The 69,861-nt window shown below is 51.4% G+C and overlaps 3 protein-coding genes across 4 annotated transcripts; all 3 read left to right on the plus strand.

Moving 5' to 3' along the window:
- The first annotated feature begins 241 nt into the window (after positions 1 to 241).
- Positions 242 to 7,627, plus strand: SERPINA4 (serpin family A member 4). The gene is made up of 4 exons (XM_045902027.3): positions 242 to 899; positions 5,070 to 5,343; positions 6,157 to 6,316; positions 7,098 to 7,627. Exons 1-4 carry the CDS (start codon positions 251 to 253, stop codon positions 7,296 to 7,298), a joined length of 1,284 nt encoding a protein of 427 aa, XP_045757983.1. The 5' UTR covers positions 242 to 250; the 3' UTR covers positions 7,299 to 7,627.
- A 6,417-nt stretch (positions 7,628 to 14,044) lies between these two features.
- On the plus strand, positions 14,045 to 24,226 carry SERPINA5 (serpin family A member 5). The gene is made up of 5 exons (XM_045902028.1): positions 14,045 to 14,129; positions 19,831 to 20,463; positions 21,835 to 22,105; positions 22,440 to 22,587; positions 23,157 to 24,226. The coding sequence occupies exons 1-5, from the start codon at positions 14,120 to 14,122 to the stop codon at positions 23,343 to 23,345; spliced, it is 1,251 nt and encodes a 416-aa protein (XP_045757984.1). The 5' UTR covers positions 14,045 to 14,119; the 3' UTR covers positions 23,346 to 24,226.
- A 10,674-nt stretch (positions 24,227 to 34,900) lies between these two features.
- Positions 34,901 to 45,001, plus strand: SERPINA3 (serpin family A member 3). 2 transcript variants are annotated; one of them, XM_045901457.2, is made up of 5 exons: positions 34,901 to 35,002; positions 36,461 to 37,114; positions 40,761 to 41,034; positions 43,350 to 43,500; positions 44,581 to 45,001. In XM_045901457.2, the coding sequence occupies exons 2-5, from the start codon at positions 36,469 to 36,471 to the stop codon at positions 44,782 to 44,784; spliced, it is 1,275 nt and encodes a 424-aa protein (XP_045757413.1). In that variant the 5' UTR covers positions 34,901 to 35,002; positions 36,461 to 36,468; the 3' UTR covers positions 44,785 to 45,001. The 2 variants fall into 2 exon arrangements, with proteins under 2 accessions (XP_045757413.1, XP_045757414.1); XM_045901458.3 differs by having other exon boundaries at positions 34,929 to 34,998.
- The last annotated feature ends 24,860 nt before the right edge of the window (positions 45,002 to 69,861 follow it).

Below are 69,861 nucleotides of genomic sequence, written 5' to 3' on the forward strand. Positions count from 1 at the left end.
AAATGCAGGTAGGTGGGGGCACGAGTGTGCTTTGTTCATTTAAAGCGCTGCCACAGAATATCATCTTCACCACACGTTGGGAAGGTGCTGGGTGTTTTGCTAGACTGCCACAGGCCCATCTGCAAGAGTTCATGGTGTCACTTATCACCCTGGGGCCCTGGCCTTGCCCGACTTCTCAGTAGGGTTGGGTGATCTGCTGGGGAATTGCCTAGGCACTCTCTTTCCTCCTATAGCTGTGAGAGTGCAGAAGATGCATCTTGCCAACCACCTGCTCCTCCTTCTGGTCGGACTGCTGGTCCTTTCTCATGGGCAGCTGTACCCTGAGCACTATAGCCAGGGTCACACTGGCAGCCCCCATCAGGAGGCTCTAAGCACAGGTGAGGGCTCCCCCAGCCTCAAGATTGCCCCAGGGAATACAGCCTTTGCTCTCCACTTCTACCACCTGATGGCTTCCCAAAGTCCTGGCAGCAACATCTTCTTTTCCCCACTGAGCATCTCTGCCTCCTATGCCATGCTGTCCCTGGGGGCCCGCTCACACAGCCAGACCCAGATCCTTGAGGGTCTGGGCTTCAACCTCACGGAGCTGTCCGAGCGCGACATCCACCAGGGCTTCCAGCACCTCCTGCACACTCTCCAGCTCCCGGGTGACGGGCTGGAGATGCACATAGGCAGTGCCCTGTTCCTGAGCCAGGACCTGCTGATCCTTCCGGAATTTCTTAACGACAGTGTGGCCTTCTATGAATCCAAACTCTTCCTCACCAACTTCCACAACTCTGTGGGCACCACCCAGCTCATCAATGACCACGTCAAGGAGGAAACTCAAGGGAAAATTGTGGATTTGGTCAGCCACCTGAGCACAGACATCACAATGGTGCTGGTGAATTACATTTACTTCAAAGGTAAGAGTTGGTTTGTTGGTGCATCCTCTATCTTCCCTCTCTTTCTGATTTATGGATGGATTAAATATTTAAAAAAGAGAAAGTGGATGGATGGGGTCAGAGAGGGTCAAGCAACCCTTAGAAAATTCATGTGAGAGCATCAAATATTTAAGATTGTGTAGTATTGAGGTTTCCTCATACCTTTAGACATATTTTCTTATTTATTTTCTTTGTAACAGTAAGGTATGAAACGCACAAATTGAAATGCTGGATTCATATCAAAGCTCTGTCACTTACCAACAATGTAAACAGGGTAGGTTGTTTGCTTGAAGTAAGGATAATAAGAGTCCCTCCTTCAGAGTTTTTATTTTTTTTATTTTTTATTTTTTTTAAAGATTTTATTTATTTATTTGACAGAGAGACACAGCGAGAAAGGGAACACAAGCAGGGGGAGTGGGAGAGGGAGAAGCAGGCTTCCCGCTGAGCAGGGTACCCGATGTGGGGCTCAATCCCAGGACCCTAGGATCACGACCTGAGCCAAAGGCAGATGCTTAACGACTGAGCCACCCAGGTGCCCCCAGAGTTTTATTTTGAGGATCAAATTATGTCACATTTTTGTGTGTACTCCTTAGAAGAGGGCCTAAAGGGATAGGCAAACTACCATCTCTAGCCACATCTGATGCGTTACCTGCTTTTGTCAATAAAGTTTTATTGGCACACAGCCATGCCCATTCATTTATGTATTGTCTCTGGCTGCTTTCACACAGCCAGAGATAAATAGTTGCTATAGAGCCTAAAATATTTGCTTTCTGGTCCTTTGCAAAAGAAGTTTGTTGACCTTTGACCATTATATATACTCAATAAATAATTAGAGTAATCGTAATTAATCTAATGATAACAATGCTCATTTCAAAGACCCTTGAAAACACATAAAGGAGGTGCCTGGGTGGCACAGTCGGTTAAGCGTCTGCCTTCAGTTCTGGTCATGACCCAGGGTCCTGGGATCGAGTCCTGCATTGGGCTTCCTGCTCAGTGGGGAGCCTGCTTCTCCCTCTCCTCCCTGCTCGTGCTCTCTCTCGCTATCTCTGTCGCTATCTCTGTCTCTCTCAAATAAATAACTAAAATCTTTAAAAATAAAAAAAATTTAAAAACCACATAAAGGTATAAAAGAGAAATAGAAATTACCCATAATCCGCGCCTGGGTGGCTCAGTCGTTAAGCGTCTGCCTTCGGCTCAGGTCATGATCCCAGGGTCCTGGGATCGAGTCCCACATCGGGCTCCCTGCTCTGTGGGAAGCCTGCTTCTCCCTCTCCCACTCTCCCTGCTTGTTTTCCTGCTCTTGCTATGTCTCTCTCTGTCAAAAAAATAAATAAAATCTTTAAAAAAAAATAAAAAATAAAAAAAAAAGAAATTACCCATAATCCTACCACCCTGAGGCAACCAGTGTTAACATTTTCACCTAATTCATTCCAGTCTTCTATTCACACACATATATTAACAGTTGAAATCACAGTGTGGGGACAGATTCGTACAGTGTGTATCATCAGTGTTCCATCAGAGGAGAAAGGGGATTGCTATAGGAATTGGACCTTGCACAATTGTGTGCAAGTGAAGGCCTGGAGGAAATAGGGTTGGAGGGACAGAGTGAAGTCCTTGGTGCAGGTGAAAGTTTGGAACTTATTAGGGATCTATATGCCAGGCACATCCAGCCACGACAGTGGGTCCATGTAGGGGGAGCTTGTGGAGAGGCCCATGCTGGGCACCCAGTGGCAGCTTAGGGACACATTGGTCTGGAGGGCTAATGTTGGACAATGAACTTGGAGGTCAGCATGGATGACCTGGAGCACCACTAGGTCTCCATCTAGGGCTCCACTAAGTCTGTCCATCATTTCATCTTCCTTCCTGAGAAGACCTTCAGCGTGTGGTAGTTGTTTCACATCTACCTCCCAGTCTCACACTTGTAACCACCTTGAACCCAGAATCTATAGGGAACAGATTCTGGGAAACAGTCCCAGACTAACAATCCAGCCAAATTGGTCATCACTTGCATTTTACACATGGAATTATTCATGCACCACTGAAAACTTTTTCAAAAACATTTTTAATTCTGCAATGACCATAAACTTATAGGAAGTTGCAGAAATAGTACAGAGAGATCCTGTGTACCTTTCATCCAGTTTAAATAACATCTTACATAACTGTCATACAAAAGCAAAACCAGGAAATTGACATTGGTGCAATCTACAGACTTTATTCAGATTTACCAGGTTTTACATGCATGTGTGTGTGTGTGTGTGTGTGTAGCTTTATGCTATTGAAAACTTTATTTAGATCTCACTTTAATGGCTACACAATATTCTACAAGCCATTCCTTTTGAAATATAATTTAAATGTATAGTATATACCATTATCTTACCCAAAGCCCTGACCATAAAGAAGGGTTTGGGTGCTCTCTTCCTGAAAGAGACCTAGCTCCAGCTGGGTTAGTGTTGTTAGCCTGAGAATGAGAGGTTCTCCAGAAATAGGAAGGGGATAGAGACATCCTGCCCTCTGACACATCTGCCCAACCCTTTGGGATGTAAATTTAGCCCCAGGCCTCACTGTGGGTTACATGGTGAGAGAGTGGAACTATTGTGGCTTACCTTCAAAACTGAAAAGTACCTAGAAGAAAACAAACAAAAGATTCACAGGATCTCTGTAGATAAGATTATCTTGAGAGATATTAAAGTAGACTTAAAATTTTAAAAATACAGATATACTATGTTCATGAAAAGGAATACTTAATATGTAAAGATATAAATTCTCTCATGAATTAATCTAAATATTTAATGCAATCCCAATCAAAATCCTAACAGGTTTTTTCATCCTTTTTGGTGGCAGTTAACAAGCTGATTCTAAAATGTATATGGGGTGCAAAAGGCCAAGAATAGTTAAGATGGGAAAACTTGCTTGCCAGAGCGTGAGACTTATCATAAATCTATATTAATTTAGGCTGTGTAGTACAAATAGACAAATGGGACAGAATAGTGAGGCCAGAATAGAGCCCAGAAATGACCCCATGGAGAGATACATGGACATTTGATATTTGTCAAAGCTGGCATTCCCCCCTCACCACCATGATGGAGCATTGGGGAAAGAGTGGATTTTAAAAAATGGTGCTGGGACAACTAGGTACCCACAAGGGGAACAAAATGGGTTTGGACCCCTCCTTTCAACCAATAATAAGCATTTATTCTAGGTGGAGTATAGTCCTTTTTGCAAAAGGGAAGACTAAAGCTTCTAGAATATCATATAGGAGAGTATCTTCATGACCTTGAAGGGAAAGTTGTCCTAAACAAGACACAGAACACCTAACCACAAAGGAAAAGACTAATATATTCACTGCATTACGGTTAAGAATTTCAATCACCAGAACACACCACTAATAGAGTGAAAAGGCAAGTCAGAGAGAGAGACAAGGGATTTGCAACTCACACAACTGATAGACAACTAGTGTTCAGAAAGAACTCCTGCAAATCACTAAGAAACAACCCTACACAAATACAGGGGAGAAACATGAACTGGCGCTGACATTTTTTTTAAAAAAAAGGACGTTTAGCTGGTCAATAAACATACAAAAGACTGCTCAACCTCATTTTTAACAAAGAAAGTACACTACAAAGTTGTAACAAGCTACCACTACATAAATATCAGGTTGGCAAAAAAAATGTAAGTGCAGCAATGTAGATTAAATGGTGAAGACATGGGGCACCTGGGTGGCTCAGTTGGTTAAATGTCTGACTCTTGGTTTCAGCTCAGGTCATGATCTCAGAGTCATGGGATGGAGCCCCGTGTCCGGTTCCACGTTCAGTGCGGAGTCTGCTTGATTCTTTCTCTGTCTCCCTCCCCTTCTGTCCCTCCCTGCTCACTCTCTCTCTCTCTCTCTAAAGCAAATAAATAAAATCTGTTTAAAAAATGGTGGAGACATGAAACAATGTTGCTGATACCCTCTTGTATCTCACATTTTAGAATCTAAATGAGCCCTGAGAGATCCATTTCTTAGGCAGGTCAAAGTTTGAAGGATCTAAATGGTACACCGTGATGGAATAGTAAGTTGTGCGTCTCCACGACTGTAGGAGAGGCATTCCCTGGCTGGACGGTTGGCTTGTTGGTCTACAGGTGCCCTGTGCCTTCTTTCCTTCTTCCCTTCAGCTCTGTGGGAGAAACCATTCATTCCCTCGATGACCACTTCCCAAGACTTCTATGTTGATGAGACTACAGTAGTCAAGGTGCCTATGATGCTGCAGGACACGCAGCACCACTGGTATCTTCACGACAGATTCTTGCCCTGCTCGGTGCTGCGGATGGATTACCAAGGAAACATGACGGCCTTTTTCATCCTTCCTGATCAAGGGAAAATGAAGCAGGTGGAGGAGGTCTTGACTCCAGAGATGTTAACAAGGTGGAAGAACTTGCTTCAGAAGAGGTAATCAATGTGACCCGTTGTGCTGAATCTGCAAGATTGCCCTTCAAATGGACCCTTCTAAAAGGCCAGTGCCCCACATGGGGATGATTGCCAAATTATGAAAGCATTCTTATTTGCTTTAAGACTTTCCATGGGTTTCCTTAGATGATGGACTCTCCTGTTACATCTGAAATCTGATTTTGCCCCTATCAGTGAAAAGAGAACCAGACTAGGAGTTAAGAGTCCTGGTTCTAGATGTAGCCCTTACACTGCCCAAGACTTGGGTGAAGTGACATTGGCTCTCTGAGGGTCTGCCCAACTGTGCAGTGAGTGGGTAGACCTCTGATCAATGTGCCTAGTATAGAAGGACTTGAAAAAAACTCCATACACCCATCCAAGGAAGTAGCAAGGAAGTTTCCTATCACCCTGGGGCTATGAGTGGGAAAAATTTCCAACCATAGATAAGGGTCTCAGCCTAAGGCCACAGGTGGATAGAAAATTCGCACAGCTCATGAGATAGAGGAATTCTAGCCAAAGAAATCATCTGGTCCCAAATAAGTGAAAACCATAGGACCCCAACAGAGGCGAAGGCAAAGCTACCACACAGGGAGACTCGTATCTCCCTGGGCACCTGGCATGTCCCCAGAAAGCCAGCTCTGTTGAAGATGAGCTCCCAAGGGAGGAGGTCCTGCAGACAGCAGTCTTGAGGGCAAAGGCGCCTGGCATTAAATTCCTGGGAGCACTGAAGCAAAGTCAGATGGAGTGAGTGGGGCCAGTTGAGAGGAGCACAGAGTGCTGGGGTCCCTCACTTGTCTAACCCCATGCTTCCTTCAGGTATTTTTATAAGAAGCTCAAGCTGCATTTCCCCAAGTTCTCCATTTCTGGCACCTATCAATTAGATCAGATTTTGCCCAAGATGGGCTTCATGGACCTGTTCTCGAAGCAGGTTGACCTGTCTGGCATCACCAAAGAGCGAAAACTGCAGGTGTCCAAGGTAAGTCATCCGTGGTCATCAGTGCCTGGAGACTTGGTGGGGAACTTCTGCCCCTTGGGAGCTGCTGGGTGGTGTTGTTCTCTCTGCCAACACATGAAATCTCAGAGCCTGGGTTTCATTCAACCACCCACAGAGATGGGCATCTGGGAACCAACCCACCATGTATTGGCATGGTACTTGGCGCTGGGGATATGGTGTCCACCCAGTCTGTGTCCTCAGGGAGCTCTCACAGCCAAGTGAGCTTCATAGATCACAACGGAGGGTGATAAATGCATTGATAGAAATAGAGGGAGGATACAGACCAGGCTGGGCTGGGTGTGTGTGTATCAGAGGTCTTTTTGACGAAAGAAAGAGAATTTTGACTTCAGTTAAGAAGACAAAAGTGCACTCCAGGGTAGAGCTTTGAGTTGCAGAGTTGAATTCCAGAGTTGAGGTCCTCCCCTTATGGCATTCAAGGGTGAGTGAGTGTCTGGATTTATTTTCCTCATCTGTAAAACAGCCATAATACATCAACCTTATAGGGTGGCTGTGGAATTTAAAAAGAGCCCTAGGCACACAGTAAGTCTTCAGTTGCTGATAGAAATAATTGTTCCTATAAATAAGAGGTCTTCCAGCTCACAGATCCATCCAGTGTAGACATGCTTTCTGTGAGATCCCCCAACAAGTGGTTTGGCAAGCAGTGACCTGCAGTGTTGATCTCCAGCGATCTCTGGTTCTTCCAGTCTTCCCCAAGTCCTGATTCATGTTCTCTCGGAGGTAACACTTGTGATTTCCTTCCCAGAGTTTCCACAAAGCCATTCTGGAGGTGGATGAGGTTGGCACCCAGGCGGCAGCGGCCACTGGCAGCTTTATCACCTTTATGTCTGCCCAGCACAATCGCAGAGTCCTTCGGTTCAACCGGCCCTTCTTCGTGGCGATCTTTTCCACCAACACCCAGAGCATCCTTTTCCTGGGCAAGGTTGTCAACCCCACGAAGCCATAGCCCTCCCAGAGCTGGCTCTCTGTTACAAGCAGGAAGGTGTGGCCTGGGGGTCTCAGTGTGAGCAGCTCCATGTTCAGAATGGGGGACACAGAAGATCCTGAGAGTCCAGGGCAGAAGCTGTTGGCGAGGGAGAGGGATGTGGGTGGTGTGAGATACGTGTGAACTGGACACCCAGCTCCTCAGGGCAGATCATCTCACCGCTTTGAGCACCACCCTGGAAGGTGGGAGAAACCCTGCCAGGTGGTTGAAGGGATTAAACACAATGATGGCTATGAGGAGCTTGGTTTGGTGCCTTGCACATAGTAGGTACTCAATAAATGTATCCCTATTCCCCATCCCTTTGGGGTTTGCCCTCCCTTGCCCTGGCGTAGCTGGTCCCAGACATGGGGGTGAGATGCTCCAAGTTCCAGGGGGTTGGCAAGGTATATATGGAAGGGGAAGAAATGTGGGCAGCCGGCTGTCCCCGGCAGGGTGGATGCTTTGTTTCTAGAGCAGGGGCTCTGAAGACCTTGGCTGGGAGAGCACCAGTCAAGGTGGCCGCCATAGCGACCTAGTGAGGAAGACCCAGCAAGACGGGCAGCACCCCCCAGGGGGGCACAGGCTCTGCCTCCTCCTTTGACCGTGGAGATGTGGCCGGTCCAGCAGGTTCAATGGCCATGGTCACAGATGCACCGCAGAAGAAGGAAGAACATGAGATTGGAGCCTGGGGGTCTATACTTACATCCTGCCCTTTTGCTCCAGGGCCTCTGGCCAATCTCTTCCCTTCTTGAGGCTGCTTCCTCACCTGGCTAATAGGGGCTTACCCAGATGGTCCCACTCAGATGTCCGTAGTATGTGGGGTGAATTCTCTGCACGGGGTCCACCCAGAGTCTTAGAGAAGAAACCTCTATCCCTCCCACAGGAAGAGGCAGGCCGACAGATCCTGGCTGTGTTTGTCCTAAACCTCAGTAATATATGGCAAACGCATTTCCCCAGGCAGGGCTCTGGGGGTGTTCTTGTTGGTCAGTTGCTGTCACAAACCCAGATTTCCACTGGTGACTGGAGAGACAGGCTGTGGGCCACCTCCAGCATTGAGATGACTGATTCAGAGTTACAATGATCCAGGCTTTGTGTGACATGGTCCCTGGCCCACGTCATGCTACAGGTACAAGAATAGGTCATTGCGGGAACCCAGGAAAACAATATCCAGGGCAAGAGACAGACTACTTGCTTATGGTAGGAAAAGCTGTTGCAGAAGGAAGCTAGAGAGGGTGGGAAGGGGAGATTTTGAGGTTCTCTCCCCTGGCCTCTAAAATACAGCCCTGAGCTGGACAGGACAACCTGGGACAACAATGGTAAAGGAAAGTCCCAGAGGAGGAAAGTGCTGAGCTCATCATACCGGCCCTGAGCTACACCGACAAGGCACTGGAAATGCCACAGGACCCCGTGCCCTCCCATGCTCAGAGGAATGCAAACCCTCCTTTCCATCCCCTGGTTTGATTGGCTGAAAAGCAGCTCTGTTACTGAAAATATTGGTCCACTTCCCCCTGCACCTGTTGAGAAGAAGTTGAATTCTGTTTTTTAAAGTCCGGCCCAGGCTGACACTGTCATCTCTGCCCCTACAGAGGCAGGCAGGTGGGTGGATTCAAGTGGGTCAGGTGAAAGGGCCTGGGGTTATTGTGGCCCCAGCACTGCCCAGGGGCGTGGGAACGTGAAGCCCGGGTGTGATGAAGGGGAGGAAAGGGGAGCCGTCACCCTCAGTTCAGCCTTGAGAGTGATGCTTCCATATTCTGACGAAGCCTGTCCCTCCCCAGCTCAGAAGCCCTCAGTGGCTCCCTCTTGCCTAGAAGATAAAGCTCGCAGTCCTCTACCTGCAGTCAAGGCCCTCCCCACCTGGTCCCCACCTGCCTCTCCTGCCTTAGTCCCTCCTCCTGCACTTGTGTGTCCAGTGACTTCAGCCACAGAAATGTGCTGCTTCCCCAGGTTGTCCCTACAGGCCCCCATTCCCCAGAGAGCCCCCTTCCCCGCCTCTGAGAATCTCCCAGGATCTCCTATAAACGCCTCAGGCCCTCTCCAAGGCGGACTGCCATCTTACCATCAAATGTGGTTGGCAGACTGTAATCTCTGCTCTCTTAGCCCTGATTAGACAGAACATCTGGAAGGCAGGGCTCTGTTCACCCTGTATTCCCTTCACTCACCCCAGAACCTGGCCCCTGAGTTGATCATATGGTCTGGCGTGTGGCTGAGGCTCAACTGATATTTGGTGAATGAATGAATGAATGAATGAATGAATGAATGAATGAAAAAGGCTATGCCCTGAGCAAGGTCCCCGAGCTGTTTGTTCTGCACCAACCCCCTTGACACATCCCTGGAATTGATTGGGTAAATATTTATGCCAACTCCGCAGATTTCTAAATGCGCTTTTGGAACATTAAACCCAGAAAGCAATAAAAAAGACTCCATGCAGGACACCTTATTCCCCCCGAGTGGTGCCCGGGCTTCCTTCTCTTTTGCTGCTCTCCTATGGGGTCCCTTATTGGGTGGCACTTGTTACACCACTTGAGAACCCACTTCTCAGGGACCAGCGTTCAGCACTCCGAAGGGCTGAGTGGGTTTATGGTTTCAGGAGCTCTCTTGCACGGGAAAAATGGAGGCTTTCTGTGCTTTGCAGCAGGAGGGTGGGGGGTGGGCAATAGGGAGCGCCATGAGCATCAGCGGTATACTCTGGGGACCCCGGATGCCAGCGGAATGATGAGTTTGCCTGGCTCTCATAAGTGGGTGTGTGGAGATGCCTCATGGGCTCTCTCGGTTATTCATTCTGTCATTCAACAAATAGTTACCAGGCGGGGATTGGCCACTGGCCGGGAAACCAGGGGATCTCTCAAATGGAGGGGACGGAGGGGGAGGCACTTGAAATCTGGATGGAAACAAGGGGGGATGCAGCCCCAGCTTCTCCACTAACCCTGTGCGGTGGGGCAGGCACTTCACCTCTCTGGATCTCAATGTCCACTCTCCACCCCATAAGTAGGCACAGAGCCCCCCCCCAGCAGCTGTAGCAGCAGAGATGGGGGGTGGACATGGGATCCCCTGAGGCTACAGACCTAGGAGCCCCTCCCTGGCTCTGACTCAGTGTGGCAGGTGAGGGGCAGGAAGGAGCCCGCTCCATCCCTGGCTGCCTGGGAAGGCGAGGGACCCTCCTCTGGGAAACGGCAGATCTAAGGCCGGTGGCTCCCATGTTCCCATCCTCTGAGCAGCTGCAGGGAGCAAGGCATGGTGATGCGTGCTTCTAGGAGTTATCAAGAAGCCACAGAACACCCAAGTATAGAACCCAGACTTTGGAGCTGGAATGCCTGGGTTCACATCTGGCCGCCACCAATGACTGAGTGTATTAGCTTGTTAGGGTTGTCAGTACAAATCGCCACAAACTGAGTGGTTTAACCAACAGAAATGTATTTTTCCAGAGTTCTGGAGGCTAGAAGTCCAAGATCAAGGTGTTGGCAGGGTGGTGGTTCTTTCTGAGGGCCGTGAGGGAGAATCTGTTCCAGGCCTCCCTCCCAGCTTCGGGTGGTTTGCTGGACATCCATGGAATTCTCTGTGTGTCTGTGTCCAGATGTCCCCTTTTTATAAGGACACAGGTCATAGGGGATTAAGGGTCCACTCCAGTGTGATTTCATCTTAACTAATTCCATCTGCAATGACCCTGTATTCAAATAAGGTCAACTTCTATGGTGGTGGGGGTTAGGACTTCACTCTAGGGGGACATAGCTTAACCTGTAACAGTATGGGACACGGGGTATTCTGCGCCTCAGTGCCCTTATCTGTAAAGTGGTGATGATACTACCTAACACGAAAGCCCATTTGGAACATTGGATGAGTTATTATACATAGAGCACACACCTTTGGTGCCCCACAGATGTTAACCAGTCTCTCATTTCATCTTCTGTCACAACCCTGTCTTCTAGAGCAAGTCACAACTTCAGATGCACAGGTCACCTGAATAGGTAAAGTGGGCTGATAGTGTCGGGGTCCAGGCAGGTGGGTCAGTAATGGCCCCCATCTCATTAAAGGCATTTCTGCTCAACATTGTAGCACTCAGCGGGCTGAGCAGAATCCACCTCTGCTCTGGGCGAAACTCACCTGTTGGGATGGTGTTCTCTGCTGCTCTTGGTGTTAATGGAAAAATAAATCTACTGTGATCTATATAGTCCTTTAAATTTCCATATTCTGGCCGCTGACCCATCCTACCCTCTCACTGGGGCTGTTATGGATTTAAGTGTGTCGCCTCAGAGTTCACATGTTGAAGTCCTAACCCCTAATGTGACTGTATTTAGAGACGGGGACTTTCAGGAAGGTAATTAAAGTTAGGTGAGTCATAAGGGCTGGGCTTTAATCCCACAGGAACGGTGTCCTTAAAAGAAAGAGACGCCAGGGCGCCTGGGTGGCTCAGTCGTTAAGCGTCTGCCTTCGGCTCAGGTCATGGTCCCAGGGTCCTGGGATCGAGCCCCGCATCGGGCTCCCTGCTCTGCGGGAAGCCTGCTTCTCCCTCTCCCACTCCCCCTGCTTGTGTTCCTGCTCTCGCTGTCTCTCTCTCTGTCAAATAAATAAATAAAATCTTTAAAAAAAAAAAAAAGAAAGAAAGAGACGCCAGAGCTGCGTCTCTCCCTCTCTCCCCTTATGCACAAAGAGCCCATGGAGAAGGTGCCAACTACAAGCCAGGAAGGGAGAGCTCACCAGAAACCAAATCTGACGTCACGTTGATCTTGGACTTCTAGCCTCCAGAAATGGGAGAAAATAAATTTCTGCTGTTTAAGTCCCCCAGTCTATGGTATTTTGTTATGGCAGCCCTCGCAGGATAATACATGGGGCACCATGCCCTGAGACCATCCCCACCCCCGAACCTTTCTCTTCGGAACTTACCCAGTCTCTGCCCCCTTCCTTCAGAGCCCTTTCTCAGCAGCAGTGGGGGGTCAGGGATCACCACAGACTTTCCCCAAATTCTCAAGACATTCCTTATAACACAGGCTTAGAATGTAGTCCATGGGATGTCTCCAGGAACAATACACACAGCCGGAGAAGTCCTTCCTATCTTGGTCAATTCCATCTTTCCCAAATACTTCCAACTGGAGCCCATTTTGGGGTATTACACTAGTTTCCTGTTCCTGCTATAACTAATTAATACAACTGTAGTGGCTTAAAACTACACACATTCATTCTTCTACACTTCTAAAGGCCCAAAGTCCAAAATTGGTCTCACTGGGTCAACATCAAGAAGTTTGCAGGGCTTCCTTCTGGAGATCCTTGCCCATCACACATCCTCGGCATCCCCACATCACACGGTCTTCTCCTGCTTCCACGATCACCTTGCCTTCTTCTGATTCTGATTTCCCACGGCCTTCACTTATAAGGACCCCTGTGATTACGTTTAGGACCCACCTGGGTAATCTGTGCTAGTCCCTCCATTTCAAGATCTTTAACTTAGTCCCATCTGCAAAGTCCCTTTTGTCATATAAGGGAACATTCACAGGTCCTGGGTATTAGGACGTGGCTATCTTTGGGGGGCACGTTATCTATCCCAGCACAAGTGTGTAATACGAACATAGTTTAGGAATCTCTAGGTTCTGAAAGGAAGGACTCTTGCTATGTCACATGGCACAATGGACAGAAGAGACCTAGCTTTCCCCTTGCTAATGCTTCTCCTTATGAGCTGTGTGCCTTTCGGCTGATTACCTAACCTCTCTCTGCTTCTACCTTCTCACTGATTCGATGGAGATACCAGTACTCACCTTCCTGCACATCGGGAGGGCAGGGAACACAAAGCAAGTCCTGGATGCCTGATGGCTACCATGTTTGCCTCTAGACTGAGGCTGAGTTCAGTCTCCTCCTGGTCTTAGAGGTGGTAGAAGGACCCTGTTTGCAAAACACCAAGATTGCTTCCCTTGGGCAATGCCTGGTCCCCTGTCTTCTCTGCCAACTCCACACCCCAGCTCACCCACATAACTCTGGGTCGTGGCCACACACAGGACATCTAATACCAGGGCATGGGGACCTTGGGAATGAAACAAGGGTTGAGCCAGCACCCTGCACCAGCATCTTGGAAATGCTCTTGAAATGATGGGGCTGAGTCCCAGAGCCCCCATTTCAAGGTTGGAAAGAGCAGTCTAGATGAGCCCACTGAAATCCTAGATACAGCCCTTTTCTAAGTAAAGAGCCCTGACCTTGAAGTTGGGGATCTGGGCACTTGGCCCCACGTTGTCCCCAATTTGATACATGACTCTGAAAAGTCCCTTCATCTTTCTGAGCCTCAACTCAGTTATTTGCACAGCCAGGGGACTGCATACAATGGTCCCTTCATCCAGCCGTGGTGACAGTCCCTCCGATTTCCACCAGACTCTCACTGTTATATGAATCCAGCAAACACATGGGGCTGCAGAGCTCTTGGGCTCACACCGCACTCCCCCAGATGTGTAGCCAAGTGACTGCAGGAGACAATGGAATCAAGCTGGAGAAGGGGAGGCTGGCCAGAGGGTGGTGTCCCTTTCTCCATGTCTGGAATGCCACAGCGGGTGGCCTCCCGGGGGAACCTGCTGTTGCAAGCAAACGGGGGTCTGGTGGGGCTGGCGGTGGGGCAGTGAGCGGGTGGCCCGGGTCAGAGCCCAGGTGATTGTGCCAGCAGCCCGCCCATTGGCCAGAAGCCTGCCGGGACAGGACAGGGCAGGGCCAAGGGAGGGGGGGGCGGAGTCAGGGCCCAACAAAGGTCAGTGGCAAATGCTGGTTCCGGTCCCAACACTCTGCTTTTCACTGAACACGAGGGACCGTGAGCTCCACTGCGTGCACGCTTGGCCATGGGACAAAGTAAGTCCAGGCATTGAGGGCGGACAGAGGGCCCACGGGCTTGAGGGCGTATGGGGGACAGTGAGGACGGGACACTGGGGTTATGGGATCTGGGGGGGTTCAAAGCTTGGGTGTTGTCCCAGAACGACCAGGAAAACTCCCTGCGGTGCTGGGGAAGGAGCCAGGGCCTTGGAGGCCGCAGAGACCCCCCTCCACCACCCCCTGGCCATGTGAACTTGGGCACGACCCTCCCTCCATCTGGCTACACCTCAGTGTCCTTCTAGGTAAGAAGCAAATCATTACACCTCCCGCAGCTGTGAAGTTTCAGTACTTGGTAGCTCTCACCCAGGAGTGATTTTATCCCTGGGGCACATCTGGCAACCGCGGGAGACATTTGTAGTTGGTGCAGCTAGAGACAGGGCTGCACGGGCATCTAGTGAGTAAGAGGCCGGGGAGGCCCTAACCCACCCCCCCCAACAAGGCGCGGGACAGCCCCCGCAGCAAAGAACAGTGCCGAGGTGCAGAACCAAAGTAAGGTCGTGGGGACGCAGCGTCTGGTCCACAGGCAGAGCTCCGTAACCCAGAGCTTTTCTGTATTGTTACGGTGCCTGCAATCTCGGACCTTGAGAACTCAGGAGAAAGGATGGAATATCTCTCTTTCCCCAAGTGAGGGCCGCCCTGCCTGGAGGCTGTCACCCAGAGGGGTCACAGTGGCCACTCGAGCTCTAGATGCTGCTTGGCAATTTGGTTTTTGTTTGTTTTGTTTTTAAAGATTTTACTTATTTATTTGAGAGTGAGAGAGTGCACAAGCAGGGGGAGAGGGAGAGGAAGAAGCAGGCTTCCTGCGGAGCAGGGAGCCGGATGCGGGGCTCGATCCCAGGACCCTGGGATCATGACCTGAGCTGAAGGCAGATGCTTAACCGACTGAGCCACCCAGGCGCCCCCAGGCGATTTGTTAAATAAGCAAAATGTCGACATAAAAAGGAGTGTACTTTCCAGTTTTTCTAAGGATGGGGCCCCTTGGCAAGAAATACGACAATATTTCTTGCTCTCCTGGCCAATGTCCTAGGTCATGGATCAGGAAGCCACCGTGTGAAGAATAAGGTGGCGGGCAGAGGGGGCCGGGAGCTGATGGATGTGTTGGTGGTGGTGGTGGTTTCACGGGTGTACACGGTAAAGATGTATGGCTCTTTGTATGTCAGTCGGACCTCCATAAAATGGTTTTTAAGAAAGAAAAGGGAAATGGAAGCCAAGCAGCTGGGCAGGAGTTGGCAAGCCCTGGGAGCCCAGCCTGACTCCACATCCAGCATGGCGTCTAAAACCTCTGAGCACTTCATTCATTCATTCATTCATTCCAAAAAGGGCTGTGAGCACCAGCCGCTGACTGCAAATCTTGCAGGGAGAGCAGGGTCGGAGTGGGTCCTCTCTGTTAGGAGCACATGCTCCAGTGGGGAAGAGAGGCTGGAACCCGGAAGGCACCAGCAAATGCATGTGGGCTCACGCTCACATCACGGTGGAGCAGTGAGATTAACAATCAAGAGGCCCTTACAGAGCATAACAACACGGTGGGGGGGTGTGGCCAGGCACAGGCGAGGGACCCCGACACCCAAAGTGGCATTCAAGCGGGGGCCTGAGGCCTAGGGAGAAGCTGGATCTGCCCCCACACACCACGGGGGCGGCAATGGCCTTCTTGGGCAGGGGGCACTGTGCCCCGGGGGGGTGACTGAGGGAGATGCCTTCAGAATGGCTCTGGGGGCCGGAGGAGAAGGGGAGTGGGCCGGTGAAAGGGTCTCTACGAGGACATGGCAGGAGCAATGGGGAGAGGCAGGCTGATGTCAGAGATGCTCTGGAGCTAGAAACCCACAAGCCTCGCTGATGGTCTGGAGGTGGGGAGGAAGATTTTAAAAGTTCCCTAGGCTACTGCTGCCAGGAAGCTCTCCTGGGTCTTTAGGATCCAGGGGAGGCTGGGATTTTGTCTTTCCCTCTCTGCCTGCGCCCCAAGGCTCTACATCTCCTTTTGCAATCAGTGGATAGACCTCAGCCACACGCCTCCCCCAGCTGAGTCCAAAGTTGATCCGGTAGGACTTTGTCGCCTAACATTTGGAATAAACGAAGCAGATGTTGAGTCCATGGATGGGGGCGGGGTGGGGGGATCAGTGGGAGGACTGCCTCAGCGCCTGCCCTTCCCCTGCCCACACCAGCCGGCTCAAGCCACTTTGGCCTGGGATGCCGGATGAGCCTGAATGATCTGCTCTCCTCCCTCAGACCTGTGGGGGCCTATCTGCAGAAACGCCGGCATCAGGGGGCCCAGGAGAGGGTCAGCTGGGCCAGGGTCCCACGGGCCAGGCTCCCAGGGCCTGGAGCAGATTTGGCGTCAGCACAAAACTCTGTCAAAGCTGCGTATTTCCACCAGAGGCCCAGGACTGTGATGGTGCAGGCTGGGCTTGAAACTGGGAAACCTGAACCGAGCACCCTAAGGCCTTCACTTTCTCAGAAGCGATCTCTCTCTCATCCTCTGTTTCCTCCTCTGTACAATGATGATGATACCGACTCCGTGTTGCTGTGGAGGGGTATAAAGGGGCTCATACAGGTGAACAGCTTGGGCAAGAGCCAGGGATACTCCCCAGGGGCTACAGGAGAGGAGGAATGAGGTCTCAGAGTCATGAAAAGAAGACAAGGGGCCGTGTGTACACCAGTCACAGGAATCTGGATTTTAATCCCAGTTCCATCACTCCCTGGCTGGGACAAGCTGTACCATTTTGCTCAGCCTCAGTTAATCCATCTGTAAAACGGTCTCAATGATGCTTACTTTCGTTGACGGTTAAATGTAGTAATATTTGTAGAGTGTCTGGCTTTAATAAGAGATAGAGAGTGGGCCCAAATGGACTGAGGGTTCTAGGTCCCAAACCTGCAGCCTAGGGGAGAGTGGATGAGGCTGGAGCCCCCTCTAAGGAGACCCCGCTGTCCAGGGAGACTCAGAGCATGCTGGGAAAGCGGCTCTGGCCCACCAGACCTCTGCTGTTTGGCTGGGTACGGGGGGCAGGGGTGGGGAGAAGGGTTACTGGCCACAGCACTGTGACAGACCTTGAGTTGTTTACGAACAAAATGAGGGCTTCAGAGGGGCACAGACTGGCCCAAGGCCACCAGGTTGGCTGCAGGGACAGGAGGCCAGAACTCTCCCTCCTGCCTGAGCCAACTGCCCCTGGGCTCCATCCAAGCAGGACACTCCCTCGGTGTCTGCAACTATTCTTTGAAAGCGTTTCTTTTACCAGCTCGGTGTTAATCTGTGATAATGGGGGGGTGGGGGTGTTGAGCTGAATGTGTGCTCAGCAGCATCCTGCTACATTGATGCTCTAACACGTTGCAGGAGGGACCATACCGTGCCGTAAAATTAACTAATTTAAAGGACACAGAGATTAAGCCACCCACCCATGTCCTTTAAAGACCTGCACTCTCAGGGTGCACACAGAAAGGGGGTGCCCAGACCCTGCGGCTTAGTTTTCTGCTGGCTGCCGAGGCAGGGGACACAAAGGCTGGGGGCTGTCGCAGGGAAGGAGGGCCAGGGATCCGGAGAAGCCAAATGGCGTGGCGGTTCAGTGCCTGGTCTCCGTGCGGCAGAACTGGGTCTGAGCCCAAGCCGTGCCCCACCAGCCAGTGACTCGGCCGCTCCGAGCTTTCGGTGACCCCTCCGTAGATGGTGCTAGAAGCGGAACCTGCCTCTGAGGGTGGGTGTGAGGCTGATGGAGGGCAGTACGAGGAGACAGCGCAGTGCCCAACAGCAGGCTGGAGACGGCTGCAGCCGCTGCCTGGGGTCCTGGGTGGTGGGAGTTTCTGCAGACAGAACATTCTAAATGAGCCTCCTTTGTGAGCTCAGGTGCAATGTGGAGTCCGGGGTGGGGGTGGGGGCTGCTCAGGTCCCTCGATTTTGCTCAAAGACAGGACGGCAGCCCAGGTCTGCCTGACCCCCAAGGTCACTGGAGCCCCCCCCAACTACCCTGCCACCGGCAGTGGGCGACTTTGCATGCAATGTCCAATGCAGCTGTTTGGGGCCCTTTGGGGTTGGGGTTTGTGGGGGTCAGGGGACCTGATGACGTGGTGGAAGACCCAGCTGGAGGGAGTTCTCACCGTCAAGGGCTTTCCTCAGCAGACAGGTCGCCAGGCCCACACGAGAGCAAGGATGCGGTGAGAGCGCGTCCCCACGGCACAGCTGGGGAGCTGGGGGATCTCGGCGGGGCTTTGGCTGGAAGCTGCCAAAGCCACCGCTGACCCTGCCACCCCACCAGGTCTGCGCCGGGCCCTGCCACAACACTTGCCCTATGTCGACTGCTTAAAGCCCCAGCCACCCGCTGGCGCAGGTCCCGGCGTCATCTCTGCTGTACAGGTGGGGGACGGTGGCACGGGGTGTGACTGGCTTGCCCCAAACCGCTCTCTTGTAGGAAGCAGCGGGGCCGAGCTTTGAACTCAGGAGGCTGGGCTGCTCACAGGTGGACCGTGAGCACAGGGGACTTTGGGAGGCCCGGGCACAGGAAGGGTTCTGGTTGGAGGCAAGGGGTCTAGGTAGGTGGACAGGAGGGAGGAAGGGGAGGAGGGGCTGAAGACCCCCCAGGGCCCACCCAGGAGACCCCCGCATCTGGGGGACGGAAGGAAGAAGAGATGTCTTGGCTCAGGCCGCCGTAACAAAGCATCACAGAACAGAAAATTGGTCTCGGCTCAAGGTGTCGGCAGGGCTGGTTCCTGGACTCGGAGATGCTGGTCTCCTCCCTGGGTCCTCACATGCTCTTCCCTCTGTGCGTGTCTGGGGCCTAATCTCTTCTCACAAGGACACCGGCCAGACTGAATCAAGGCCCGCCTGTAGGACCTCATTTTGACTTCATTACCTTTTTAAAGATCCTATCTCCAAGTACAGTCACATTCTGAGGTGCTGGGGGTTAAGACCTCAACACAGGAGTTTGAGGACCACAATTCAGCCACCATAGAATAAGAGGGAAGCTGGGGTGCTCACATTAAGAGGGCAGAATGTCCTCCCTGGGTTGGGGGGGAGGTGCTTCTGACGAGGTGCCAGGATGGCCCCAGGGTCCTAGCGCAGCGCCTCCCCCACCCCTGCCCCGGGGGAAGTAGAAAAGAACCAGTTGGCATCCACATGTTCACCAATGAATCTCTGGAGCCCGGCACCCTGCCTGCCATGTGGGAGATGCTCAATATATATTTGCTGAGTGAACAAGGATAGACCGGCAGTCTGAGGGGCCTGTGGGGGGTAGTTGGTCTGAGTTCATAGGAGGACCACCAGGCCTTGCAAATGCTGCCCCCAGGGGTTGAAGTGACATTCAGAGGCCACTTGGGAAGCAGGCTTCTCATTCCCTGGGAACCTCAGAGATGCTGACCAGGCAGAAGGAGGAGAGCCCTGCACTCCCACCCCCCACCCCCCTGTGGCACGTACCCTGATGTGGTAGGACTCTTGCACCTCGGGTCTGCATGCTCTGCCTTCTCCTAACTTTCCTGACCCTTAGATGCCCAAGTCCCCCACGTGTCTGTCCTCGAGCCCCCACGGCTCTCTTTAAACCCTCTCTCCCAACTGCACGGGCTCAACCTCTCCCTTAGATGCTGCACGTCGGGTGGTCACATCTCTGGGACGTGAGCCTTACCCACTTCCCCACAGTCTCCTGGCTGGGGAGATGCACCAGCTGTGCACCCTCCCTGAGGACCCTGCCCACTTGCCTTTCAGGACGAGGAGCAGCCACAATGCAGGTCTGCCTCCTCCTGTGCCTGACGCTCCTCAGCCCGCTGGGCGCCAGCCTGCGCGGCCACCGCTCCCGAGAGGCAAAGAAGAGAGTCAAGGAGCCGCCCGTGCTCAGCACGCGGGCCCCCGCCAGCAGGGACTTTGCCTTCGACCTCTACAGGGCCTTGGCTACAGCTGCCCCCGACCAGAACATCTTCTTCTCCCCTCTGAGCATCTCCACCACGCTGGCCATGCTGTCCCTGGGGGCGCGATCGCACACAAAGGTGCAGATCCTAGAAGGCCTGGGCCTCGGCCCCCAGGAGGGTTCGGAGGAGGAGCTCCATGTCACCTTTCACCAGCTGCTGCGGGAGTTCGCCCAGCCCAGGAAGGACATCCAGCTGAGCCTTGGCAACGCCCTGTTCGTCAGCCCCACATTTCACCTCCAGGACACCTTCCTGAATGCCGTGAAGACGCTGTACCTGGCAGACGCCTTCCCCACAAACTTCATGGACCCCATGGGGGCCCAGAAGCAGATCAATGATTACGTGGCAAAGCAAACGGAAGGCAAGATTGTGGACTTGGCTGAGGACCTAGATAGCACGGAGGTCATGGTTATGGTGAATTACATTTTCTTTAAAGGTAAGACCCCTGCGCACAAGCCTGAACTTTCTCCTTTCTGCTGCTTTTGTCAAAAGAGCACCCAATGCCCACACACATAAAGGGGTGGGAGTAGATTTAGTCCCTTCTGGTGCCTGTTGACAGATGGAGGCCAACAAGCAGCTGAGGGTAAGACAGAGGCATCTTCCTATAGGGTAAGGGGATGTCAGTGACCCCGGACTGCTGTGTCCCCCACGAGGGAAGAGCTGGGTCCTGTCCGTGGGCCCTGGGGTCATAGCTTACACACTAGATCTAAAGCACAAGATCGCCATGGCCACCGTACCATACCACCACTCGGGGCAGGATTGCGGGTCTTAGAAGGACCTTGGAGGGCCTTCCCTTGCCCCCACCTCCTTGCCCCCATGCCCTCCTAGGGGCTGTTTCCTCAGTGGAGAAATCCTCTGACAAGCACCTGTCCCTCTGGAGAGTTCTCCCCCTCTCCCACAACAGCAGATCTCTCCACGTTCAGCTCCCTGACGTTTCTGGTGGATACCCCTACTCATCTCGGCTCTCATGAGAGCTTCTCCTTCTAGATGCTGAGCCCCTCGGTGCCTGTATGGGGCCTGGCTGAAGATGGGAAGACAGGGGTGAATAAAGGAGGGGAGGGAGGGAGGGAGGAAAGAGGAAAATAGTTAGCTTGTTAACCACCTCCCCCCTTCTTAGGAGTGCAAATGGCAAGCAATCCAGCTTGGAATCCAAGATTTATTATCCCCCAGGGCAGGGCTCTCTCTAGGACACCAGGCTGCGGGGGACAACTGGATAGCCAGACATAAGCTACGAGGGGCACTGGGGTGGGTTCTGAATCTGATGACTACCAAGAAGATGGAAAGAACTACTTGTATCTCATTGATGTAGAAATGCAGCAGGAATCAGACGGAGCAGGAAGCATAACTGAGGGCTTTTCAGTAAGAAGAACCCTGTATGTCCAGGAACCTTACAAACCTGTCTCCCAAACTTAGATCAAAATCCAAAAATGGGAAAAGAGTGAACAACAGAATAACTCCCCCAGGTGTAGTGTCGATGTGTCAGCCATTCGTACCATTGACCCTCTTCCCGAGCATATTTGACCTTGAGTAACCCCAGAGAATCAAACAAACACCATTGGCAGTTGAGGGCCTCCAAAGACATGGAAAGCATCCTCCTTGCTTTGCCCATGTCAAAGGAAAAGGCCCACAGAAAGTTCAGGCACGTCCCCGAAGTTATAAAAGGGCTCACCTTTCTATTCCAGGGGTTCCGTGGTCCCTGCCACCGAGGGGACTGTGCCAGGGAAGATGAGCTCTGTTTGATGGGTTTACTGTCTCGACACTGTTTGCAGCTCAGAATTTCTAATGTCTTTTCCATTTTGATATTTAGCTAAGTGGGAGACAAGCTTTGACCACAAAAGCACCCGAAAGCAGGATTTCCATGTGACTTCAGAGACGGTGGTGCGGGTGCCCATGATGAAACGGGAAGACCATTATTATTACTTCCTGGACCGAAACCTCTCCTGCAAGGTGGTGGGCGTCCCCTACCAAGGGAATGCCACCGCTTTCTTCATTCTCCCCAGTGAGGGCAGGATGGGACGGCTGGAGAACGGACTGAATGGAGAAACACTGAGGAAGTGGCTCAAGATGTTCACAAAGAGGTATTCTGCAGGTGACGTGGGGCCAGCCTGGCCCCGCATACCCCCAGGGAGACAGAGCGGTGGTGGGAGGGTCTCACCCAGCCCAGGAGCGGCCTCCAAACCCAGAGCCATCGAGAGAGGTCCCGGCCCCCAGGGCCTGGCTTAGCTGGAGGGAGCCATCAGAGTGGAGTGGGCAGGGACCTCTGGGGACAGCCCAGGTCCAAGTCCAGAGTGGGGTGGGCTCTGGGCAAGGGGCGGGAGGACCATTACAAAGCCGAGGGGAGATAGCAGGGCTATGAGCTCAGTGAGCTGATGCTCTAGGGAAACTCTAAGAAAAGTTCTGTCCTCTTTCCAGGCAGCTTGAGCTCTACCTTCCCAAGTTCTCCATCGAGGGCTCTTACCGGCTGAAGGAGGTCCTCCCCACGCTGGGCATCAATGATGTCTTCACCTCCCATGCTGACTTGACTGGCATCACCAACCACTCCAGCATCCAGGTGTCTGAGGTGAGCTCGGAAGCTCCTGAGCCCCTGTTTTCAGAGATTTCTGTTCTCTTCTGTTCTATTCTATTCTACCCCACTCCACTCCGCTCTTTTCATTCCATTCCATTCCACGTTCCACATTCTCTCTCTCTCCTCTTTTCCCTCAAGAAGCAAAGATACCACTTTGTGTCTTATCCTATGTGCAGTGGGAAACTATATCCAGCACTGTGTCTTAGGAGGGACTCTCATTAAACAATCAAAACTAAGAATTAGGGGCTCGCTCCTTCACTCACTAGCTGCGTGACCTCCAACAATTACCTGCCCTCTCTGAGCCTCCTTTCTCTCTATAAAACTGGAGAGTCACAGCGCTGCTGCGAGACGCCGTGAGAATTCAATGGGAGGCAAGGCGCTGTCACCTCCCGGCGCAGATCCTGGTGCGTAGTAGCTGCACGGCTGTGTCATTTGCAACCGGCGTGGTGGCGAAGTCGCACAGAGACTTGGACAGGGATGCCACAGGCAAAAGCTCTGCCACCTCCTGGGATGGCATCTCCCAGCTCCTGGTGGCTCGGTGACACCTGATGTCTCCTCTGCAGATGGTGCACAAGGCCGTGGTGGAGGTGGACGAGTCGGGGACCAAAGCAGCTGCGGCCACAGAGGCCATCTTCATGTTTAAGTCGGCCCCAATGAGCTCTCAAAGGGTCATGTTCAACAGGCCTTTTATGATGCTTATTGTGGAGAATTCCACCAACATCCTCTTCCTTGGCAAAGTGACCCACCCCTGAGGTCGGGGTTTCTCCTGAAAGGCCACAGGCCTCTGTAGTGGAAGTTGAAGGTGCACTGTGGCATCTCTCTGCTGGGAGCTGGTGATTTACACAGGTTTTGTGGACTAATGAGGCTTTCACAAGTAATAATAGTCACAGTATTGATATACTAATGATTGTTTCTTCTCACACAACTGCATGACGTGGACACCCTGAAGCACCTTCAAGAGCATTTGGTTTTGCCCTCACCCTTCATCAGTGGAGTCTAACACTGAGGCCCAGAGAGGTTGGTTGACTTGCCCAAGGTCACACGGCATGTTAGTGGTAGACAGAAGCCCAGAATCCAGGCCCCTGACGCCCAGTCCGGTGCCTAGAGCTCTGTAGGAGGATTGTTCTGGTAGACATTTCTACCAAGAAATGTATTTCCAAGCCGAGTCCTCCTCTTGCCAGCAATACCAGCCATCAGTTCATCATGGTGTGGAAAGAACACTGAAATGGGAGTCTGGAATGGGGCTTCTGTCCCAGCTAACCAGCTGTGGGACATTGGGGTAATGCTGTCCCTCTCTGGACCTCCATTTCCCCCTCGCATACAATGAAGGATCAGGTGAAGGGTGGAAGGCTCCTCGACATTATATAAGGAAGCTGAGGTGTTCCCTGCCAGTCACAGTAGATTTTAACACATTCCAGTGCTACTTGTCCTTGAAGAAAAGCAAGTGGACAGCAGGGTGGAAATGGCCCATCACGGCATCGAACCATCCTGTGGCTTCAGTTACAACCTCCCGGCGTTGGCTGGGGACAGGAGCACAGAGACCTGTGGCGAATACTACAGTATCTTTTGAAGACATTGATGACTAACTGTGACTTTTAGTGTCGACAGTAACAATAAAACACTCTGCAAACACTGGGTGTCATTGTCCTTACGGAAATAACGCTGGGAATGGCGAAATTAATAGCTTACCATGTGGCAGGCTCAGTGCTAGGCGCTTTACCTGGATGGCTGCATTTATCTGCTGGGAGGCAGGTACGGCTGTTGTCCCCATTTTACAGATGGGAAAGGCTAGGCTTGCAGAGAGCAGGCTGCTTATCCAGCCACACAGCTTCTAAGGAGTGGAGGCAGGATTTGACCCTGGGCGTGTGGCCCCCAGACCCACATTTTCAGCCCTGTGCTCTGCTGCAGGGAAGACATGACTAAGAACCAGAAGGCTGGGTCAGGTGCCTCTCGGCCATCCACTCCCCTGTGATGCAGGTAAGCTGAATCTCTCTCCTCCTTTATGAAAGCCACTACAGACGGTTCCTCATCTATCAAATGAATGGGATCGGATACTTTGAAGAATCAACGAATGAGCGAATGAGTCCTTCACTCAAATTGTCCCCTAATTAGCTGCCCCCTTAAATCTGAGCGCTTGCTGCCACCCTGCATGACGACCCTAGCTTGCTCCCCAGTAAGGCTGCTCCTACCGCTCTGATCCCAGACTCTGCACTGTGTTGCAAAGGGATGCCCCCTCGATCAAACAAGGTCAGAACCCCAAGCTTTGGCCACACCCCAAAGTACTGAACACCTACTTTGGACCAGCCCTTGGGGACCCCTTGCATCTGTCATCTCCTGAATCCCTCAACACAGCATGTCAGTGTACCCATTTCACAGAGGGGACGTGAGTGCTTGCCCAGAGGCTGAGGCCAGTGAGAGGCTCAGGCTCCAGGACCCGGATGGCACCCATGTTGGCATGTGGCCGGGCAGATGGCCGCGACTGGATGGGGACAGCTCGTCTGCGTCTGTGCTTTCAGCTCAGGACAGCGTTTCAGGATTGGGCCTCCTCGTGGGGCCACATCAGCTCCCGTGTGCCTCTCCCTTGCGAAATGCCTCTTCTGCCTTGGCAGATATTTCTCTCGCTGTTTGCTCAGCCAGCCCAAGGTCAGGGGGAGGCCCCGTCCGTGTGATGTGTGTCAGGCCAAGGTCCAGCATTGTCTGAAGGTCACTGGGCACGTGGTCACAAAACAGCTACCATGTGTGAGGTCGGGATGGGCTCTGGGGTGCCTCATGTCACACCCTGAAGCTCCTGCTGGGTGTCATTGCAGGCCACGCTGCTCAATTGTCACACAATCCTGGGATGAACGAAATGATACAGCACCTGGGAGAGAGAGATCAGGAAAGCTTTCTCAGAAGAGGTGGTACCTAGCTGGTCTAAGGAGTAAGTAAGCCTTCAACAGACAGCAGGTTTGGGAACAGGGAAGGGACTCCAGCGGAGGGAAGGGCTGGAGAATGGTGTTGAGCGAGCTGTACTGTGCGGGAACCATGGAGACTTCACTCCGGGCCAGTATAGGGCACCTGAAGGAGAGCAAAGGGGATCAGGTTCCCACGCTGCCATCTGGGACAGGGACCCTGAACGTGAGGCTGGTGTTCGTTCTCTTTCTTCCCAATTTTAGGGTGGTTTGGTCATCTGCATCACACCCTGAGCACCCCCTGGACCCCTCGTGTCCCTCACTCTCCCATTGGCACAAGAGCAGACACCTCCACTCAGCCCTGTAGGGGGCGCTCCTCGCACCCACGCGCACCTGCTCGCCCAGCTCCCCACCGTCGTCCTTTCTCCTGTTGACCTCGTCCATCCTATCCAGTAACAGCACAGTGTAACAACAGAAACTGTGTGACCTCACAGCCCTGGAGGCTGGAGTCTGAGACCCAGGTGTCAGCAGAGTTGGGTCCTCCTGAGGCCCCTCTTCTTGGCTGGGCTCCCAATGGCTTCCTCTCTTTGTGCCATCATATGGTCCTCTCTCGGGGTGCTAACCTCCTCTTCTGTCTCCCAGCCTCCACCGGTCCAGCTGGACCAGAGCCCACCTTACCGACCTCATTTTAACTCAATCACCTCTTTAAAGGCTTCGTCTCCAAATACAGCCTCGTCCTGAGGTGCTGGGGGTTAGGGCTTCAACAGATGAAGGGGGGGGACCACAATTTAGCCCATAAGAGTCATCTCCCTTCGAATTCCTGCTGCTATTGCCAACCCCCGCCTTGTTCTTGGGAAGCCACTTTCATTTCCCTCTCTGACCACATGGACTCTCAGGAAGAGTCCTTGTGAACCCACTGCCTCCAGAATGCAGAGGACAATGCTAGAGCTCAGGACTCCTGCCCCCGCCTCTTCTGCAGAGACTGGGGCCAGAAAAATGACCCTGGACTCCAAGAGGAAACACTTCACACCCCAACAAGCAACCATGCCCAGCCCACTCTTGCTTATTTAAGCTCTTTCACCCAAAGGCCATTGTTTGGGGGCCGCCTATGGGGCCTCGGGCCTGGAAGTCATACAAGAGTCCAAAGGCAAGCTCAGCAGACACGGACTCTGGCCACAACCAGCTAACCAAACAGATAAACATGGGGGTACAAACTGTGGCAAGGGTGATTCGTTCGTCCGCAGATGTTTATTGAACCCCCACTGCGTGTCTGGAACCATCCCGGGTGCTGGAGATAAATGAAGGAAACCCCCAAATCCCTGCCCTGGTGAAGCTACATTCTTGCCTGGAGAGACAATGGAATAAAAAAATAACAAAGAATAAAAGAAAAAAGTAGAATATGATGTATGTCTGTTGATGACAAGTGTTGTGGTGAGTAAGCTTGACTGGGCTCCTTGCTTCTAGAAACAGAGCCCAAGGAGGGAAGGACACGGGCGCCCAGCACCTTGACTAAGTGGTGGAAACCCTAACACCCCCCACCCCCCACCCCCTGTGATGGTGTAGGAGGCGGGGCCCTTGGGAGGTGATTAGTCATGAGGGTAGAGCCCCCATCAATGGGATTCGTGGCCTTGGAAAAGACACGGCAGACAGCTCCCTCACTCCTTCCCGAGGCAGGGCACGGACCAGAAGCCCGTGACCAGGAAGAGGGCTCTCCTCCCGCCATGCTGGCCCCGATCTCAGACTTCCAGCCTCAGGAATGGTGAGAAATACATTGCTGCTTCTCATAAGGCGCCCATCTGTGGTCTCCCCAGACACCTGGGGAGCTGTCCCACCCCAGGGGAGACTGACGAGACGTGGAAATTAAATGTAATATGGTTTCCTGGACGGGATCCGGGAAGAGCAGAAGGACAGCGGTGGAAAACCTGTTAAAACACAAATAAACCTGCACCATATGGATGTTCACTTCTTTGTTTCGATAAATATGCTGTGGCAACCTAAGATGTTTATGTCACAGGAACTCCCTGCACTGTTTTTACTACTTTTCCATGTATCTCGAGTTGTTGCGAAATAAAAAGCTGTTTTCTTTAGGAAAAGGTTAAGGAAGTATAAAGGGAACGCAGAGGAAGGGATAGGAATGGGATTGGGTTGTAAAGGCAGAAGCTGAAGGCCAGTGAAGGAAGAACATGGGGTGCCAAGAGAGACAGTTGGGGAGATCTTCTGCAGCCAGGGGTCCAGAGGGAGCTCTGAGGTGGTGGCATTGAAGCCGAGATCTGAGGGACCAGCAGGACTGAACTGGGCAAAGATTATGAGCAAGACTCAGATGGGGGAGAGTGTGTCCTGCTCACGGAACTGAAAGAGCCTGCTCCGTCGCTAATCCAACTACAGCCTCCTCGATTGTACTAAGAGCTGAGCATTCATTGTTTGCCTGGGGGTGGGGGGAGGGGAGGGAAGAGATGAGAGGTGGGCTGGGACACGTGGGCCTGAGCCTCTGCTCCCCGGTGTGCTGAGCGAGGTGCTCATGAGCTGACCCACAGTGTGTCCATTCGTCCCTTGCACCGTGGAAATGGTTGTAATGATGCCCCATCAATCAGGGTTCTTGAAGGCTGGGAGCAAACCAGGCAAAGGGAAGAAGCTTTGACCTTATAGCAGCGTTTCTCAAACCTAACTTGGGGAGCTTGTTAAAAATTCATATTCCCGGCCCCACCCAAGGAACGAAAACATTTGAGGCTGGGTCTTGAACAAGCCCCCTTCAGATTCAGACGCACACGCAGAGTCTGTGTCTCCAGTGCTTGGGGTGCACGGCCGTGCAGGGCTATCCTCCTGGGCCCCCTCCTCCCTGCAGCTGCCACCGACCCACACTCAGGGCCTGAAGACCCTCATCGTCCAGGGGCTCATGGGCCTGGACGCTCTTTGCTTTCAGGTGTTTTTCCAGCTAATTCTTGCAGGGCAACCCCCAGGTAAAAAATACACAAAACCTGGGTGTACCTTGGAGCTATGCCCACTCTGAGAGCTCAGAGAGCCCCTCCTCAGGACTCTGCTCAGAGGTCCCTGCCCGGGGAGCCGTCCTGACTCCCCCAGCCCAGCCCTGGGATCCCAGCTCCCCTCTGCCTCCCTCTAGCACTTCCCACACCATAGGTAGCATCTTTCTATGTGCCTGTGTCTCTCAAAGACCATGAAGTCTGTGAGGGCCCTGAGTCGTCTCTACACCCCAGGGCCTGGCACAGGGCTTGGCCCACAGTGGACTCTCGGATGAATGAATGAGGGCACGGCCAGCTGGCTCCAGAGGATTCTATTCCTCTGCGAGTCCTCAGGTCACTGCCCGAGACTTCTCTATTCCTGGGGCGGGACCCCCCACCACACACCTGCAGGTGGGGTTGCTGATAACATACAGGACACCCAGCTAAATGAGAACTCCAGGTAATAAATCACTTTTTAGTAGAAGGATAGCCCAGGCATTGTGAGGCATTTTTGCTTGCTAATTCTGGCAGCTCTATGTGCAGGGAGCCAGGATGAGCGAGAAGAGCACCCCCGTTGGACAGAAGCCAACAGTCTCACTGCAGAGATGGGGGAAGCGACAGTTACGGGGACCGCAAGGGGAGAGGAGGGGGACACATCTGGGCTAGTCAGAGGAAGGTCGGTTCCACCAGAAAGGACCACGGGAGGCCTCCTGCCACATGATGTGCAGCCCAAAGTGTAACAAAGGTGTTGATTCACCCATGATTGCATCAAACCAAAGCCTGAGACAGAACGTTCTGGGAGGTTTCCTTGTTTGTAAAGGAAGTTGAAACCTTCCCTTCTCCTGGTCCAAGCTGGGGGCTGTGGGTTCTGCAGGGACAGCTCTGCTCTGGGGAGTGTACTTCGGGCCCCTGCGGTCTGGTGTCCCAGCTGCAGGGGAGGGGTGGGGGGTCTAGACCATGTGGGGAGGGGAGGCTGGCAGGGCTCCAAGCGGGACAGGGCACTGAGTGACCCATATCCTTAAAGTGATTCTGTAGCAAACAGGCTGGAGGGGGCCGACCGGGAGGAGTGCACACAGTTCGGGGGTCACATCACCCCAGGTGGGACGTGGGAGGTGATTGATGGGACACCCCCCTGCTGGGGGAGTGGAAAGTGCCCGCGGCCAGGGAGAGGGTCTGAGGCCAGCCGAGACTACTGGAGGGGGCATGGGAGGAAGTGGGGGCGCGCGGGGGCCCCCCTCAACCACACCCGTGTTTACCAAGAACGCCGCAGCCTGTGGCCCCCTTCCCGTCCCTCAAGCATAACATCAGAAACCTCTAACCGCTGGGCCGCCAGCCGTGTTTTCCAGACCAAACACGGGGACCCATTCACAGGCTGGCACAGAGCATGGGCAAAGCCTGGAGGCTGGGGTCAGGACACAGCCGCCTTCAGCAGGGCCGCCGGGTCTGAGGTCAATGCGCCACCACGGCGGGGCCGGGACGGGCACCGTGTCTCCCGGAGAGGGCAGGAGCGTGGGCTCCCCGTGACCCGCAACCTGCCCCATCTCTCTGTGCCTCCGTTTCCCTCAGCTGTAAAAATAGAACACTTGCACCTACCCAGGGTATCGTATGTGAGTATCGACGAGTTCTTAGCAGAAAGTAAAGGACAGAGCAGCTGTGTTACCTCATGGGCATGACCGGGCCTCCGTGGGCAAAGGAAGAATGGGTCCGTTTGCTTGAAAACAGGGGAGGCAGAAAGAACAGCCACTGGGCGCCTGGGTGGCTCAGTTGGTTAAGCGACTGCCTTCGGCTCAGGTCATGATCCTGGAGTCCCAGGATCGAGTCCCACATCGAGTCCCACATCGGGCTCCCTGCTCGGCAGGGAGTCTGCTTCTCCCTCTGACCCTCCCCCCTCTCATGTGCTCTCTCTCATTCTCTCTCTCTCAAATAAATAAATAAAATCTTAAAAAAAAAAAAAAAGAAAGAAAGAAAGAACAGCCACTAACTGAGGCACCCACCATGGGCCACAGGCTTTAGTATGAAGCTGACCTGCTTTCTTTTTTTTTTTTTAAGATTTTATTTATTTGATAGAGAGAGACACAGCGAGAGAGGGAACACAAGCAGGGGGAGTGGGAGAGGGAGAAGCAGGCTCCCCATGGAGCAGGGAGCCCGATGCGGGGCTCGATCCCAGAACCCCGGGATCATGACCTGAGCCGAAGGCAGACGTTTAACGACTGAGCTACCCAGGCACCCCTTGACCTGCTTTCTTATATAATGTTCCAATTTCCCTGTCTGTTTTCTTCCCCTGATCCTAAGAGCTTGGCGGGCAGAGGGGTTCATCTATTGCTGTATAATAAATCACTCCAAAAGTCCACAGCTCAGAACAGCAAACAGTTACTCCCTCCCCGTTTCGAAGCGTCAGGAATCTGGGGGAGGCTGAGCTGGGGGGGTGGGGGGCCAGTTTTTGGCTCAGGGTGCCTCCTGAGCTTACAGGGAAGTCACAGGCAGGGGGCTGTTGTCTTAGTAAAAAGTGGCTGCACAGACTGAACGAGAAGCGGATGGGTGCGTGAGGAGGGTGTCCCTGCCCCACTGGACACAGGGGAAGAATCTAGGGCTTGGGAACTCGGGGTACATCAGGGTGTCGGTCATAAGTCGGGGCCCGGGCTGCTCTGACCCCAAAGTCCCTGTTCACCAGGAATTCTCAGATGCCGCCTAGAATGGGAAATGGGAGCGGATGATGGCAAGCTGCTCCCCCCTTCAACGGACAGACGGCCGAGCAGCGCGCAAAGCAGAGGCGGGAAGTCTCCCTGCTGGGCCAAATCCTCCGGCGGGCGCCTGGGAATCTGCGGGGGCACAGCCGGGGTGGCGCCGAGGGGACTTGGCAAAGGCGCCGCAGGTCTGCAGCCACACAAAACCGGGTCAGCGTAAACACGGCCGGAAAGAGGCCTGGGTGTCAGACGGCAGTGGGCAGCTCTCGGTACTTTTCCAGCCGGGAGCAGAGTCCACTCCCCGGCCTGGAGGAGAGAAGGCGCACACGACCGGCCCTGGGGCTTGGGCAGCTATAGTTGTCAGGGCCTCGTTTCTTCCTCCTAAGAATTCTTTAAAGAGCGATGATTGACAAAAGAGGTTCAGAGAGGTGAAGGGACCAGCCTAAAGTCACCCAGCAGGGAAGTGGTGGCAGAGCCGTGACGTGGGAGGAGCTGGCTGAGCGGGGGCCCCTCCCATGACCGCTGCCTCCCCAGCCTCCGGGAAGAAGCTCTCTGGAAGGAGCTGGTGTTTGTCCCTCCCAGCCTCACCTGCTCTGTGGAGGTGGGACACCCTCTTCCTGGGATTCCTGCCATCCACCCCGCCCCCATCCGGCCCCAGAAGTACACCCTTTTCCATATGCAGTAGCAGCCCAAGTGGGGACACGACTCTTTTCCTAAGACTTTCTATAGCCTACCTGTGCCAAGTTGGCCCTCGGGAATCAGAGGTAACACCGGGAAGGCAATAACTATGGAAAACGGTAAACAGATCGCAACGGTCAAGTTTGCAGGACCCAAGTCAATCCAGTCCCGATGGATGCCGTATGTGGCTGGGGACGGTAAGAGTGACCGTCCCACAGACAGAGCACCTGCCAGCCCCATGTCTGGAGCTGAGCACGTGAGGTCTAACTTTTCTATCTTCCCTTCCAGGCAGGTGCAACCGCCACACCCCTACAGACCCCAGAGGCCAGGGCCACTTCTGGCCTCTGCCTGTCCCTCTCTGCACTGCCAGGCTCCCTGAGCCTTAGCAGGAGGTTCCCGGAGACCTGGGCCCTGACCCCGCCAAAGCCAGGTTGAACCTCCCAGCTCCCTTTGGGCTGCTCGCCTGGGTCCATCTCAAGTCTGAGAAACATGCCCATCTGCAGTCCTAGGTAGGACATGGTGACAGACAGGGACAGAGCTCCTAGTCAGCTGGAACCCCACTCCATATAAAGGAGGCAGCCTCCCCTACTCAGATCCACAGACAAGTGACACCTTATAAAAATAGTGACCCCAACACCTGTACAAGAATTATACTCCCAAGGGGCGCCTGGGTGGCTCAGTCAGTTAAGTGGCTGGCTCTTGGTTTTGGCTCAGGTCACAGTCTCGAGGTCGTGGGATCAAGCCCCGCATTGGGCTCTGTGCTCAGCGTGGAGTCTGCTTCCGATTCTTTCTCTCCCTCTGCCCCTCTTGCTCTCTTTCTCTCTCTCTAAAATAAATAAAATCTTTAAAAAAAAATTATACTCCCATGATTGGCATTTTTCTGTCATAGGTTCAGGGATAGAAATGCTTTTCTTTTTTTTCTGTTTTTTTTTTTTTTTTTTTTTTTGAGCCTGGGAAGGTAGAGAGAGCCTGGATTTGGCATTGGATTGGTTTTGCCCAAGCTCCACCAGCTCTGCCATTTAACAGCTAAGTGTCCTCAGGCAAGTTGTAAACTCTCCTTTCTGGAGGCTGGCACAGACCAAGGCTTGGTGACAATGCTTCAGATGGAAAAGGGACAGAGATCTTTTTCAACAGAAGGAGGTACTGGAGCTATACAAAGAGGCGGTCAGTCCGGGAACGGTGGACACGGATGATCTAGTCAACGTTCTGCCTGCGGATGAGGCGGCATCCTCCCGGCCCCACCCAGAGGGTCACCCAGTGACCCTGAATGAATGAATGATGATCTCAGGTCTCGGGGAGAAGCAGAGGATTTTTCAGGACTGGGAGACCATGGGAGCAAGAAAGAGAAGGAGAGAGAGAGAGAGAAGATTCCAGTGGGGAAGAGTTCCCCGCAATTGGTGGGATGGAGAAAAAGGAGGAGCAAGAGAAGGGGGTGGAGGCAGAGGAAGAGGACCCAGCAAACAGACCCTAGGAATGGCAGAGCAGCAAGATAGAAGAAGCCTGGGCCCCTGACCAAGTGTAGCGACCACATCAAACCACCCCCACACGTGAACGTATGTGAGTGAAAAGTAAACTGTAGCCTTGTTTTAGCCACTATTTCTTTGGGATTCTGTGTAATTCTTTCAAGATTTTATTCACTTATTTGACACAGAGAGACAGAGAGAAAAAGAACAAGCAGGGGGAGGACAGAGGGAGAGGGAGAAACAGGCTCCCCTGCTGAGCAGGGAGCCCGATATGGGGCTCGATCCCAGGACCCCGATCATGACCTGAGCCGAAGGCAGACGCTTAACCAACTGAGCCACCCAGGTGCCTCTGGGATTCTGTGTAATTTTAAAATAGGTATTCGATTCTGAAAATATTTGGAAACTAAAAGGGCATTAAGTCACCATTTTAGGGAGGATGGGACCAGAACTCTCCTTAGTCACCTCAGTGGTTCCAGGCCAGCACATACTTGGTAAGTACCCTAGGACACAGCCCTGCACAAACAGTCCTGTCCTCCGGAAGCTTATGCTCCGTGTTATGTCACTTACCCTTTATATTGCCCTGTCGGGAAACTGTCGCCACCTGCACTTGTAGGGATGAGGTTAAGCCCGAGGGATTTCCAGTTGCTTGAGACCACAGAGCCGGCGAGTTTCACGGCATGCCCCAGCCACACCCTCGCCAGTAATCCGGTGGTTTCCAAACTGTGCTCTGTGGCACCCTACAGTCTGTCAGAGGTGGTCATGGATGGGGGATCGTGACCATGAGGGATCAAGGGGAAGGTTTTCTCCGGAGCCCCAGAAAGGCCTGGGATTCAGGAGAGATCTGAGGAGACCTCAAGTTCACCACGGCTCTTAGCGCGAGTCAAGAGTGAAGGGCCTCCCAGGACAGATGGTGCCAGAGACCAGAGGCCCCTGATAGCTGTGCTCCCCTATGCTCGGGGTCCTAAGACTGACACCCCAAATCCGGGAATGGGGGAGGGGTGCCTCAAAAGGCAAATCAATCTACAGGCAAGTAAAGAGTGTTGCATTTTTTAAAATATATCCGAGTGTGGGACGCCTGGGTGGCTCAGTCGGTTAAGCGTCTGCCTTCAGCTCAGGTCATGATCCCAGGGTCCTGGGATCGAGTCCCGCATTGGGCTCCCTGCTCCGCGGGGAGCCTGCTTCTCCCTCTGCCTCTGCCTCTCTCTCTCTCTCTCTCATGAATAAATAAATAAAATCTTTAAAATATATATATATATATCCGAGTGTGTGTATGAAGATTCGCATCACATACACACACATGTCAAAGAAAGTGACCTGTAAAAGAAATCACAACAAAATGTTAGCTGGGGGATGACATTTGGGGGACGATTTTCCAAGGTCCTTCTGTGTATTTTCTGGGTTTTCATATGTTCCTCAATGACTCTTTCATAAACAAAAGATAAAAATGAAAAGGGAGAGTTGGTTTTTTGTTTTGTTTTGTTTTGTTTTAAGAAACAAGTTAGGGGTTGTTCCTGTAACCGGATTATTCCACTAGATCTAATAAATTCATGTTACCAGAAATGCTTATTTGGCCATTCCAGTCTAAAAACAGAACCCTGGGCGTCCCTGCCAACATTTCCCAAGCAAGGGGAGGAGTTCTTCACTCGGATAAATAGGCATTAGCGCCCACGAAAATCCAGCACTCGGGGCAGGCGGTGGCTTTGGAATCCACTGAGGACATCCAGCTCCAGAGGCAGGTAATCCATGATGCTGTCTATTCCGGGAGCAAAGGAACCCATTTTTTGAGGGTGGTTCTAGGCCTTGGCCTGGAGCCTGTGAGGGGGCAGGGGGCCTGGCAAAGGCGTCCTGGAGCACTGGGGACAGTTCCAGTGCTGGCCCCGAAGGCCATGCCCTCTGAAGACACGTCTTCCCTCCAGGTCTGAGTTTTCACACCTGCGAAGGGTGGACGTACCACGAGGGTCTCTTTGGCTGTTTCTGCTTCCCACACTTTGGGATTCTGAGTTTAGACAGCTGTGTACCTCCATACACCGGACCCTCCGGACCCCAACTGCCCCGAGGAGCACGGGGCACCTCCCCTTGTCTGGCACTGGGCACTGCTCTCACGGCGAGGTGCAGACGGAACTGATGAGGGGGGTTCCTCTGGGCAGAGCCCACGGGGTCTCCAAGGGGGATGGTTCCGCAGCTCCTCTCCCCTCCAGGGCCCCTGGCCAAACAGACAGGCAGGCAGTGTCTGTCCAGCAACCGAAAAGACAGGCTGCTCAGAAACAGAGCCAGCCTGCCAACTTGCCCAAAGTTCTTTTTCTCCAGAAATAATTCGGGGCCGGGGGGTGGGGTGGATGTTTAACTCTTCCAAAGAAATTATTGTATTAGCCGGAGAGTAAACAGACAGTTGAGGCAATTCATCTGCTGTGGCTGGTCTGAAGGGGTTTCCACTGGCCTCTTGATGGAAAGCAGCTCAACTGCTTCCCTGCCTCCCCTCCCCACCTTCCCTCCCCAACTCCCTTCCCCACCTCTGAAGCGGACCTTTTTTCTTCTGAACTCTGGGCCCCGAATAGGCAGGGGCTCAAGGTGAATACCCCTGTTGGCTGCAGTCGCCGGCTTTGAACTCGGCCCCTCTCTCCGATCTTTCGCAGCTCTGGCGTGATGGGTAGTTTCAGAGAGCGGGTGGCGTATGGGAGGAGAGACGCCTCTGGAACACTCATTATGAGCCCGGCACCTTCATGGTTTCTCTCCCGTGAGCTTATTCAGCGTGTTGTACAGAGATGGGAATGGAGGCTCAGAGAGGGTCAGTCACTTGCTTGTCACCACACAGCAATGGCAAGTAGCCTAAAGGAAATCCCAGTCCAGGTCTCTGCGGCTCTGAAGCCCACACTGCTTTCTCCCTGCCGGGAGTCGGGAGCCAGACTAGCCGGTCTCCTCCCCCTGCTCCCCCAGCCGCCTGCTGTGGTGACTGTGGGCGAGCCCCTCACCGCTCTGTGCCCAGTTTCTCCCCCGGGGAAAATGGCAACAGCTGCAATACTTATCTCAAGTGTAATGTAATCATGTATGTTGGGTGCCCACGAGCGCGCCTACCCAAGAAAGTCACGAAGCTAACAGAAGCAGAGACTAGAACACAGGCCACATGGGGGCTGGCAGTGGGAGGCAGTCGGGGCACCACCGGGCCCCCCGACACTTAAAGGAGCTTTGTTTTTCAGAGTTGAGGATGGAGGGAATGTCGCCCCTCTTGGCTCTGGGGCTCCTGGTGGCTGGGCTCTGCCCCACTGTCCACTGCGTCCCAGGGGGCGTGCTTGACCCGCAGAATGTCACTCTGGAGGACCTACACAACGAGACGCCTGTGGACAACCTCGGATTAGCCTCCAGCAACACCGACTTCGCCCTCAGCCTCTATAAGCAGTTGGCTTCGAAGACGCCCAATAAGAATATCATCTTCTCCCCGCTGAGCGTCTCCATCGCCTTGGCCTTCCTATCCCTGGGGGCCCAAGGCAGCACCCTGACGGAGATCCTCGAAGGCCTCAAGTTCAACCTCACAGAGACCCCCGAGGCCGAAATCCACCGGGGTTTCCAGCACCTTCTGCGAACCCTTTGCCAGCCCAGCAACGAGTTGCAGCTGAGCGTGGGCAACGCCATGTTCGTCAGCGAGCAGCTGAGGCTGCTGGAGAAGTTCACGGCAGATGCCAGGGCGCTGTACGCCGCTGAGGCCTTCTCCACCAACTTCCAGGACTCTGCTGCCGCCGAGAGGCTCATCAACAACTATGTGAAGAATCGGAGCCGGGGGAAAATCGTGGATTTGGTCAAGGACCTTGACCTGAACACAGCCATGGTCCTGGTGAATTACATCTTCCTTAAAGGTGAGTGCCTGGCTTGCGGTTTGGAAGGAATCAGAGTTTTAGTTCTGAGCCTTGGGGGCCATTTTCTGGCCTGGTGTAGCAAACCGTGTTATTGGGGAAACCACCATAGAGCAGGTGCCCTCGGTCTGGGGTGGGGGGAGGGGAGGAGGCACGGCACCGAGGCCCCACCCTGCCTGTAGGCATTGTCTTCTCTTAGGATTTTTTAAAATTTATTTTATTATTATTATTTTTTTAAGATTTTATTTATTTATTTTACAGAGGGAGAGACAGTGAGAGATGGAACACAGCAGGGGGAGTGGGAGAGGGAGAAGCAGGCTTCCCGCGGAGCAGGGAGCCCGATGTGGGGCTCCATCCCAGGACCCCGGGATCATGACCTGAGCCGAAGGCAGACGCTTAATGACTGAGCCACCCAGGCGTCCTTATTTTATTTTTTACATTTTTTTATTATGTTCAGTTAGCTACCATATAGTACATCATTAGCTTTTTTTTAATTAATTTTTTTATGTAGTGTTCATGATCCATTGTTTTCGTATAACACCCAGGGCTCCATGCAGTACGTGCCCTCCTTAATACCCATCACCGGGCTAACCCATTCCCCCCACCCCCCTCCCCTCTAAAATCCTCAGTTTGTTTCTCAGAGTCCATAGTCTCTCATGGTTTGTCTCTCCCTCCGACTTCCCCCCCTTCATTAGAGCTCACCATAGCACATACCATCCCCAATATCTATCACCTAGCCACCCCATCCGTCCCATCCCCCACCACTCCAGCAACCCTGAGTTTGTTTCCTGAGATTAAGAATTCCTCATATCAGGGGCGCCTGGGTGGCTCAGTTGGTTAAGCAACTGCCTTCGGCTCAGGTCATGATCCTGGAGTCCCAGGATCGAGTCCCGCATCGGGCTCCCTGCTCAGCAGGGAGTCTGCTTCTCCCTCTCCCACTCCCCCCTCTTGTGCTCTGTCTCTAAAATAAATAAATAAAATCTTTAAAAAAAAAATTCCTCATATCAGTGAGATCATATGATACTTGTCTTTCTCTGATTGACTTATTTCGCTCAGCATAATACCCTCTAGTTCCATCCACGTCCTTGCAAATAGCAAGATTTCGGGGGGGGGGGTTGATGGCTGCATAATATTCCATTGTGTGTGTGTATGTATATATATATATATATATATATATATATACACACACACATATATATATACACCACATCTTCTTTATCCATTCATCTGTTGATGGACATCTTGGCTCTTTCCATAATTTGGCTATTGTGGACATTGCTTTGATGTAGTGTTCAATGATTCATTAGTTGCGTATAACACCCAGTGCTCCATGCAATACGTGTCCTCCTTAATACCCATCACCCCATTACCACATCCCCCCATCCCCCTCCCTTCTGTAACCCTCAGTTTGTTTCCCAGAGTCCAGAGTCTCTCATGGTTTTTCTCCCTCTCTGATTTCCCTCCCTTCCCCTATGGTCCTCCATGCTATTCCTTATGTTCCACATATGAGTGAAACCATGTGATAATTGTCTTTCTCCGCTTGACTTACTTAGCATAATCCCCTCCAGTTCTATCCATGTCGATGCAAATGGTGGGTATTCATCCTTTCTGATGGCTGAGTGATATTCCATGTGTATATGAACCACATCTTCTTTATCCATTCGTCTGTTGAAGGGCATCTCGGCTCTTTCCACAGTTTGGCTATTGCGGACATTGCTGCTATGAACATTGGGGTGCATATGGCCTTTCTTTTCACTACATCTGTGTCTTTGGGGTAAATACCCAGGAGTGCAATGGCTGGGTCATAGGGTAGCTCTATTTTTAGCTTTTTGAGGAAGCTCCACACTGCTTTCCAGACTGGCTGCACCAGTTTGCATTCCCACCAACAGTGTAAGAGGGTTCTGCTTTCTCCTCATCCTCACCAACATTTGTTGTTTCCTGCCTTGTTAATTTTTGCCATTCTAACTGGTGCAAGGTGGTATCTCAATATGGTTTTGATTTGAATTTCCCTGATGGCTAGTGATGATGGACATGTTTTCATGTGTCTGTTAGCCATTTGTATGTCTTCTTTGGAGAAGTGTCTGTTCATGTCTTCAGCCCATTTAACGACTAGATTATTTGTTTTTTGGGTGTTGAGTTTGAGAAGTTCTTTGTAGATGTTGGATACCAGCCCTTTATCTGTAGTGTCATTTGCAAAAATGGGTTGCCTCTTAGTCTTAGGGTTTTCCAAAGGACGCTTTGCCACAGTAGGAAGTCACCGCAGAGGGGCCCAGCCACCCTTTGAGTGAGAGTGGCACTTTTTACCCTGACTCAAACTTGCCTGGCTCCCAGGGGGAAGGAGTGGTCCCTTCAAATTGTTCCAGGGTGGGCAGGAGCTTCAGCTTCCTCCCTGAAGAGATGCCTGTGGGCAGGCTCAGGAAGTCCTCTGCCTGGGCACAGCCGGGCCATTCTGACCTGGGCTCTGTCCTGGCCAGGGACTCAGGCCCTGGGGGTGGGGGGGTCCCGTCTACACAGGAAGACAGCATCTAAGGAGCCTGGCCATCCCAAGGTTCTGCAACGGTGCCCCCCTATCATCTTGGGGGTGGTACCAGCAGGGTCACCATCTGGGGAAGGGCCTTGGGGGAGGGCAAGATCCAAGACAGAGTGCATTCCCAGGTTCCAGCTGGTCCAGTGCCTGGTCCCATGGGTAGGAACGTGACAAACAGAAACCTCTGCAGCCCGTAAGTCTGAAGAGGCAGAGTGCAAAGAGAGTCGGCCCCGTGGAGCCGCAGTTCTTCCAGGCACAAAAATTAGACAAAGATCCAAAGAGGCATCATGGAGTCAGGGGGTGATGGTGATTAGGTGGAGACACAGGAAGCCTGCACTAGAGGCTCTGGCTGAATCTTGGGGCAAATCCTCCCGGGCCTGTGTTTCCAGCTGCAGATGAAGGCCCAGAACCAGATTTCTTTGTAAAACTAATCCAGGCCCGATGTGCTGGTTGTTCTTTGTGTCTCCTGATTTTCCCCTCCTACCACCTGCCTGTCCTAGGATTTTCTCCTCCAAATTCTCCTCCCCAGGGACACACTGGCTGGCCCGGCTTTCCCCTCCTCTCCTGCCTCCAATGGAGGGGGGGTAGTTTATCTGCACATTTCCCAGCAAGCCCCTACTCTCTAGTCTCCCCAGGAGCACCCCCCTCCGCCCCCACCCCACTGAAGGCTCCTGTCCTCCTGGGGATGGAGCCCTATGTCCCCCTCTCCTCGGTCGACCTCTATCCCACCCTCAGGTGACTTGACGAGTCTGTGGGCATGTGTACCTTGTAATGCCAATGACTAACTGTGAGTTACTAGCATTGTTCCTTTTAGGGGGTGAGGGATTCCCCATTCCTCCCCCTGCTGCCGCCTCCCACAGCACTCCCGGTCCCCTCTCCCGTCTCTCCCTGGCCCCCACCTCTCTCTTGCACCCACTACTCCAAACTCCTGTCGGTCTCTCGCTTACCCCAACCAGGCCTGTGGGGCTCCCCCGCATCCCCGGCAGCCGAGCCACTTGGCAGCGTGTCCTGCAGACCAAGGCGGGGCCAGTGGCGCCCAGTGTCTCCATCAGCCAGGGAACCGGGCGGAGAAGGGGTAGAGGCAGGACGGCCCTTGTGTTCACAGAGTTCTCTGACCTTCAGCCAAATGGAAGACCCCCTTTGACCCCCGAGATACTTTCAAGTCCAAGTTCTACGTGAGCAAGAGGAGGTCGGTGAAGGTGGCCATGATGAGCCTGGAGGACGTGCGGGTGCCTTACTTCCGAGACAAGGCGCTGGCCTGCACGCTGGTGGAGCTCCAGTACATGAGTGTTGGCAGCGTGCTCTTCATCCTCCCCGACGAGGGCAGAATGGAGGCCGTGGAGGCTGCGCTGCTCCCGGAGACGCTGAGGAGGTGGACAGACTCACTGCAGATGAGGTGACCACCCCGGGATGCAGCTCACCCTCCTTCGTCCCTCCTCAGCCCCGCCCGCTCCCCTCTCCCCGCCCCCGGACTCCCCACACCCCCAGCACCCAGGGCCTCCCTGATGTCGGGGGCCAAGGCTGCAGTGCTGGGCAAGCCATCCGAGCGCAGGTGGAGCTCGGGGTTTCCCTGCCCTTGGCTGCCCGCGTAGCTTTGGGCCCGAAAGTGTTTGCTCTATGAGACACGATGACCTTGAACGGGACAGGGGTGGAAGCTGCGTCTGACGCGAACATGCTCAGGTTCTGGGGACTCCTCAACACAACCCAGCCCTCACGCCTGTCCTCTCCTTGTCTCGACCTCTAGACGGCAGAGGGCACAGATGGGACTGAGATCAGCGGAAGGCCAAAGCAAGACGGGCTCCGAGCACCCGCTTTGCGCTGGCTGTTTCATTCATTCAGTTATCCATTCATCCATTGGGCATGGGTCACGTAGATTGATGGAGCATCTAGTAGGTGCCAGGCACTGATTTAGACCCGCAGGGCATGTCCGCAAATAAAACATAAATCCCCTGCCCTTGGGGAGCTTACTTTGTCATTGGAAAATGAGAAAATAGATAAATATAACAAATAGGTCAATTATTTAGTATGTTGGATGTTAAGAAATGAGGGTGGGGGGTGGGTGATAGAGCGGGATAAAATGATTAGGAAAACTGGACCAACGAGGAGGTAGTTAGTGGTTTTAAATAGGATCGCCATTAGGTGGTATTTGAGCGTTGACAGGATAGAGGTGAGGGGCCGAGCCCTGTGGATAGGTTAGGGAAAAGCATTCTTGGCAGAGGGAACAGCCAGTTCAAAGCCTCTGTGCAAAGCCCGGTGTGTTTGAGGATTAGTGAGGTGAAAGAGGCTAGAGCAGCATGAGTCAGGAGAAGTCAGGGGCCCCGCGGGATGGCTCAGGTTGAGCAGGGCCATGCAAACCCCTGGAAAACCTTGCCTCTTCCTCCTCTAAATGAAATGGGGAATCATCTCGAAGTCTTGGGCCAAAGAGTGGATGATCTGAGTATTGTTTTAAAAAGATCACCCAGGAGGCTGAGTGGAGAACAGACCACGGAGGACAAGCATGGAGGCAGGACGACCAGCTAGGAGCCCAGGGCAGCGATCCAGGCGAGACGTGTGAGAGGTGGTCAAGTGTCAGATAAACCTGAGGGTAGAGACAGGCTAGAATATGGAATTCAGAAGACTAATGTCAAGGGGGACAAGCAAGGCAGAGTGAGTTCTGGGCCTGGTCCTTGAGGGTGGGGACATGGGGAGACAGTTCTAGCTATCAACTGGCCGGGGCTTGATGATTCGTTGTGAATGGATAGAATATTCATCACGCATCTCTGATTTACAAAGCACTGAGGAAATCTGCCATAACACATTCCTAGCCTGTGGTGGGTGCTCAATAAATATTTGTTGAGTGAATGGATGGATGCGTGAATGAATGAATATGGAGAGAAACAGACATCTTCCCTGCCGGTGGGACTCAAGGTTTATTGGGAGACACAGCCTCCTCGTAGCTGGCAAGTGTGAAACCAGGCAGACCGTGACAAAAGTCTTAGGGATATAAACAGAGAGAGAGGGAGGCTTGCGGGTGGGAGGTATCCACTCTTGCTCCAAGAACTCACCAGCAGCTCTGCTCAGAAGCAGAAGCCCCTGCTCTCAAGGAGCTCACAGACGGCCAAGATGGGGACCTTCCATTGCTGGTTTCAGGATTCCCCAGGACCTTCGAATGCAGTCCCTTCAGCCCCTGCCCCATCCCCAACACTAAGCCTTCCCTCCACTCTGTGGAGCATCCCCTCTTTCTTCTTGCCCTTCTGCAAATTCATCTCCTGCCTCCTGCTCTCCTCTTCACCCAGCCAACTCCTTCCCCTCCTTCAGGACTCAGGCTTGATGCCGCCTCCTACAGGAAGCCTTCCTGGTGCCTGTGGAGCATGCTGTGGAATTCCCTGTTGGAGAGAGGGTGTTTCCTGCTGCAGGGGAGGAGCGGGGCAGGCACCGGCACACGTGGGCGCTTGCCGATGTGAACTGATAATTAATGAATTAAGAAGAGTCAGCACAAGGGGTCTGCCTTGATGCAACTGTGGCAGATGCCACCGTGGACCCGAAGGGCCCCACTGCTCTCAGCCCCGCTCCTGCCCCTTGATAAGGGGTCGAGAAACTGAGGAAATGAGTCCTTCTTTCCAGCAAGAAAGGGGCGGTTAGAAAGGAAACCAGGGAAGACCATGCCGGGAGTGGGGAGAAGGTGAGCCTTGAGCCAAGCAGTTGTTCAAATTCATGTTTCTCCTTTCCTAGGAGCATAGACAACCTCTACCTGCCAAAGTTTTCCATCTCCAGCAGCTATAATCTGGAAGACGTGCTTCCCCAGCTGGGCATGAGGGAAGTCTTCACCAACCAGGCCGATCTGTCAGGAGTCACAGGGGAGAAGAACCTGACAGTATCCCAGGTGAGTGTTTAAATTTTAGATCGTTCATCCTCTGTATCTGAGCTTGAATGGTTAAGAGGCCAGGCAGACATTTGGGTAACCTTGAATTTGCAGGAGTAAGGCATCTCTTGTTACCCTGTCCCCCTTGGGGTTCTGCCCCAAGCCCAGGAGAGCTGGGTGGCAAGCACTTTGGAAGCTGGTCCCCACCTCCCCTGCAATATACTGTGACACAGAAGCCACTCGTGGGGAAGAGCCTGGGGTGGAATCAGGGATGGGCCCCGTCCCATCCACACCCCACCTTTTACCACCTACAGCAGCAAATACTGAAAGTGCCGGACCCCCCCGTTTTCCTGTAAAATGGGGGTGGTAGGTCTTGGTCAATGTGCAGTGCCTGGAGGTGTAGGGGAGGGGCACCGGGTCGTAACAACCATGGGGCAGGTGTGATGGGTGTGAAAGAAGGATAGAGGGCCCCTTGCACTGCACCCCTGGAAACAAGGGCCTCTGAACGAAGCAGGGCGTCTGAGCAGCCCTCTGCCCCCCTCTGCGCCCCACCTTCCAAAGGGCATGGTCATGGAGGGAGGGGCAGAGGGGCCCATGGGGTGGGTCCAAGCATGTGAAGCCACATCTCTGCAAAGTCGCCAAGGATCCCGAGGACATTGCAGATGGGGCAGGAGCAGGGCTGAGCGCAGTGGGGCCCTTCGGGTCCGCGGCAGCATCTGCAGCAGCTGCTTCAGGGCAGAGAGGCTGCCAGAAACTCGCCTGCAAGACAGATGCCCTGTGTGGCCCCTGCCCCCCCATTAGCGAGTGTTTGGGGGGGCAGCACAGTGTCTGGACGCAGAGAGGCATCCAGATCAGGGTGCCCTTCCCCTTTATCTCCATGATCCTGGGGAGACCCCTCGCAGCCTTGGAGCTTCAGTCTGTGTTTCTGTGCATCGGAGCCATGCAGGACCGCTGACGGGGTCGGCAGGAGGAACAAACCCACCAATCAGCGACAGCCCGGCGTCCAGGCTGCGTGAATGGCAGTCCCCTCGGGGCTCTCAGGTGGGCCGCTCACCCCTCGCCCACCGGGATCCGGTGGGTAACGCTCTCGTGTCCCCACAGGTGGTCCACAAGACCTTGCTCGATGTGGCCGAGGAGGGCACGGAAGCCGCGGCCGCCACGGGAAGTAGAATTGTTTTGTTGTCCAGAAAAATTGGCCCACTGATCACTGTGCGTTTCAACAGACCCTTTCTTCTGTCCATACGCCACAAAGATACCAAGAACATCCTCTTCTGGGGCAAAGTCACCAACCCCCATCAAGCCTAGAGCTCCCCCCCACCCCAAAGGGGCCAGGGGCCAGGTCTCTGGATGCAGCCCGCCTCTGTGCGCCGAAGAGCCACAGGCCAGGCCCGGCCGGGCTCGTCCTTGAGAAGGTGGCAGTGACTCTGACGGGTGGCTTCCACGTGCATGGGGAGGCTGGGGACTTTTGGACCGGAGGCTCTGCAACCTCCAGACGGCAATAAACTCTCTTTCTCAGACTGGACACTTTCTTTGTGCCTTTCTACTCCGATCACCTGACTCCACGCCCCTGTAGCTCCCACTGGGCTCAGTCTCACCCAGGCTCGGGGCGCCTCTGCCTTCAGCTGCAGCCCTTGTGGCCAGGCCCACCTGGACCTCAGGCCCGGGAGGAGAGGGGAGCCTGCTGCCTGATTCCTTCTTCTGTGGGCTCCCATGTCCCCAGTTGCAATCTCACCCCTTCCCTCCCCTGGGCCCAGGATGTGTCCACGTGCTGACCCCCAACCCTGACCCCATCTGGCACAGCCCCTGGACCCCTCGTTCCTGGGCCTTCTCTCTTCCAGGATCCCTCCTTTTGCCCCCCAACACCCCCAATCTGGGGAGAGTAGCTACTTCGTAGGTTCCTGGCCAGAGCTTGTCACCCACCTCACCAGTTCTGAGTGCTCCCCAACAGATGAACCCCTCAGGAGCCAGAATGGAGGGTGGGAGAAAATGAGCAACACATGGACAACTGCAATTAAAACCATCCACCCAGTCATTCCTCCGCTCTCCGCTGGTGTTATCAGGAACTGGGTGATGGGGGGGAGGCGGGGTGGGCTGGGGGAGACAAGGAACAGCAGAATGGCCAGGCATTCTAGCCCGAGCCAGGGAATTGGGCAGGTGTGCAGAGAAAAGAGCACTAACTGGAGAGATGTCAACAGTCCTTGGCAGGACTTGGTGGTTGATTGTGCAGAGGACAGGAAGGAGTCAAGGATGACACCCGGGTTGCTGAGCTGGGGGCTCGGGAAACTGGAACTCATACACTGTTCTGTTCTGTGAGTTCAGGATTACAAAAAGAACACTTTTCTCCTGGAAGATGAAGAGCTTTTATGTGCACATGTGAGGTCCGAGATGTCGGTGGCGATCTGTAGCTCAGTAAGAAAATTTGGGGCAGAGGGGCGCCTGGGTGGCTCAGTTGGTTAAGCGACTGCCTTCGGCTCAGGTCATGATCCTGGAGTCCCGGGATCGAGTCCCGCATCGGGCTCCCTGCTCAGCAGGGAGTCTGCTTCTCCCTCTGACCCTCCTCCCTCTCATGCTCTCTGTCTCTCATTCTCTCTCTCTCAAATAAATAAATAAAATCTTTAAAAAAAAAAAAAAAGAAAATTTGGGGCAGAGAGATGGATGTCATGGTCATCACGTGTTGGCGGTTAAGCGAGACCATGAGAGGAGACAGGTGTCTTTGTGTGTGTGGTGCCGAGAGCCTAGGGGCACCCTTACCCAAACACCAACATGTAAGGGGACAAGCAGATCACAGGGAGACTGGAACAGAGCAGACACAGGAGGGAAAGTGTGGCCTCGTGAGGGCCCCAGGAAGAAGATGTTGTGGCAGCAATGGATGGTCGGCATGGAAGGGGGCTGAGCCCTTCTGGAGCAGAAGGATGAAGAGCGTCCTCTGGAAGAGTCCGTTGCTAATCCATTGGTGACCTTGGCAGGAAGGATCCCAGGGGAGGGTGAGAGCAGGAATCGGGAGTGGGGGGTGGGCTGGGCAGAAGAGCAGTCAGCGAAGGGAGTCTACGATGTCGACACCACTCCATAGCTGTTTAACATCGAAAGGCAGGAAAGAGGGGAGCTTGAGAGTCATTTAGAATAAAGGGAGGATTTTCTTCCCATTTTTTTTTATAATGAGAGTCTTGAGCATGTTTACATAGGAAAAGTCAGCAAGAGAAATTGAAGATAGAAAATAAAAGAATTTAATCCTCAGCAGGGAGTCTGCTTAAGATTTCTCTCCCTCAGTCCTTCCCCCTGTTCATGTACTCTCTCTCTCTCTCCCAAATAAATAAATAAATCTTAAAAAGAAAAAGTAACTCTACAAGGACTCATGGGTTCCAAAGTTAAAACCACTCACTACTGGCCTCGTTTGTAAATTCCAACCATGCTTTCTATCACCCTAAAGCCACTGTGAACTAATCACAGCTCACGAAACCCCAGAAGTACTTCCCCTAACTTCCCCCATTAAGGCACGACTGAGATGCTGTCCAGGTGGTGCTCCCCCTTGCTCAGCGAGTTTATGAAACCCAGATTTGTGTGATCCACGGAGTTCCCTGGTGATCTCTGTGGGGGACTGCAATGTTAAGAAAACTCAAGATTCCCCCCCAAAAATTTTAAAAATGAAAAGAAAACTCAGGATTCCCAGCGGAGAGGGGAGGTGCCCAACTAAGGTGCAGAGAGCACAAGAGTCTGGATCTCAGGGCTCTAAGCCGTGCTGAAGTCTGAAGTGCTTTGCACCGTTTGAAACTGCTCTGCCCCCTCCACAGCTAGGAGACGGTGGGAGGAATTAAAGTGCAAGGTGACAGCAGGCTGAGCAGGGGATGGAGGCGTGAAGATAGAGAAAAAGGGACATTTTGAGACATACTTAGGAAATGTCATTGATTGGCCCAAGTGGAAAGAGGTGACACTCAGGCTGCCATATGGGAGCTTGGGAAACTGGAAGACATCCTTTGGTAAGATGGGTAACATCGAGCGATGCTTCGTGAGGAAGGTGATAGAGACCAGAGATGCCTGACCATCACCCACGAAGGAACGAGCAGTGAGCAGTGGCTGATGTAGTACAGAGGGGGGAGAATGGGGATGGGGTCTCGGTTGGGGGTGCCTGACTCCATCTGAACCGAGATGGAAGTGATGGTTACACAGCATCCTGCGTGTACACGTTGCTGAATTGTCCCCTTTGGGATGGTTGATTTCATGTCATGCGAATTTCACCTCACTAGACAGAGAGGGAGGCTTGCAGACACACGAACTCAACTCCCCGTGAGATCCCAGTTCAAACAAACCAACTGTGAAAAGAAATATTGAGGAACAAGGGAGGGAAACAATGACTTGATATTAAGGAATTATGGTTTTTTTTAAGATTTTATTTATTTGATAGAGAGAAACAGCGAGAGAGGGAACACAAGCAGGGGGAGTGAGAGAGGGAGAAGCAGGCCCCCCGTGGAGCAGGGAGCCCGATGCGGGGCTCGATCCCAGGACCCAGAGATCACGACCTGAGCCGAAGGCAGACGCCTAACGACTGAGCCACCCAGGCACCCCAGGAATTATGTTTTTTTAAAGGTCTGATATACTGCTGTGGCTATAATTTTTTTAAATTCTTACAGGTAAAAGGAAATGATGGGTAGGATTTGCTCAAAACAACCTGAGGGAGAAAAGGGACTGGAAGGAATGGAAAAAACGGCCCTGGCCTCACATTAATAATAATTGAAGCTGGTGGAGGTAGGTGAGGTTCATTATGCCATTCTCTCTGTTTTGTATTTATTTGAATTCTTCCATAACAAAGATTTGAAACAAAAAAATCCTTGAGGGCAGGATCAAATCTTATTCTCCAGTATTCAGTGCATCCTCAGCATGCAGTGGGTACTCCATAGTGAATGGATGGATGGATGGATGGATGAATACAATGAATCTCATGCCCATGGAAACCCTGTCTCTGCACTCAGTATGCAGGCCACCTTTGTACCATCCCTGCCACCAAGCCAGCTCAGGAAGGACAAGGCATTTGAATTGCAAAAGTTTTGCAAATACGCTTTCTGCTGAGTACACATTAACTTTTCTGTTTATGCTGCATGAAAGCGGAAAGTTCTATTGGCTTTCCTGAAGAACTGGGCATTACAATTTAAAGAACACTATCGCTGAAGTGCCTAAGGAATCACAGCATTTTAAAGTTTTGTAGTGCAAGCTCCCTGCAAGCGAGAGCTATGACTCGGGCATCTGCGTTCCCGGGCACAGTGCCTGGCAGGAAGCAGGTGTCCTCTGGTGGAGGAATGAAGCCCGGAGAGGGTGGAGTATGGTTCCAATTAGGTCAGCCCTTTACCAGTTTTAGAGACTGTGCCCCTGCATCACTCGATTTGATCTTCATGACCTCATCTTGAGCGGTGAGGAGCGTGAAGGAGGAAGCTGACACTCAGGAGAGTGCGGTGGTGGAATCGAGCCTCACTCCCAGGACACCGGCCCCAAGCACAAAGCATCGCACCTGCTCCATTACTCCTTCTTCTCTGTGCATGAATTTCCACACAACCTGAACTTAGGGCTGGGTTGTTTTCCTTATTATTGGTTGTGCTGAGAGTGGACATGGGGCCAAGGGCAGCGTCGGTAGACTCTGTGTTAATCCCAGAGGCCCAACCTGTCACCGTCCTCCCGCAGGGACAGACTTCTGTGTCCAGGGCCATGCAGACCTGCTGAATCTCCCCAGCGCCTTGGAAAGCACTCGATTCTAGGTGAGTGTGGGGCTGCGGGTGGGGCTGGAGTCCTGCCACCGCCCCCCACCTCCCGCACCCCCAGCCAGCTTGGTGGACCTGCCACAGGTGGTCTCATCACGACACACGCACACATGCGCCCTCATGCTCCAAGAGCTGCACAGGTAGGCAGCTGTCTGGAGTGGTGTTGGCTCGCCCTGCCTCCACGACCTCGAATACACTCTTCCCTCTGCTGAAACTTCTTTCCACACTCCTTCCCGATCCATGTTCCAGTCTCAGCTCGGGAACCGCCTACTCCGGGAAGCCCTCCAGGAACGCCCCGCCTTCTGTGCCTCCTGTAGGCTCCCCATTCACCCTGCGTAGGCCACCTCTGACGGAGCTGTAATCAGCTCTCTGCATTTCCATCTTAGGCAATCATTGGCAAGCCTCTTCCAGGTAGTCCCTCGTGTCCTGGCTGCCAAATACTTGTTGAATGAGGGAGTGAACAAACAAGCTTCTCTCTGGGTCTCATTTTTCCTGTCTGCACAATGCTCAGATTGGATCATGGTGTCCTGGCAGCTCGAAAGCTCTTTGGTTTGGAGGACTTGGCCATGACACACATAGTGCTCTTGTGAATTCTGTGAGTCTTTTCCCAGAGGACCTGAGCCCCCTAGGGAGCAGCTGTGTCTCATCCATCTTGCATCCCCAGCTTGTAGCACAAGTCCTGACACAGACTTCTGGTCCCTGTTTGTGCAGCCAATGAATGAATGAACACATGAATGAATGTTCAGTATAGGAAGGGAATGAAAGTTTTACAAACTTTCCAGCAAAACCGGGATAGTCATCAAAGCAGATTACCAGGCAAATAGACAAATGGAGACGTGTCTGTTCTCTGCTAATAAATGATAAGGAACAAACCTCTACAGATGAAGCTTTCTCCGGGGCTGTTTCAGTTGCTTCTTCCTTTTTCAGAGAGAACTCAAGTTTAAAAAGGTTCAGGATTGCCCAAGGACATGGGAAATCAGAGGCAGGACAGAGTGGTGTGATGATGATCAATTCTATCATAATTAACCCAAACCCAGGGGGCCCAAGCGCAGTTGTGGCAGGGGGAGCTTGGGATGGTCTGATGTTGGGGGTGGAGCCCCAAAGGATGGTGCTTGGGCTGGCGGGGGGAAGTGCTGAAACCCTGGAATGGAACTTTTTTTTTTTATTAGAGAGAGAGAGCAGTGGGGGAGGGGCACAGAAAAAGGGAGAGAGAAGCCCAAGCAGTCTCCGTGCTCAGCGTGGAGCTCAATGCGGGACTCGATCCCAGGACCCCAAGATCATGACCTGAGCTGAAATCAAGAGTAGGATGCTTAACCAACTGAACCACCCAGGCATCCCTAGAATGCTTAACCTACTGAGCCACCCTTTTAAAAGGATCACAGCGGCTTCCTCAGAGAAGTAAGAGTCAGCTCACAACCCTTACTAAAAGAGATTCTAGTCTTCACCGAGATCTCAGTCGGAATCACTAGAAGAGAGGCCTCAAGTCTGCCATCCTCCTCATAGCTTCTGGGAAGCCTCCCCCGCTGACTTAGATCTAGGAGGCCCTGCATAAGTGTCTTCCCACTGAATCCTTGATGTCTCTGCTTGAATACCCCCAGTGATGGGGAACTCATCACCTGTCCCACTTTAATACTACTTGTTGAGCTTTTTTCAAAGGATCTTTCCAGTTTCAGTGTGCATAAGAACTTCCTGGCAAGTTTGTTTAAATGCAGGTATTTGATTCTGATTTAAGTCAGGGACCTAAGAGCCTGCATTTGAAGAAGCTCGCCTCTTTCCCCATACAGGAGATTCTGCATCAGGAGGGCCGTGATCTCCACTTTGAGTAGCCCTGTAAGCAACCACTGAATTAAGGAGCACCATTCTCTTCCTCTGGCAGGTCCCAGGAGGCAGGGATTCGAACAGGAAGGATCCCAAGACAGGGAGGTCCCTTATTTTCTCCAAAAGAGCCAATAGGGTCAGATGCCTCATTCCTCCATCACGCTCCTTCATTCAGCAGATGAATTCAGACACTGGTACAGTGTTTTGTGGGTCTTGAGTGGTCTTCCCACTCATGATCTCATTGTATCTTCTCATCTGAAGGAGGCAGACAAGGCTAAGATGAACATTCCCATTTTACAGGTAAGACAGATTTTTTTAAGAAGAAAAGTTATTTTCCTGATCCAATAAGGCATTACTCAAATACACATCTCATCCCTCCTCCCCAAGGGGAGCCACCAGAGAGCTTTCTAAAACGCATGCTATCCTCAATTTAACCTCTGTGCTGGGCTCCCTCGGCCTCCTCCAGTGTTAGGGCCTGGAGCTCCGGCCAAGCAATGTGCCATCCAGATCTGCAGCAAAGCGAGGACCAGAAACTGGCCTCCAGACTCCTGGTCCAGTGCTCCTTTTTGGGCCCCATCCTGATACTGTGAGGGAAGCCAGGGACACTGCCCTGGAAGGGTGCCAATGCCCTGGGGGTGACAGTGCCCCGGGGGGTGGTGGATAGTGTCCTGGGAATGGCAATGTCCTGGGGGTGGGGAAGAGTGCCCTGGGGGGGAGTGATGATGCACTGAGGGGTCTGCAGGGTACCTGAGCCAGAAGACAGGAACTGCCCCCCGGGACTCTGCCCCCGAGCACACCGTCCCACCTGATCCGTGTTTGGGGCAGCATGGCGTCCTCCAGCTGGCCCTGGTGGCCCCGGCCGGGGAAGACGGAGAGGGTGGTGACATTGCCAGCATGGTCCCTCACGGTGCACCACAGCTCGGGGCTGCGGGAGAAGGTGGCGGGCCTTCTGCTTCATCGTGGGGACCTGCACGGCTCTGTGCTCAGCCACAAAGAAGTCCTTTGGTCTCGAGGCATGTGGGTCAAAGGGCTGCACCCACCCGGCTGAGGGGAAGAGAAACGCCGATGTCACTCTGGGAAAGAACCAAGAATGGGCTCGGGGGTCATCTTCTGGTCCCCCTCTGGGGGAGGGAGTCCACACTCTGGACACCACACCCAGCTTCAGAGCTCACTCCTGGCCCGTCCTTTAATACCCGTGTCACTCTGGGGGTGCTGAGCCCGCGGTGGTCCTGAGCGTCTGTGTCCTTGCCTGTAACATGGAGATAAATACTCTCACGACAGCATCCGAGTAGTTCGATAGCATAATACTATTGTTGATACACTGCTGCTCTCTCTGGTCTCCTCGACCTCTCTCAGAGGTGGTTAATTCGTTTTTAAAAGATTTTATTTATTTATCAGAGGGAGAGAGAGAGAGAGCACACGCAGAAGGAGGGGCAGGCAGAGGGAGAAGCAGGCCCCTCGCTGAGCAGGGAGCCCGATGCGGGAGCTCGATCCCAGGACCCCGGGATCATGACCTGAGCTGAAGGCAGATGCTTAACCAACTGAGCCACCCCGGTGTCCCAGAGGTGGTTAATTTTTAAGAACAAAGACATCACTGTGGTACCAGGCTGCTCGGAATGTAGGTGTAGCTCTGAAGACTGGCTTTGAGATGTAGATGACCGACTTCCCACGCTTCCTCAGTGTTCTCATCTCTCAAGTGGACATAAGATCGACCTTGCTGGGTTGCGAAGAGAATTCAACACAAATGAAATGCGCACCGTGCCTGGCACATACTTAGGGACCTGATACTGTGTGTGTGTGTGTGTGTGTGTGTAAACACGCTTACTATAACAGATGATAAATACGCACGCACACCACCAGGCTACTGGGGATTCTGCTTCTTCATCTGAAGTGAAATGAGACGTACTCTTGAAGTGGTGCTGATGGTGGGTATCCTCGTACAAGCTTCACGCAGCCATGAAAGTAACCACCTGCTCGTGTGCCCAGAGCTTCTGTTGAGGAATCAGGTGCAATGAGATCCTGTGTACACCCTGGTTCTTCTGCACGGTTTCATGGGAACCGGGAATGTGGCGTGAGGGTAGCAAGGGGGATCAACGCTATGGCATGGAGTGAATGCCTACTATGGACTATATTTTATCTAATTTTAAATTAATTCCCACAACCCAACAGGATAAGTGCTACGTGGAAGCTTATCAAACTGATTATATTTGGCCTTTTTCTTTCCTACCTACTAGAAAGGGCAACTTCACATGGTTCCATTTAATATTATTTCTCTCTTTTCATAGCTGGGGCTCAGAGTTGACGAGATGCACTGCGCTCGGGCAGCTCAGAAGCAACAGAGCTGGGATTTGGAGTGTTCTACTTTAAAGCCTGCGCACTTCCCAGTCTCATCCATTTGGCTAGATCGGTGATTCTCAGGCTTAATCGTGGGCGCAAATCCCCTGAGCATCTTGTTAAAAGGTAGATTTTGATTCGGTAGGTCTGGGCTAGGGGCTGAGATCCGGCCTTCCTCAGCAGGTCCCTGCGTTGCTGAGGCTGCTGCTCGTCAGGTGAGCACACCTGTGGTAGCAGGTGCCCGATGTTCCCGCCCCCGTGACGCAGGAGGGGCCAAGTCGGTGTGGTCGGCAGGGCAGAGGAGTGGCGCTGGCCCCTCCTTGTATATTTCGGGCTGAGCACCATTTTGGAAATACTTTTTTGAAGTCTGCAGACAAAGCTTGCTTTAGGGTCACCAAGTAATGAGCATATTGGGGGAAGATAAGGGTCCTAAATAAAGGCATGTTGCCCGTTCTAATCGTAAAACGGGGTTTGTAACTGTCCGTGGGTTATGCTCGGTGCCAGTCCCTGTAGCTGGGATGTTGGCTGTCAGCTGGCTAAGGTCCCTGGGTCTCCAACTGCACAGAAGAAGGGAGCCACGCAGACACACTTGGGGTCGGACACCCTCGAGACCAGATCCTGTCCCTGGCTCTCACTAGCTGCCCAGCAGAAGCAGGAAGAGGGCGGATGGCAGGTGCAAAGAGCCCACGGAGTTCTGGCCTGGGACCGTGATGTGTAACCCCATGTCAGCCGCATTTTGCATTTTGCATTTACGGCCAGAGATAAAAGTGACTGAATTTTTTTCTTCTTCTCCAGTGAGAACCAATGAGTCCATAAACTTAGCCTTCTCAGAGAGGGGGGTCCCAAATCACTGAGGGTAGCCCCTAAAAAAGAGGGGTGAGCAGCCCCAAAGTACTGGAAAACAGGTTTCTTGAGGATTGACATGGGTGTCCCAAACTCAAATGCTTCAGGGCCAGGTGGGCAGTAGGCAGGGATTAAGGAAAAACAAGAGCACTGTGAGTTCAGTAGCAGAAATCAGCTGACCTTGGCGTCGGGAACGGGGTACACTGGAGAACAGAGCCTCATTGAAAGGCGGCTCCCAGAGGTGGGCTGTCTGCAGTAGTGGCTTAGATGAGATAAAATTTAAATTTTGACCAGGGCGCCTGGGTGTCCAACTCTTGGTTTCGGCTCGGGCCGTGATCTCAGGGGGATGTGGGTTGGAGCCCCGAGTTGGGCAGCACGCTCAGCGGGGAATCTGCTTGAGGATTCTCTCCCTCTGCCCCTCCCCCGCTCTCTCTCGCTCTCTCTTTCAAATAAATAAAAAAATCTTTTTAAAAAAATTCAAATTTTGACATCATTTAAGAATGTGAGCAGACATAGTAGCCCTGCTCCACCCAGCCTTCTTCTAAATGGTGCATCTGCCATCTCTAGGGTGTTGTCCTCACCTGGATGCCTGAAGACCACCCATCAATGCCTTCATCTTCTGCTCAACAGGAAGGAGGCACATTCTTCCTTCAGAGGTACAGCCAGTGGGTTACACCCCTCTCTTCAGCTCACCTCCTGTTGGCCAGACCCTAGACACATGGTCCGCCTAGCTGCAAGAGAGGCAGAGAATGTGGCTTCCATCTTGGGTAACCATGTGACGGCCAGAAATGGGGGGTTCTCAGAAGAAGGGATGATTGGCTACTGTCCCCCCCACCCCAGCCTCTGCCAAAGTTCCTGCCGGCCTCCATTGGATACTGCCTTGCAGAAAGGTGGCCCTGGGCTGCTGGCTTTTCAAATTTCAAGAGAAACCAAAGAGCTAGGTTTTTAGGTGAAAATATTTCCGCTTTTGAATGTTGACTACTAGTTCAATTTTTTAAAATACTGAGCAGGCCAACAGTGCATAGGGTAAATGAAGTAGGCAGCTGGGCAGAGTGGAAAGCCATCTACGGGATCCCCAAGACTGGCCTCAGGATAAGGGTCTGGCCTCCGGAGCTTGGGTTAAAGCCCAGCCCTGGGCTGTGGCCTGCATTGAAACCTCCAGGCAACCACAGGACTGTCCCCAGAGAGAAAAGGTGTCAGCTACAAAGCAACTTCAGTCACAGGACTGCAGTTCAGAAATGTTGGAGCAGATTTTACAAAAGATATTCAAGATGAGTCCTTTAGACTCTTTCTTCCAATCAATCCAATTTGTGTGAAAATCACTATTATACCAAGATAATTCGTGATTTTGTTGAATGAAGACAAAAGCAATAAATGTTATGGAAAATATAGGAAGATTGGTGGATTATCTATGTCTTTCCTCTTTTTTATTTTTTTAAAGATTTTATTTATTCATTTGACAGAGAGTGAGCGAGAGCGAGAGAGTGCACAAGCAGGGGAAGCAGCAGAAGGTGAGGGAGAAGCGGACTCCCCCACTGAGCAGGGAGCCCGATGTGGGGCTCGATCCCAGGACCCTGAGATCGTGACCTGAGCCGAAGGTAGACGCTTAATGTACTGAGCCACCCAGGTGCCTCTATCTGTGTCTTTCCTTATTTCCATCCAAACATTATTGGCCCATCAACAGGCACCCAGACATGAACAATCATAATTAAATTCAATCACCTTTGATATTTTGCTGATTTGCAGTCGCACGAAACTGAATCTGTGTACAGGATTTTTGATTCTATTGTTTTGAAGGTATCATTTTTCCATTTCATTCAGCAGCTGTTTCGGCTTGCTTGAGAGCTCGTCGGGCTCCAGATATGCATGGAAACTGACTGTCTTTTGTACTTTGCCCTGGCTGAGAGGTGACCAGGGGCTCCCACCTGTCCCCTCTGGACAGGGGTACGGTATGGGAGGTGTGACGTCAGGAAGAAGGTGTGGACAAAGCCGGGACTCCTTGGGCCAGACAGAGGCCTCAGCCTAGAGCCAGGAGGGGTTCCAGGGCAGAGCAGGACACTCCCAGCTGAATGGTTCACCCATCATTCATTCCACAAGCATCCATTGAGCACCCACTGCATGCCAAGCACAGGGCACACATTTCCCTGGTCAGAGGCAGGAGCCCACCCTGCAGGACACCCTGTGGAGAACACGGGGTCTTTGGCGCCAGAAGTCCCAGCGAGGAGGGGCCCTGGCGTCAGCACCCACTGCTCCGAAGGCCACGGGGAAGGGCCAGAGTTCCTTGAGCAGAGAGGCTGGGCATATGATGAGGCATGCTGTGGGGTGGGGCTGCTTTTCTGGTTTAGAAGGGAGGAAATTACCAGGGCAAGTCAACCCAGCATGGAGTGCTGGGAGGGATGACCAGAATCTGGGGCAACCCACCTTGACCCCAACCCCGGGGGCAGTTCAGCCTTCCAGAGAAGCATGACCGGGAAGAAAACTCAGTGTCTGCCCAACAGCTCTGCCCAAGCACCCCTGTCCTGTGGACAGGGTTAGGCTACACCCGGATGTCCACCATCCCTAAGGGGAGGGGAGGGCAAGCAGGGATTCTCCCCCAGCACTTTTGGGGGGAGCGCAGCCCCTGCTGACAGCTGGGTTTGAGACTTCTGGAATACAGAACTGTGAGAGAAGACATTTCTTTTGTTTGTGGTCGTCAGTTCCGGCAGCCCTATGGAAGCAGGGCATGACGGGGGTTGGCAGTGTGTGATGGGTTCTGTTGGCGGCACGCCAGAGTGGGGACTGCTTGCCGAGGGAGGCCCCTTCGGGGGTCCAGACGCAGCAGGGGTAACTCGAATCCCCACCTCTGGAGTCAGCGTTGCTGTGTCCCTTGCGTTCCCCAGATGAATGAGATCTGTTCTGGGCCCTGTCCTTTGGGGTTGTCAGAGAGTCGGCTTGGGCCATCTGGGGCTCTTCCCCAAGCCCCGCCCGGCTCAGAGGCCCTGCTAAGGTCCCGGGAGACCTTAGGTCACAGCTCCCGGCTTCAGGCCATTTCCACTTACCCCTGAGTGGCCCCTTCCAAGGCTTTGAGAGCCCCTGGCCTCTGCAAGGGAGTAGAGTTGGTGTCCTGCTCAATGCCCCCACCTCTCCTTCTCGGGTTTAAGGAAAGTGATCTGGCCAAGCCCCTGTCCCCCATCCACACCCCTAGGGAAGATCTGATCCAAGGCCCCAGCGTGAGCTCAGAGGTCCACCCTACCAAAGCCAGGAGGCGCCCTCTGGCCATCTGGACACGTGGCTCTTGGTCCTGTGATTCCTGCAACAAGAAAGCTCACTGAAGGGCGCCTGGGTGGCTCAGTTGGTTAAGCGACTGCCTTCGGCTCAGGTCATGATCCTGGAGTCCCAGGATCGAGTCCCATATCGGGCTCCCTGCTCAGCAGGGAGTCTGCTTCTCCCTCTGCCCCTCCCCCTCTCATGCTCTCTCTCTCTCATTCTCTCTCTCAAATAAATAAATAAAATCTTTAAAAAAAAAAAAAAAAGAAAGCTCACTGAAGCTTGTTGGCCTTCTGGAACAAGCAAGCACACCAGCGGCATAGACCACATTGGGGTTGACCATCCGCCGTGCACAGGGCAGCCTAACGCAAACCCTGCGCTCGAGGAGCTCACGGGGGAGCTGGGCACCCATGGGCAGAATGTGAGTGATCTCAGCTGTGATGCAGGGTACATCCCTGACGGGGAGGATGGGGAAGCAGGGTGGCCCTGCCAGGACGCCCTAGGTGGCATCCGGGGGCCGGCCACTAGCTGTGGCACCGTGAGCAAGTACAAGTGTAAAATGGAGGCTGGAATGACCTTGGTCGCCTGCAGGCAGGGTTTCGGAAGGTGACATACGTTCATTCAGTCCTCACCGCGACCCTATGAGGGAGGGCTTCTCGCCTTTGACAGTGGGGAAAACTCAGGGACACAGAGGCTCGAGTAACTTCCCCCTCCAAGCTCCCAAATGGAAACAGTGTCTGCTCCAAATCCCTCGTGCCCTCCACACCTGTCCTGAGCCCTGACCCCTCGGCTGTAGCGTCCACCTGTCACGCCTACAGCAGAAGGGACCACGTCTGAGCCATTTCTGGATCCTCCAGACGTTGAGGTGGTGCCTGAGCCAGGGTGGGCAGTCGGGGGGGACCCTGACTGGCTGGAGTCCCCAGCAGACCTGGGCTGTCCCCACGCGAGGAGCAGAGGAGAGAGAGATGAAGGTCGTGGAGAGAGGTGGTGACACAGAGCACCCTCTGTCTTACACATGCACACACGTGCGCACGTAGAGGGCAGGCAGAACCCCAGAGACAGAGGCAGGGAAGGGCAACAGGGAGACAGGAGAGAAAATTTCACACACTCCCAAAGCAGAGCAGAAGAAATTGTTTCCAGAGGCACTTTTGAGCTGCCCCCCCCGCCCGGCCCCTACAGCCCCGTCACTTAGCAGGTCTAGAGGTCCCCCTGCAGCTGCCAGGATTGGGAGGAGGGGGGTGGGCAGGGGCGGTCGGGGCCTGCTGGAGAAAATCTCCCCAAACCAGGCTTGGCATCTGGGCCTCTGATTGCCCTGAGCCTGGGGGAGGGGTGGCAGAGAAAAGTGGTCCAATATGGTTGGTGCACATGCATACCCCAGATGCCCATCTGCTCATTACAAGAGGCCGGGTGGGTAACCCGAGAGCCCCAAAGGCGTGGCCCTTAAATCCAGGCCCTCCCGAAGCAAGGGGGGCTCTGTCTGCTGGATCTGGGGTTGGCAAAACTAAAACACAAAAAGCTTACATGCGGCTCTAAAGGAAAAACAGTGAGAAGTGAAGAGATCCAGCTGAATTCCTCCCTTTTTTTTTTTTTTATTATAGTGAGAATACTTAACATGAGATCTACCCTTCTAACAAATTAAGTGTACATGCAGTACCATTAGTTATAGAGATAATATTGTACAGTAGGACTCTAGGACTCTTTCATCTTACGTAACAACAATTTATATCCATTAAATAGCAGCTCCCCATGCCCTCCTCCCCCAGCCCCTGGCAACCACCCTTCCACTCTTCGCTTCTACGAGTTTGACTATTTTCAATACCTCACGTCAGTGGAATCAGACAGAATTCACCCTCCTGTGCCTGGTTTATTTCACTCGGCATAACGTCCTCCAGGTTCATCCATGTTGTGACATATTATAGAATTTCCTTCTTTTTTAAGGCCGAATAATATTCCATTTATGTATACAGTGAAAAGGAAACCTACAGAAGGGGAGGAAATATTTGCAAACCATTTATCTGATAAGGGGTTAATATCTAAAATACGTAAGGCATTCCTATAACTCAACAGCAAAAAACGTAAATGACCCCTATTAAAGAATGGACAGAAGACTTGACTGGACATTCAAGAAGATATTCAAGACCTACAAACGGCCAACAGGCCTATGAGAAGGTTCTTAGTGCCACTAATCATTGGGGAAATGCACATCAAAACCACAGTAGGATATCACTGCAGACTCGTAAGGATGGCCATTATCAAAAAACAAAAACATAAGCATTGGTAAGGATGTGGGCAGATCAGAACCCTCATCCACTGCTGATGGGGCTGTGAAACAGTGCAGCCACATGGAAAACAGTATGGAGGTTCCTCGAAAAATTAAAAATAGATCTATCCTATGATCCAGCAATCCTTCTTCTGGGTATACCTCCGCAGGAATTGAAGTCAGGATCTCGAAGGGATGTCTGCACTCCCATGTGCACTGTGGGATTATTCACAATAGCTGAGAGGTAAAAATAATCTAAATGTCCACCAACGGATGAACGAGTAACAAATTCCTCTCGTTCTTTTCCTTTTGTTGTTCAGCATCTAATGTTAGAGCATTTATCCCTGTGCTTTTCAATTACGGTGTTTCCCCATGGGGAGCACGCCAGGGGATGATGGGGCAGAGGGGGCCAGCGGGTGGCTTGCGCTGACCCCAGCCTGCCCCAAGCTGGGGGTTCTGCTCCCTGCTCTTGAAGTAAGGTTTCAACTGAAACTGCTAAAAATATTCCAAATGTAGACAATTCTTAATGACCATATTCTGTAACTTACTATTTCTCCAGGGTGGGGAAAGTGGCTGGCACTGTCCCAAGGCCTCACGGCAAGGGTAAGAGGCTAACCTGGGGTGCAAGAGCCTCTGAGTCAGGTAGGCCTGGGTTCTCTCCTGAATTCTGGCCTTTTTTGTTGCATAACCTCAGGCAAGCTGTGGAACTCGCTTCCCGTGTCATGGGGATAACACAGTGCCTCTATCCTGGGGCTGTTGACAGGGTAAACCAAGTTTGAACCCAAAAGCACTTAGGAGCCTATGGGCCTGGCATCCTCGGGAGGCAGAGCTCCCATTCCCTGGGCTGGGGACCCAGGAGATCTACTACTGGTTCTCAGCTTGACCACGGACACCTCACCGCCTCTCACTCCCCATCCTTCATCTGGTCAACAGCAATGCTGGTCTAAAGTGGTGGTTCTCCACCTTGCTGCACGATAAAATCACCTGGGAAGTTTTGAAAGGTGATTTTGGCAGGTTGACTGCCCCCGCCCCCCCGCACCCAGGCCTCACTCCCTCCGTTTCCAAGCTCACTGCTCTGAAATGGGCCTAGGCATCAGTGCTTCCAAAAGTTCCTCAGTGACTCTCATGGGCGAGCAGAGGCGAGAACCGTTGTTCTAGCTAATATGAATCCCCGCGTCCAGTGCTTAAACTTTCTGGCTGGACTCAGCTTGATTCTGAAAATACCATCTGATAAAGCACCTAGCGGGTTTCAGGCACTGTGTTAGGTGTCTGGCCCAGAGATGCTCTCCTGCATTTCATCTGCCTGGGAGATGCCTGATGTGGCTGAAGCTGGGAGTCGCGAAGTAAGATGCTTTCCTTTCTTTGATATTAACCTGCCTCCATCTTGCCGACTTTTCAAATTAACTTTGTAAATAACAACCCTATAGCTCAGGCTCATTGTCCTATGATCTACATAGGTTAAACATGGGGGGAGAAACAGGTCTGTGAGCAACACTAACTCACGCTTATGTTAACATGGGGTCCTGACTATCCCACCTTATCTTTGTTTCCAATGTAATAATTATAAAAGGGGCTGGAGGGACCAATACTTTTCACACATGCAAATAAGGAGAAAGAAAGGGAGAAGGAGAAGGATGGGGAGAGGGAGAAGAAGGAAAAAGAAGGAAGGGCTCCTGTTCTTACAATAGCAACATAATGACAAAATAGTCGGGAATAAGCCGAGAAGTGTGTTAGCACTAGATGAGGGAAAATCTTAAACGCTGCTAGGAACATAAAGAAGAGTCAAACAAAAGGAAAGACACATCACAGCCTTGGGCAGGAAGGCCCCGCATCATAAAAATGCCAGTTCTTCCCAAGTTAAAACATAAATTTAATGGGAACTCAGTAAAAACACCAATAGGATCTGGTCACTAAACAAGATGATTCTAAAATTCGTATGAAAAGATAAACCAGCAAGAATAGTAAAATTCTCAAAAAATAGAGAATATTGAGGGAGGACTAGCCCTACCAGATGCTAAAATACCTTATAAAACTCCTAATTATAGGGCGCCTGGGTGGCTCAGTTGGTTAAGCGACTGCCTTCGGCTCAGGTCATGATCCTGGAGTCCCGGGATCGAGTCCCGCATCGGGCTCCCTGCTCGGCAGGGAGTCTGCTTCTCCCTCTGACCCTCCCCCCTCTCATGTGCTCTCTCTCATTCTCTCTCTCTCAAATAAATAAATAAAATCTTTAAAAAAAACCTCCTAATTATAAATTATAAAATAATAATTTAATAATTACAAAACATATCATTAAAACCGTATGGTGCATGAATAGGCAGACTCATCATTGGAACAGAATAGAAAATCTGTGATAGTCCAAAATACGTAATAGAATTTAGATCACAATAAAGAAGGCATTTCAGATCACTAGAGAAAAGGTGGATTAGTCATTGAATTGAGCTGAGACAACAAAGTTGTCATCTGGAAATAAAAAGTTGTGTCCATGATCCTTGTAGTAATCATTGAATCTGTTCACAAATATTCCAGTTCTCTTCTCCTTCTGACCATGTGATTCACTTTGATGAAATGTGAGCATGAATGTGTTTCTTTCAAGAGGAAGCCTTTAAGAGCCAAGTTTTGGTTCACATATCTCTATGTTCTTGCCACGGTGACCAACGATGTTCTCTGTCTACCTGGGTCCTAGAGCCCAGAGCTAATATAGAACGGATGTGTAACACGAATAAGGAATGAGCATTGCCTCATACATTATCTTATCCTGTTGCATCCACAACATACACTGGGATAAATTTCATAGACATTTAAGATTTAAATGTAAAGTATGAAGCCCTTAAAGTGCAAGAAGAAATCATGAGAAAGCTTAATACCTTAGAGTGGGGAATGCCTTTCTAACTAAGATTTAAGAGCCCAAAAACGTTTTTTAGAAGATTATTAAGTTTAAATACATACAAAGAATAGAATTGCTGCATGACAAAAACCACCAAAAGCAGAGTTAAAATACAAAGGAAAAACTGGAGGAAATACTTATAACTCATATCATGGAAAGAGGACTAATTTCACATATATATAAAGAGTTCTTATAAGTCAATAAGAGAAAAGACTAGAGACGCCTGGGTGGCTCAGTCGGTTAAGCGTCTGCCTTCGGCTCAAGTCATGATCCCAGGGTCCTGGGATCAAGTCCCATATTGGGCTCCTTGCTCAGTGGGAGACTGCTTCTCGCTCTGCCTGCAGCTCCCCCTGCTTGTGCTCACACTCTCTCTCGCTCTAACAAATAAAATCTTAAAAAAGAAAAAGAAAAAAAGACTAGTGACCCAATGTAAAAATTGACCAGAAGTAATCATCGATTGTTCTTTTTTTTTTTTAAGATTTTATTTATTTATTCATGAGAGAGAGAGAGGCAGAGGGAGAAGCAGGCTCCCAAGGAGCAGGGAGCCCGATGTGGGACTTGATCCCAGGACCCTGGGATCATGACCTGAGCCGAAGGCAGATGCTTAACCATCTGAGCCACTCAGGTGCCCAATAATCGATTGTTCCTAATAAAGCAAATTAACTTGGCTCTTAAACTTATAAAAATATTAGTCAGATTAAGAAAAATGCAAATTAAGACTGTTGAATCTCAGATCTGTACCTCTGAAACAAAAAATGCAATATATATTAAGAAAAAAAAAAAGAAGAAGATAGCAGGAGGGTAAGAATGAAGGGGGGGAAATCGGAGGGGGAGACAAACCATGAGAGACGATGGACTCTGAAAAACAAACTGAGGGTTCTAGAGGGGAGGGTGGTGGGAGGATGTGTTAACCTGGTGATGGGTATTGAGGAGGGCACGTTCTGCATGGAGCACTGGGTGTTATGCACAAACAATGAATCATGGAACACTACATCTAAAACTAATGATGTAATGTATGGGGATTAACATAACAATAAAAAATTAAAAAAAAAGAAAAATGCAAATTAAAACTACAAATGAGAAGCTCCGTTTCACCTGTCAGATTTGGCAAAGATGAGAAAAGTTGATGCCATATTGATAAGAATGTGGGAAATAGGGACTCTCATAAAGTCCTAGAGCAAATATAAATTGAAACAATCTCTGTGGAGAGAAATCTGATAATCCCTCAAAATTTTAGGTACATATACTTTTTATTCCAGCAATTCTGTTTCTAGAAATTTATCCCACCAATATACTTACACAGGTGAGAGTTGATATATATAACAAAGTTATTCATTGCAGTATCATCCGAGGTTGCAAAAAAGAAAGAAAAAGGAAAGGAAGCAGTTTAAATACCCGTTGGTAAATGATAGTTTACATAAATGGCAGTTCATGCATATCATGGAATGTGATGCAGACAAAAAGAATGAGCAAACGTTTTGCGACTCTTTGTGAACCAATATGGAAAGATGAGCCAAACGTGTTGTAAAGTACATGTAAAGAGCAGAAAAGTGTGAATATCATGCTGCCATTTGCATGTGAATAAAATATTTCTGGACAAAAATGTTCAAGTTGCTTAAAACATGTTTGCTTCTGGGAAGGGCACCTTGATATCTGGGAGGGGTTTGGAGGAAGATTTTACCATTTTCCTCTAATTCCTTTTGAATTTTGAACAGTGTGAAAATTACCTATTCCAAACACCACTTAAAATATGGGGGTGAACAAAAAACTCTGAGTGTGACTAATTCTCTTGAGTTCGCCAGCACAGGACCACAATAAGGACCCATCAGACAATGAAATTAAGTGTTTATGTGTTTCTGAGTATTGGAAACAATTATGTAACCCTAGATGCTCTGAAATCTCATACCAAGAAGGTTCAAGGCAATTGACCATAATTTCCTGCTGCATTGAGTTTCGTATATTTCAGAATTGGAAGACATTTTTTCAGAGAAGCTAAGACCAAAATTTCTTTAAAAGGTCATCTCTAATTTCATTTCAGCGGAGAGATTTTTTTTTCTAAAGAGAGCCATCAAATTGCTCCAGAATGTCAATGTATTTTTCATCTTCTTATCTTAGACAGAGGTTCCCATGAAGATCACACTCATAGCTCTCTTCTCAGTAGAGAAGGCCATGAAAGGCTTTTTCCCCAATGGAGAATTTTCTATCCACCTAAACCACTAATTTCAAGTGAGAAATACCAACCTGAGATCACCTGGGGAAAGTGGGGATGCTACATCAGGCAGCTGAGTGCTTTCGTAGAGGCTGGGGAACAAAATTGGGCGTCCTACTCAGAGGTCCACCCCAACCCTACACTGCCCACTCTAAGCACTTCACGCATGGGGTCAGCCTGAGAACGAACTTCAGAATCAGGAAGACCCAGATCTGATTGCACCTTTCCTCGAGGGATTTATACAGAATCTCTCACATTCCAAAACCATCAATGGATTCCCATCCCAGTGGACAATGGAGGGTCGGGCACCATGACCATGACAATAAAGATTTTGACAATGAGCATCCCCAAAGCATCATTAGGACAGAGGAGCTGAGGATTGTCTACCATGTAATCAGCCCCAACCAAGCCTCCCTTCAGCTACCTAAAAGGGAGGGATAACCCACCCACACTCGTTCCCTGATAAGGATCGATAATGAATTTCTGGCCAGCTGGATGGGGAGGCAGAATCATATAAACATAAATTTTAAAAATAAAGAAATATAACACTTGTGCATCTGAGTTGGTGGTGTAAAACAAATACCTAATACATTTTTATCATCATTATTATTATGTTAATATTTTACAGGCGATGCTGCTCTTCTGGTGTCCCGAACATGTTGATTCACAGAACAATATGTGTTCACGCATGGAGCTCTCTCAGGCTCTGTCTCACCCCACAGCCTGAACCTACTTGTTCAGAGCCAGTGTCTCTGCCTACTACTCCATTGTCTGTTTAGATCCTTTGGGTCAATGCTCCTGTGGAAACCTGTGCTGGGTTATGGGTCCATTATTGCTCCCAGATGCTGTCCCTTACCTCCACCCTCTAATCCCATATGGGTTAGTTCCAATGATTCCCATATCTGTTAAGGGGTTTGTTGTTGTTGTTGTTTTTAAGATTTTATTTATTTATTTATTTATTTATTTATTTATTTATTTATTTATTATTCATTTGAGAGAGAATGTACACGCAAGTGAGGGAGGAGCAGAGGGAGAGGGAGAGAGAGACCCCCCTACATAGGCTCTGCCCTGTGCACGGAACCCGACACGGGGCTCGATCTCATGACCTGAGCTGAAACCAAGAGTCAGACGCTCAACCGACTGAGCCACCCAGGCGCCCCCCATGTCTGTTAGTTTTAAATCCCACAGGTGACAAGATTGTCCAGCAATGTCTTCTGATTTGCTCCCGCTGAGCACCAAGATCTCTGTGAAATGAATCATACAGGGTGGATTCAATCCACTTTGAGAAATTGTTTAACTTGGAATTTGAGGGCGCCTGGGTGGCTCAGATGGTTAAGCGTCTGCCTTCGGCTCAGGTCATGATCCCGGGGTCCTGGGATCGAGTCCCGCATTGGGCTCCCGGCTCTGCGGGAAGTCTGCTTCTCCCTCTGCCTCTCTCTCTCTCTCTCTCATGAATAAGTAAATAAAATCTTTAAAAAAAAAAAACAAAAAAACTTGGAATTTGATGGATATCAAAATAAAGTTCAGACCCTCTGTTTTGGAATAAGAACTACATTTGGTTAATTTACGCAAAAATATACACATCGAGGATCCTATCTGGGGACTTCTCATGGTGCTTGCAGCTGTCCCCCATCGGGGAAGGAGTGAGAGCCTTATCCAGGACGGCCAGAGGGCAGCCTCTGCTAGAGCTGATGTGCACCCCTTTTCTGCTACCCCTTGGGCCCCGTGCTACAGCTCTTCTGCCCTTTGTCTTCGCACTGTTGCCCTTGACCTTTTATACTAGGATGTCATCTTGATGGAAGCCCTTCTTACCAAGGGAGCCTCAAGGGCACTTGGAAACGCTGAAGTTCCTTTCAGCTAGAACGTTACTGGTGGCCCCATTTCCTCTCGTATGTCTCTTAAAATTCTGGCGGACTGCTGCAATTCAACCACTCAACAAAGAAATTACAGTGAGTACATTCTCTGCCTCTTTTTAAGCTCTGGGGATGGCTTTGCCTGTTGGCTGACTTCTCTGACTACATATCCGATTCGGTCGACATTCTCAACTTCTTCCTATCTTCTGGGCCATGGCTCAGAGGATTTTCATGAGTGCCAAGTGAGGTCACATAATTAGGGTGTCTTACCCAGTGCCTGGCACGTGGTGGACATCACAAACGAGAGCTCGTAGTATCATTGTCTCGTGTTTGGGCCACTCCTTTAAAATCCAGCACACAGGGGCGCCTGGGTGGCTCAGTCGGTTAAGCGACTGCCTTCGGCTCAGGTCGTGATCCTGGAGTCCCCGGATCGAGTCCCACATCGGGCTCCCTGCTTGGCGGGGAGTCTGCTTCTCCCTCGGACCCTCCCCCCTCTCATGTGCTCTCTTTCTCATTCTCTCTGTCTCAAATAAATAAATAAAATCTTTAAAAAAATAAAATAAAATAAAAAATAAAAAATAAAATAAAATAAAATCCAGCACACAATAGTCACCTCGGCAAATAGAGTTCAGTGATTTTTAGGAAAAGGCCCCCACCTTCTCATCACCATCTCCTTCTGTTCCCCTGAAGTAGATCAAAAATGTGAAACGGCTTCCAAAAACCAACGACGTGACATTTTAATCCCCCACAGTTACAGAAAACCACCTGCCATGTTGATACAACGCCTTCACGGGCACACAAGGTTCATTTTCAAACTCTTCTTTGATGCTGGGTCTTGATAGACGGCAAGCAGAGAAACTCACCAGGAAGTGGAAAAATCAATTTAAAAAATTGCAAACCCAAGGAAAAAACCATCGTGTGCTGATGGTAATTAGACCATCAGTGATGTTCTTTAACGCCGTAGAGAAGCAGCCAGACTCAGAAGTCCTCAGAGACTCAGAACCCTCTGCCCGAGAAGCCATACTCATGGAGCCCCCTTCTCAAGGTGTCTGCTTGGGCTCGCTCCTCCCTGCGCTCCTCCCCCCACTGCTAACTCTAAGACCTCCTCCTCCTCGTCTATCCTGGTTCCCTCACCACCACGGCACAGCTCCTCACCCAGGCCCAGGCCTTCGGGGGCCAACCCTGAGGCTGGCCAACATCCAAACAGCCAATGCCATTCATTCATGACTAGCAGAAATCAGTTCCTGAGTTCAAGCCGTGAAGACCCTGGGTCACAGGTGCGGGGGGCTCTAGATGCAGGCCATGCATTGTTTGCCGGGGGCTTGGCCCCCAAGGCCTGAGTGAATGTTATTTTGCCACCCTCAAATTAAGAAATTATAAAATGGCTCCGTAAAAATTACACCATATTGCATTGGAAATATAATACGTGACTTTTATTGGAAAGAATCAAATGTCATAATATTAGCTGCAACCCTGTGAAATTGATTTTTGTAGGTCAAAATGGTTGAATATTGGCAGTTTCAAATGATCCAATCCAATGGTGATGGGCTATATTCACTGGTTCTCATCATGTACCAGGCACTGTACTCTGTATTCCAACTCTTTGAGGGAGGGTTATTATCTTGGTTCTACAGATGAGGAGACAGAGTCTTAGGTGAAGTAACGTGTCCCGGGTCGGGCAGCTAGTAACGTGTTCTTATTGTGTTCAGGCGATGTGCTGTAAGTCTGCGCATCTGCCAACACTACACTTCTCATGATCTTTTATTCTACCCTCCAGGGGCCACCCATTCCCTTGGCTGCACCCCAGATTTGGTCATGATCGATAACTGGCCACCATTCAAGGATTATCTCAGCAACATGAGCATCTCGCCCTTGACCACTACCCTCTGTCTTTACAGCAGGCCCACTCCGAACCTTTTCCATTCTATTAGATTCTCCAGTCACTGACCTGAAATCTCCCCTGCTTCAGACTCTTCCATGTGTTCGTTTCCCTCCTTTCCCGGATGAGAGTCCACATCCAATTTTGACAACCACTCCCTTGCATTTAGTTTCAATTCCTTTTCCCCCTTCACCTTCCAAAATAGGGACCTGGCAGACCTCCAGACCTGCTGATCCCTGAATCACTTTACAGACAGGGAACTGATTCTGGGGATACCCAAGGCCCTTCGAAGATCTGACCAATACTGGAAGATTTAGCTGTGTTACCATGCTCCAAGATAGAATAGCTCAGACATTCTGGGGATACCGCCATACAAGTGCTGAAATCAAATCAGAAGTTTCTAGTATCTTACAGATAAGAGGGAAGAAGCAAGTAAAATATTCCTCTTGTTTAAGTTTGGAAAATATCAAACACATAGAACAATTAAAAGAATAACACAATTTAGAACCATATATCTTTCTCCTAGATTTATCAGTCATGAACATTTTGCTACAGATGATCTCTCTGTCTCTCTTGTTCTCTCTCTCTCTACACACACACATATATACACACACACACACGAGTGCATGAAAGGACATTCAGAGTTGGGTGCTCAGTGTAAGTGTAAACAGTCTCTCTCATGACCACGTTCAGGCCAGGAAAATGGAAACGCATTTCCAGGTCTCTCTCGTCATGTCATCAGAACAAAAGATAAGTGTGTCCAGATGTTGGGAAGGACTGTGGGTTGTGTCCCTGTTGATTCTGGACACGGACCCTGTTTCTGAGTGTGCAGGGAGGTTGAGTGCTTGGGTAAGAGGAAAGAGAGATATATTGACTTGCCAATTCTTTCTCTCAGATCACAAGAATTCAGTAGATACTGCATAATGATGTATCATTTTCTGGGAGTACAAACGTCCATTTTCCTGCTTCTTTTTATGTTATAATCTGTGCTTCCAGAACTACTCACAAATTAGCACAGTATTTCCGAAGAGTTGCTCATGATAGCTGAGGAATACTTTTCAATATTAAATGATTTATATTCATCCCAAATTTGTATAACATAGCTCCAGACAGAACACACATAAAGCATGAGATGGATTTTTCATACGGCCAATTATGCTAGAATTGCAAATGATTTTATATTTATTAAAATATTTAATAAGATTTAACTAATTTTAAAAATAAATTCTGCCTTATTTGAATGATTCTTGTTTAAAATTTTATATTTATTAATTTTAATTTGCATTTTCTCATTTGATGAAAGATAATTTAA

Source organism: Mirounga angustirostris, unplaced genomic scaffold (genome assembly GCF_029215605.1).
Source record: "Mirounga angustirostris isolate CCGP_5_RB_7025 unplaced genomic scaffold, mMirAng1.0.hap1 SCAF_9, whole genome shotgun sequence".
Taxonomy (NCBI): Eukaryota; Metazoa; Chordata; class Mammalia; order Carnivora; family Phocidae; genus Mirounga; species Mirounga angustirostris.

Coding starts and splice junctions, on each gene's coding strand:
- SERPINA4 (XM_045902027.3), top strand. CDS start 251: ATGCATCTTGCCAACCACCTGCTCCTCCTTCTGGTCGGACTGCTGGTC. Junction 900..5,069: donor GAATTACATTTACTTCAAAG/GTAAGAGTTGGT, acceptor TCTTCCCTTCAG/CTCTGTGGGAGAAACCATTC. Junction 5,344..6,156: donor AAGAACTTGCTTCAGAAGAG/GTAATCAATGTG, acceptor TGCTTCCTTCAG/GTATTTTTATAAGAAGCTCA.
- SERPINA5 (XM_045902028.1), top strand. Junction 20,464..21,834: donor GAATTACATTTTCTTTAAAG/GTAAGACCCCTG, acceptor TTTGATATTTAG/CTAAGTGGGAGACAAGCTTT. Junction 22,588..23,156: donor CCAGCATCCAGGTGTCTGAG/GTGAGCTCGGAA, acceptor TCTCCTCTGCAG/ATGGTGCACAAGGCCGTGGT.
- SERPINA3 (XM_045901457.2), top strand. CDS start 36,469: ATGGAGGGAATGTCGCCCCTCTTGGCTCTGGGGCTCCTGGTGGCTGGG. Junction 41,035..43,349: donor ACAGACTCACTGCAGATGAG/GTGACCACCCCG, acceptor CTCCTTTCCTAG/GAGCATAGACAACCTCTACC. Junction 43,501..44,580: donor AGAACCTGACAGTATCCCAG/GTGAGTGTTTAA, acceptor GTGTCCCCACAG/GTGGTCCACAAGACCTTGCT.